Source organism: Musca autumnalis, unplaced genomic scaffold, assembly GCF_047663935.1.
Source record: "Musca autumnalis isolate F117 unplaced genomic scaffold, ASM4766393v1 scaffold_3, whole genome shotgun sequence".
Taxonomy (NCBI): domain Eukaryota; kingdom Metazoa; phylum Arthropoda; class Insecta; order Diptera; family Muscidae; genus Musca; species Musca autumnalis.
Genome location: NW_027411866.1, coordinates 94,710,796 through 94,782,884, shown reverse-complemented (window position 1 = coordinate 94,782,884; position 72,089 = coordinate 94,710,796). Strand labels below are relative to the sequence as shown.

At 35.9% G+C, this 72,089-nt stretch overlaps 5 protein-coding genes across 5 annotated transcripts in view; 1 reads left to right on the top strand and 4 right to left on the bottom strand.

The window, feature by feature from the left end:
* The first annotated feature begins 4,097 nt into the window (after positions 1-4,097).
* Positions 4,098-5,006, top strand: LOC141398262 (antigen 5 like allergen Cul n 1-like). The gene is made up of 3 exons (XM_073975540.1): positions 4,098-4,228; positions 4,292-4,686; positions 4,754-5,006. Exons 1-3 carry the CDS (start codon positions 4,109-4,111, stop codon positions 5,004-5,006), a joined length of 768 nt encoding a protein of 255 aa, XP_073831641.1. The 5' UTR covers positions 4,098-4,108.
* Positions 5,007-28,972: 23,966 nt separating this feature from the next.
* On the bottom strand, positions 28,973-30,074 carry LOC141399733 (venom allergen-1-like). The gene is made up of 3 exons (XM_073978968.1): positions 29,805-30,074; positions 29,348-29,742; positions 28,973-29,278 (listed from the first exon to the last, which is right to left on the bottom strand). Exons 1-3 carry the CDS (start codon positions 29,922-29,924, stop codon positions 29,026-29,028), a joined length of 768 nt encoding a protein of 255 aa, XP_073835069.1. The 5' UTR covers positions 29,925-30,074; the 3' UTR covers positions 28,973-29,025.
* A 7,690-nt stretch (positions 30,075-37,764) lies between these two features.
* Positions 37,765-38,800, bottom strand: LOC141399732 (venom allergen-1-like). The gene is made up of 3 exons (XM_073978967.1): positions 38,610-38,800; positions 38,151-38,545; positions 37,765-38,080 (listed from the first exon to the last, which is right to left on the bottom strand). The coding sequence occupies exons 1-3, from the start codon at positions 38,739-38,741 to the stop codon at positions 37,822-37,824; spliced, it is 786 nt and encodes a 261-aa protein (XP_073835068.1). The 5' UTR covers positions 38,742-38,800; the 3' UTR covers positions 37,765-37,821.
* Positions 38,801-58,018: 19,218 nt separating this feature from the next.
* Positions 58,019-59,008, bottom strand: LOC141399731 (antigen 5 like allergen Cul n 1-like). Its single transcript, XM_073978965.1, has 3 exons — positions 58,814-59,008; positions 58,355-58,749; positions 58,019-58,284 (listed from the first exon to the last, which is right to left on the bottom strand). The coding sequence occupies exons 1-3, from the start codon at positions 58,937-58,939 to the stop codon at positions 58,026-58,028; spliced, it is 780 nt and encodes a 259-aa protein (XP_073835066.1). The 5' UTR covers positions 58,940-59,008; the 3' UTR covers positions 58,019-58,025.
* Positions 59,009-69,227: 10,219 nt separating this feature from the next.
* The window catches only part of LOC141398261 (uncharacterized), an 8,252-nt gene continuing 5,390 nt past the window's right edge, over positions 69,228-72,089 (bottom strand). The window contains exons 4-5 of the mRNA XM_073975539.1: positions 69,699-69,890; positions 69,228-69,653 (exon numbers count right to left, since the gene is read on the bottom strand). Of these exons, the coding sequence (XP_073831640.1) occupies positions 69,228-69,653; positions 69,699-69,890 (618 nt within the window). The remainder of the gene's footprint in view (positions 69,654-69,698; positions 69,891-72,089) is intronic.

The window sequence follows — 72,089 nt, the reverse complement described above, 5'->3', positions numbered from 1 at the left end:
CTCAATGAAATATGGAATGTGTGGTGGAATTTGGTCTAGAAATAAGATTGTCAAATTTTTTCAAAATCGGTTTGGATTTGGATATAGCTCCCATATATATTTTCTCCCGATTTAAGGTATTTGATGCACCAAAGACGCTATGTATGTCTAATTTTGATGGAATTTAGAATGTGTGACGGTGTTTGGTCTAGAAATATATATGCCAAATTATATCGTAATCTGTTCATATTTGGATTTAGCTCCCGTATATGTATATTTTACCTATTCGCAGTGGTGTGGGGTATCATATAGTCTGCCCCGCCCGACTTTGATCCTTTCCTTACTGTTTTTTTTATCCAAAACCCTTTATATATGAAATTTTATGGCGATCGGTTAACGTTAACCCGTGGCACCGTGCGATCTTTGCTTCCATAGTAATTTGCATGAGACCAATGGTGAATTTTCACGAAAATGCTCCAAAGGCCGCATTTATGGTCCAATTGATGAAAAAACTTTACCAGTTCATTGTAAATAAATATTTTTTGAGCCGCCCTAATACACATATTCTATATTTTGACATAGCATCATATAACGCCGATAGTCTATCTGTATTGTGAATACGATAACTCTCGAACGGATCAACCGTTTTGGCCCAAAAATTTCGATCTCGAAAGATTTTGATCAAACTTAGATTATGTTCGAAGATGGGACAATTGGCTCCTAATCACCCCAAATCTTAATAAATTCTACGGTGACTAACTAAATTAACTGGTTGGCACAATAACTACACTGCTAAAAGAAATTTTTAAAACATTTTGCAGTTCTTCTGATGACGAAAATACCATAGTTTTTTTTGGTCACTTCGTTTTTTGATTTTATAACGGTAAATGTATTAAAAACAGATCGGTGTAGATTCACGTTTTCATTTCTCCCCCACAAAGGTTCAAATTTTTTTGCAAAAATTATGCTCACCATAATCCGATTTGTTCCATACTTGCCACATCGTAATATTTCTATCAGACATAAATCAAGTTCGAATATGGACTATATCGCTCCACTACTTCGAGTACCTTCCACACAAAACTTTGGAAAAGTGAAATTTAAGACCTCCTCTCGAACCGTTTTAATTTTTTTTTTTTGCAACAACTTGAATTCTGGGGGCACATCCATACTTCCTGAGAAAACGGCACGAAAGCTATAAAAACCCTACGGGACCATGTGTATTAGCCGATTTGGTCTAAAATTTGGTATTCGTAATATTTTCTCTAAACTTATCTAAGTTCGAAGATGTGTCATATTGATCCACTCCTTCCGGTTTCTGTCCAACAAAAGTTTAAAAATTTTCGCTAAAATTGTGCGCATGATACTTTGCACATCGTAATATTTCTTCGAGACATAGATCAAGTTCGAATATGGACTATATATGTCAACTCCCTCGGGTACCTCCCACACAAAATTTTCGGAAAAGTGCAATTTAAGAGCTGCTCTCGAATCCCCTTGATTTTTGTTTTGTAACAAATTGTATTGGCTGCCCCCATTACGATGGTACAAGTTTTTTACTTCCTGAGAAAATAGCCCGAAAGCTGTAAAAACCCCTATGGCACCATGTGTAGTATTGAATAACTACTTAGTGTCGGTCTTCTGCTTAGGGTACCTTCCAACAAAAATCCTTTAAAAATTTAGAATTTAGTACTTTTCGTATACATAAGTACGAATTTCCAAAACCTCCTGGTATTCAACTGGTATCTTAATATCGAATTTCACGATTTCAACTCTACCCCTTTACACAATAATATTTTGAACCAAATTCTGTGTCATTTAGTACTTTTTCGTACACTTACGGTACACATCCACATCCATACCTCAATCCTACACACCCACAGCGACGATAATACCAAATTTTCGAATTCCACCTCTATTCATATACCAAATTTAGTACCATTTAGTACTAAAGCACGAATTTCAATAATTATCTCAAACCTCCACCCCAACAGCAATCTAAATTCTATATTTTTTTGAGGTGAAAATCGCAATGGTCAAACTTCTTTTAATTTTTTTTTCTCGGATTTTGGTCTTCAGATATCAAACCGATCAAAATTGAAACCAACTACAAAAATGTAACTTAGATGTCAATAAACAACTTTCTAGAGCATTCGAACTCTGTAGAAACTGCTCTTAAAGGTCAAAATAGCAAAACAAATTACACACCAAAAGCGACTATAATACCAAATTTTCGAATCCTACCTATATTCATATACCAAATTTAGTGCATACCATTTAGTACTTTTCGTTCGAAAGTACGAATGTCAATAATTATCTCAACTCTCCACTCCCACAGCAATCGAAATTGTATATTTAAGGATTTTAGCTATGCGTTCACTATTCGTACACTTATAGGTATAGGTGTTCAAATCTCCATCTGTGACCCTCATTCCAAATTTCTGAATTTTAGCACTTCCTGCGTGCATCATACAAAGGGTATTTAGTAAGGTACTAAATTACTTTTCGTACCCTTCTAGTTCGTACCCCTTAGTTCTATATACGAACAACAACCCAAATTTCAACCATCTAACTTTAACCGTTTCGCCTGGGCGATGATCTGTCGGTCACCCACTCACTTATCACTAAGCTCTTTTATTTATTAAGATTTTCATAAAGGTTCCATATATTTCTGCCGCCTGATTTTATAGTTTATGTCCCTATTTTCCAACAGATTTTCTTTAGTGATTCGGTTAGGGGATAGACATCCTTATATCAACACATTTTTGAAATCGATTCAAGTTTTGTTGCGCCCCATGTATTTATATACAGTACAATTAAGATTACTAATTTCTGGGCAAAATTTTGTTGACTTTTTCCTTAATCTCCGAAAATATTAATTGCTTTGTTAATGTCATTCTGATTTTCGATTTTTATAGCAAACTGAGACCACAGTGTATAACAATAGTATAGTAGACCACTAACGAAGACCCTACAGTATTATATATACATAAATTAACTCATATAGAAATTTTTGAATGATTACTGTGTTCATTCAATAACAATAATAAGTCTGTCTGGTTACTTTCCCAGCAAGAATTGTCCAGCAAGAACTTTCTCAGAGAGTAATGGGGTTTTATTCTCTTTTGCTAGAAAATTGTAAAAAGTAAACAGACACCTTCCCAGCAAAAACCAGCAAGCAAATAGCTGACTTGCCAAAACAACAATTTGTCCGCCAATAAAGGAAGCAAACACGTTGTATTTTATTAAGAATAAAAAAGAAAATGAAACAAAAATTTATTTTTCCACTTTACAAATTTGTTCTCCATAAAACAATACAATTAGACTGTTATTTCCACAATAAAATTGTTTTTAATTTTCACAAACATAAATCAACATAAAATTAAAAACAGATGATTGACTGTTTTCAGAAAGAAGAAGAATTGCTAGTACTTGCTAGAGCAAGAATTTGTAAACTCTCAGAGAAAGAACTGCCAAAATGTCTCTCTCGAATCGCTCTCTTTTGCTGGTTTTTTGTGTTAGCAGACGATTTCCAGCAACCAGACAGACCTAATACTGAAACATACCTCATATGTTTAAAAATAACGTCTGCATCACAAGAACGTTGGGCAATCAAGAGTCGAAACAAAAAGGTATGGCAGACACTTATGACAGACTTATTAAATATAAATATGTATTCAAAACTCACAGGCAGTTAACGTAGATAATGAATTCGATAATTTTTCTGAGTGGAATTGTGAGCCTCTATATTTACAAACACTAACAGATGTCTTTTTTATTCCAAAAATATGTTATTTTGTTTTTTTTTTTATTTGAACATAAACTGAGTAAATATTTTGTTACCAAAGAAAATCTGTCCAAAAATATTCCATGATATTTCGTGTTCACTATTTGCCCCAATGACGTATGAAGTAGATTTCCATTTCAATACAAATAAGCAAAGCATATTCAATATGCCTTGCAAAAAATTAAACAAATATTATTTAATGATAGGAACAATAACAAAAGTGGAAACTTTTGCCGATGTAACATAAAGTTAGAATTTCAAATACAACTTTATGATAAGATATAAAGCCCTTTAGTAGAGAGATGTTTCAATCATTAGTCGAAGTCTCATAAGCCTAGAAACATGAATCCAATTAAGTGCCTTGTAATTTTGATCGCCCTTATTGGCCTAACCATTGCTGAGGACTATTGTAGGACAGGTTTATGTTCGTACGGCACACACATTGCCTGTGGCCATAGTGGGGTAAGTTTGTGATAGGATATAATAATGGCGAATCTACTAAATCTCTCCTTTTTCAAAATTTAGCAATTCGACAGTACTTGCCCCAGTAACGCTGCTTTAGCTAATTTTGATCAGTCAATGAAAGATCGCATTGTTGCAGCCTTCAATGAGAAACGTAACTTTGTTGCTGGTGGTGGTGATCCTCAACATTATCCTGCCTGTCGCATGGCAACAATGGAATGGGACGACGAATTGGCCATGTTGGCCGAATTAAATGTTAAACAGTGTCGAATGGAACATGATGCTTGCCATAATACGCAGAATTTCCCGGTATCTGGACAAAATATTGCTTGGATGACATTCCATGGTACAGCCAACATTCAAAGTCTTGTTGACGACTCCATTCAAATGTGGTATGATGAAATTGAGGACAGTAGCATGAAATACATTCGCAGCTATCAACAACATGAACAGAATGCGTAAGTCTTGAAACTGAGTTTTTGAAAGGAAAATATTAATCTCAGTTGTTGTTTTACCTCTTTTTAGCATCATTGGCCATTACACCGCCATGGTTGCTGATCGTAACTATCGCTTGGGTTGTGCTGCTGCTACCTTAACCAAATCTGGTACGGGATATTCAGAATTCTTGTTTGCCTGCAACTTTGCTTTCACCAACGTTTTGAACCAACCAATCTACACAGACTGTGATCGTGCTGCAGTGGATTGTACAACTGGTGTTAATCCTAAATATCCTAATTTGTGTTCGACTTCGGAAAAATATAAGGTGTCATTTTTCTGATTGAATTAAAAAAAAGAATCATAAAAAAAAATTAAATGTTAAACATGTTAAATAAATAGGTTTAATTTTGTTACTCTAAAGCAGTTTTTTACGCATTTGTTTATATATTGCCAACAAATATAGTCCGGTCAAAATAGACATGCGTATAAGGGGGAATTGGCAAAAATTCCCACAAAGCTAAATTTTGGTGGAGAGCTAGGTTTAGCCATTAGAAGCAACGTCCTAAAAGTCCCCATCGATCCCATGTGTGCAAAAAAAATTATTCGGGGTCAAAGGTCATTTTTGGAGGCATTATTCAGTTTTTTAATTTTTCTCAAAAACAGTAAGACCTAGCAAAAGCCGGCTAAAGTAAAAGTTGTAGATTCCATAATTGTCTACAAGAGTGGTCTTTATGGTTCTTAAAAAAGACTTACCATTTTCGAGATATCGCGATCTAAATGTCAAATAAAAAATTAGCCGCGTAAGTACATTATGAGGCGAACCGGTCAGAGTAACGACACTATGTGTTAGATACTTCCGTAAGCTTTCAAACGATATCCACTTTGCAGTAATCGGTTCAGTAGAACCGGGTCTAACCCGGTTTTTAAATTTGGCCTTTCGGGTCGCAACAAACCCTACCTTCGGACAAAACTTGAAAAAATCGAAGAGTTTTCGTTGGGGTCGTTCCCGTTGGGCTTTCGATTATACATGTGGGTTAAATGGGCTATTTTTGCATAAGATGACTCTAACATTGAATAACTCTACTAAACACGCTCCGATTTTTTTTGGATTTTTTTAGAAGATAGCTATAATTTCGCTCTTCAAGAAAATATATATTTTTTGGGGGACATACCCGATTGCTTCGCTTTTTTTAGCCGGTTCGTCAGAATATGTGCATATTTCCCTTATAAGTGCATAAAAATCATGTGTTTTTTAGAACAGCTATATCTCAAGAATGGTTCCTTCTAGGAGTTATAAAGGTCAAACTTGTAGATAATTTTCCTGTCTACAATATGTACCTTAGTCACTTTTTGATTAGATCAACCGTTTTCAAAAAATAAATCCGAAAAACTAAAAAACCCTTAAAATTTGACCTTTGACCCCGAATAATTTTTTTTGCACACATGGGATCGATGGGGACTTTTAGGACGTTGCTTCTAATGGCAAACACTAGCTCTCCACCAAAATTCAGCTCTGTGGGAATTTTTGCTATTTCAATGTCTATTTTGACCGGACTAATACTAGCTTACCGAAAATGCATTCTCTAAAGAGAATAAAGGACTTAACGACCCAGCGTTCACCAGTCTAGGAGGGGGTCACATGGGGATGACTCGAGAGAGAGTAGAAAAATGCAATCGCATATGGTTTTCAAGTGTGATTAAATCCCAAAAATGTCAGATATTATTCTACCTAAATCGCCAAATCAAGTGCCAGAAATCGCCAAACCGATGATTCTTCAGTTTATGTTAAATGTAATACTGCAATATGCTTTTTATACCCTACACCACACAGTTGTAAGGGGTATTATGTCTTTGTGCATTTGTATGTAACATACAAAAGGAAATAGAGGTGGGCGCGTGTCGTGCCGTGAGTAGTGCGTGTTCGTACCTTCTCGAAAAACGCCGTGTTTGTGCGTGTCGTGCCGGAATGCATTTTCGGCCGTGCGTGATCGTGTTTTTTTGTTCGACACGGTTTTGCACGACACGACTAAACACGATCTGCACTATGTGACACGATCGTGCTAAATTTTTGGTCTCCCTTTAGAAGTCGTGCAAGATACCTTACTAAACACGAACATCGAACAAGAAACCGACCAAAATATTCCTAAAATTATTTGCTTCGTTTTTGCAGTCTGGTAATTATTGCCGTTTTGTTATGGAGAGGCCAGAGTATGAGTGAAAAAAGATGATGTTTGTTTGCCATTTGTTTTGTTCATTTGAGAAGCAAATACAAAAACTACTCAGAGGGTTAACGCAATATACTCTCTTTGCAAATCAGATGTTTATCTGACTGTATTATTTGTTATGGATGATGTTATTGAAACACATCCTCTTCCCGAATTGAGAAAACTGATTGACTGCCCAAAAAACGTTGTGAAATATTTTAAACACTCGGAGCTTAACAACAAATTGTCGAAAATGTTAAAACAAGATTTAAGAACACGTTGGAATTCAACATATAAGTTACATCAATAGAGGTTGTTGTGAGTTTTATTTTTATTTGATGATTTATTTAATTTGTAATTTTATTCGACTACAATATTATTAATTATGTTATGCGATCAGCGTTGCTGGCTCTTATGATCTGGACTTGCGACGGCAGAGTGAGTGTTACTTTTTGTTTTGAAAATGTTCTTCCCACCAAACTGCAACATCAGCATTTTCATTGTATTTTACTTCTCGCACCAAACTGCAAGCTCAGCGTGTGGCAATTCAGTTGGTATTTTGTACGTTTGTGTGTTAACTTATATACTTGAGAGCATATTCCAAGTCCAGAGTCAGATTAACAGCCTGTTTCTGTATGTCGAAAGAAGAATGTGTGCGAATGAAACACGCCCAAACTTTAGTTTTCGAAATAATTTTACATTTGCTTTTGCTTCAAAACAAAAAAAAATTGAAAAACACACAAGAGTTTGGACGTGTTTCATTCGCACACATTCTTCTTTCGACATACAGAAACTGGCTGTAAGAGTATTTTGCTACAAAAGCATGAGTTGGATCGTATATCTGACTTAAAGTTTTCATTGCTAGAACTTCTATTGGGTTTTCATAAAATATTCTCGGAAAAGTACCCTACTATGCACATTTTTGCCCTTTGGTCTAAAAAACTTTTGAAAGTCTGCTCAATTGAAAGATTTGAAAGCTAAAACTAAAGACTCATTGCTTAAACGCTTTGTACCAACAATGACACATCTTATAGAGGCGTTTTTATTTCCGCCGTTTAACAGCTCATTTAGACTAGCCATGAATCCTCATCTGGATTTAATAAATCCAGTACAAATCTCGTTGCATTTAGATATACCTTTTCGAGGATTTAAATTTCAATCAGCTGATTTTTGTTCATAATTGTCAGAGTTTTTGGATCAAAATGACAAAAAGACGAACAATTAAAAAATTTGATACAGAAATTGATACATATTGAGAACAATTAGCCAGGAAATTGTTGGCTATACCCGTCAGCTCAGCAACGAGCGAGAGATTTTTTCCACATCTGGAAATGTTCTCAACGAAAGGCGTACTAGCAGGATATAAAAGCCAGCATCTAAAAACATTAGCATTAGCTGTACACTTCTACTGCTACACAATATTCACACACACGGCTAAATAAGCAACCGAACGCATATTTATTTTTGTACATTTTTGCTTATTTCGTTTTTTACGCCTAACCTTTTTTTCGTTAGGCATAATCGACAACCACGCTACATATTTAGCAGTCGGCTGACCATTCGTCGCTGCGAATTAGCCACCGAGGGTGTTTTTAGTGATTAGGGTTGCCAACGCAGTAATAAAAAAGGTGTCATTTAATGTCAAAATGACATATGGTAGAACTTAAAGAATACTAATTACACTGTGACACAAAATGGAACTCAAAGTCTGGGGGGTGGAGTATACTAAGAACCCAAAAGGAAATTTTCGCCATAGGTCAAGTTTCTGAGATATCCCGCGATGAATTTTTTGATTTTTTCCCTATAATACTTGGTAAACTAGCTCCATATCTCTATTTGGCGTTGTTGTAGCTTCATTTTGAGGTGACATGTCTTCAGTCAAATCGATTGGCGAATCTTTTTGTAGAACATTTCATTCTTCTAACTCAATGCCTTTCATGTCCTTTTCGTCCTTTATTTCTTGAACCGTAGTGAAAGTACCACAAGATGAGATTTTTCAGCATCCAAATATTCTACAAAAATGTTGATCAGAAGATTCTAGCTACGGTTCTCTTTGACAGCTAATCGATTCTGTCACATTTTCATTGTCCTTTTTGACATTTAATCGGTTTTGGTTCAGAAATAAACTATGTTTTGTTTTTCTGTATATTCGGCATTGGTTATTTATTGGTATGTAGACATAACAATTGGTTATTGCTTATGTAGACATCTGGGGTGCTTCTGAAATATTTACCACAAATAGCTCTTGTAATGATGAACACGTTAATAAAAAATTTTCGTGGAGGATAGATCCGTTTATCTCACTTTTTAAACCGGATATTCCGACATTAAAACCGATTTTTTAACCGGTTTTAAGTAACCGATTAAACTTATATGTATACCATTAAAAAACTTATATAGTTGTCAATCAAATTAAATTAATTCGTTTCTGAAAACTTTGTTAGTTGCAATTCTAGAACAAAAAAACCGATTTCTTAAACCGTTTTTAAGGAAAAATATCAAAACGCGAAAATATGGAGATCAATGGCTGGGGGGGGGGGGAACAATTCTTTTTGGCGATGAAAGTCGATGAAGATAATAATACGAACGCGGAAGGACAGTTACGCCGTAGGTCAAACTTCTGAGTTATGGCGCGATCAAATTTCGCTTGTTTTTTGTCATGTAAGTATGTATAGTTTGTCAAGAAAGAATTCATTTCGCCATAACTCAGAAGTTTGACCTACGGCGTAACTGTCCTTCCGCGTTCGTATTATTATCTTCATCGACTTTCATCGCCAAAAAGAATTGTTCCCCCCCCCCCCCCAGCCATTGATCTCCATATTTTCGCGTTTTGATATTTTTCCTTAAAAACGGTTTAAGAAATCGGTTTTTTTGTTCTAGAATTGCAACTAACAAAGTTTTCAGAAACGAATTAATTTAATTTGATTGACAACTATATAAGTTTTTTAATGGTATACATATAAGTTTAATCGGTTACTTAAAACCGGTTAAAAAATCGGTTTTAATGTCGGAATATCCGGTTTAAAAAGTGAGATAAACGGATCTATCCTCCACGAAAATTTTTTATTAACGTGTTCATCATTACAAGAGCTATTTGTGGTAAATATTTCAGAAGCACCCCAGATGTCTACATAAGCAATAACCAATTGTTATGTCTACATACCAATAAATAACCAATGCCGAATATACAGAAAAACAAAACATAGTTTATTTCTGAACCAAAACCGATTAAATGTCAAAAAGGACAATGAAAATGTGACAGAATCGATTAGCTGTCAAAGAGAACCGTAGCTAAAATCTTCTGATCAACATTTTTGTAGAATATTTGGATGCCGAAAAATCTCATCTTGTGGTACTTTCACTACGGTTCAAGAAATAAAGGACGAAAAGGACATGAAAGGCATTGAGTTAGAAGAATGAAATGTTCTACAAAAAGATTCGCCAATCGATTTGACTGAAGACATGTCACCTCAAAATGAAGCTACAACAACGCCAAATAGAGATATGGAGCTAGTTTACCAAGTATTATAGGAAAAAAATCAAAACATTCATCGCGGGATATCTCAGAAACTTGACCTATGGCGAAAATTTCCTTTTGGGTTCTTAGTATACTCATCAAGTGCTTTCATATTCAAAAGAAATTTTCCACCCCCCAAAAATGCTGCTGCACAGTGTTATTATTGTTTAAAAATAAAAAAAATATATTTTGAACGTTTTCACCAAAAATTTACATGTCCATTGAACGAAAAAGTGGAATTAATTATATCGTGATTTTTAATGCATTACACTGGTAACCCTGATCTCAAAAACAATTGTTGGCTGAAAACATGGCTAAGCCGTTGAAACCTTGTTGCTCATTCTCTTTTCTGATATGCGTTTGATCATGTGTGCTGCAAAATATGAGTATGCGTGTTCGATGCTTTTTATTCTAGCAACAATATCAAATAGCATCAGCATCGCTAGCAATATTTTTGTGAAATTTGCTGCTACATGTTGCCGTTGTTCATTGTTGCTAAACATATTTCGAAGAAATTTTAGCAGGCAAAGCTGCAAATATTCGGTGCTTTTGCTAATATGGCGTTAGCATTTTAAACCCTGCGTACTAGACTTTTGAGTTCTAACTTGGACAAAACAATGGTTTTTAAATAAGAATAGAAAAAATAGAAGTACATATGAATATTTTTTAAAAACAAATGTACACCTATATCGATTTCTCCTTTTTATACGCTACACCACCTTGTGGTAAGGGGTATTATGTCTTTGTGCATTAGTTTGTAACATGCAAAAGGAAACGAGATAGACCCATAGTTCCTTTTAGGGATATACATAGAATCACTTTCTGAGTCGATTTACGCATGTCCGTCTGTCTGTCCATGTATTTTTGTAAACAAAGTACAGGTCGCATTTATTGTCCGATTCGCATGAAAATTGGGGAAGATGGTTTTTTGGAAAAAGGACGAACGCTATTTATTTTGGTAAAAATCGGTTCAGATTTGGATCTTCGCCCAATTTAAGGCACTTGGTGCAAGAAAAACGCTATATATGTCCGATTTCAATGAAATTTGGAATGTGCGACGGAATTTAGTCTAGAAATAAGTGTGCCAAATTATATAGAAATCAGTTCAGATTTGGATATAGACCCCATATATATATTCGCCCGGTTTAAGTCATTTGATTTGGATTTAGCTCCCATACATATTTTACATATTCACAGTGGTGTAGGGCATTATATAGTCGGCCCCGCCCGACTTTGATCCTTTCCTTACTGGTTTTGTAATTTCGTGCGTGAGTGTGCGTGTTCGTGCCTTCTCGAAAAACGCCGTGTTTGTGCGTGAATGTGCATAAAAATTTTGGTCCGTGTTCGTGCATGTTCGTGCCTAATTTTTTAAGCACGCGCCTATCTCTAAGAGGAAACGAAATAGACCCACAGTTCCTTTTGGGGATATACATATAATCACTTTCTGAGTCGATTTATGCGTGTCCGTCCGTCTGTCCATGTATTTTTGTTCGCAACATACAGGTCGCATTTTTTGTCCGATTCAGCTGAAAATTGGGGACTACAACTTTTTTAGCCATAGGAAGAACGCTATTGCTTTTGGTGAAAATCGGTTCAGATTTGGATATAGCTCCCATATATATGTTCGCCCGATTTCACGTATTTGCTGCACCAAACATGCTATATAAGTCCGATTTTGATGAAATTTGGAATGTGTGACTGAATTCAGTCTAGAAATAAGTGTGCCAAATTATATCGAAATCGGTTCCGGTTTGGATATAGCTCCCATATATATTTTCGGCCGATTTCACGTATTTTCTGTACCAAACACGCTATATATTTCCGATTTCGATGAAATTTGGAATGTGTGACCGAATTCAGTCTAGAAATAAATGTGTTAAATTATATAGAAATCGGTTCAGATTTGGATATAGCTCCCATATATATTTTCGGCCGATTTCACGTATTTTCTGTACCAAACACGCTATATATTTCCGATTTCGATGAAATTTGGAATGTGTGACTGAATTCAGTCTAGAAATAAATGTGCCAAATTATATCAAAATCGGTTAAGATCTGGATATAGCTCCGGTTTATATTTTACATATTCACAGTGGTGTAGGGTATCATATAGTCGGCCCCGCCCGACTTTGATCCTTTCCTTACTGGTTTATGTTATTTTTTCCCTTTGTAATGCAATGAAAAAAATAATTTGCGATCCTATATAGTATATCACAGTGAAATGTCCGTCCGTCTCTGGTAATCACTTTTACATCCAGAAATATTGAGATAGGACACTAAAAGTTTGCACAGATACACCTTTTGTTTGCAGACAGGTCCAGTTCGAAGATGGGCTATATCGGCCTACGTTTTGGATCGGATCAGTACCGCCCGATTTCGGGTATTTTGAAGCTTTCGCTACATATTCTGACAGAATAAGCTAGTGGTCAAGAAACGACTCCATCAAAAATTGTGGACATGGGTGGCCCACGTTCTGGAAAAGCCCCCATATAACGGAAGGCACGATTCAACGTGGGTCGATGTAGCCCACATTCAAAATGGACAAAATCGCCAACTATTCTAAAAAAATCGCCATGTCGACAAGTCAAAAATAAAGTCGCCTAACTCATTGAAAATTCGCCACGTTTGGCGAGAAATCGCCATATCTGACAGCCCTGTTAAATCCAACTCGAAGTCGAGCAGATTCTACTCTTGCCGAGTAATCCTTTAGTTTTTGTCATACCGTTGTTTAATTTGTAAGTGTGGGTATTTTCTTAATCCACAGCTGCAAACGAAACAAAATTAAGTAAGAACGGCGCTAAGTTCAGCCAGACTGAACTTGTTATAACCTCCACCACGAGTTGTATTGAAGTAAAATGGAACAATTAGTTTCCTTTCGTTTATGAAGAAGACAAAATAACAAATTTCAGAAAGTCCGGTAAAACAATGTGGCTAACCTTCAAAATACCGAAATTAGGGAAGTACCGTTCCAATAGCAAATAGCAAATTTCAGTCTTTCGTTGGGATATTGACGTCACAACCTTCAGAATTACGAAAATCGGGAGATACCGTTCTATGAGGTCTCTATCGAAAAGTGGACCTATACCGACGAATTTCAGTCACAAATGTTTTTACATCCAACAAAGACTAAATATCAAATTTGAAGCCATTTTGGTGGGTTGCTGTGGCCTCAACCTTTAAAATACCGAAAATAGGGAGATATCGTTCAATGGGGGCTATACTAAGGTGTGGACCTGTACCGACAAGTTTCTGGGGGAAAGTTTTATACCCACAACGAAGACTAAATACCAAATTTCAGCCATATTGAGGCCACAACCTTCTAAATACCGAACATCGGGAGGTACCGTTCTGTGGGGGCTATATGAAGACCAAACACCAAATTTCAGCCATTGCGGTGCATTATTGTGGCTATAACCTTCAAAGTATCGAAAATCGGGAGGGAAAGTTTTATACCCCCAACAAAGGATATGGGTGAAGCCTTCAAAGTACCGAAAATCGGGTGGTACCGTTCTATGGGGGCTATATCAAAACGTCGACCGATATAGCCCATTTGCAATACCAAACATCTTAGAAGTAATATAAACATCTACACCAAGCACGAAGCTCTATCTTAAAAATTTGCGAGCTGTGTCTTGATTTCAACAGACGTCTGACCGACATCATTATATCGACTTAGAATTTGACCCTGATCAAGAATATATCCAGCAAAATTTGAGGGAAGGGGTTCCATGCGATGACGTGATTTCATGGCATCTTTTGCATTGGTTCAAACGAAGTTGTGAAAGATCTGATCTTTTCATTAGCATTTGAACAAATGCAAGGAAGTCGTGAAAGATCCGATCTTTTCATCAGCATTTGAACCCATGCAAAGGAAGTCGTGAAAGATCCGACCTTTTCATCAGCATTTGAACCCATTCCATCGATCCAATAGAGATGAATTTTTTGTTTTTATTTATACACATTTTTCTAAATATATAAGATTAATTATTTACAATAGGATTGATGTTGCCGGAGACTGGAAATCACAACCAACGTTGTTAAAACTCTCGTCGTAATGATAATGTCATTGCAAAGAGTTGTTGAAAATGACATTCCAAAGCATTGGTGGAAATGACATGCCAAAGCATTGGTGAAAATGACATGCTTTGGATCCAAAAATGAATAGCATCTTTTAGGATCCACACTCACATAAAATTCATCGATGAAGATGCTAAAAAGATGACATGCCAGATCACTTTCACCCATGATTGAATGACATCTTTGGCATCGAACATTTTGCTCCATATTATGTTGCTGGAAATAACAAATACCCGAATAATCACTGTACCCAATCTGTACCAACGAAAACACAAATCTTCAAAAAGATAAAAAAAATAAAAAAAATAAATTACTTACCACTCGATTTCACTCTTAGATTAAACTCTTTCTCTATTCGAACATTTTGAATCCCACTGTTATTTTGCAACAAGGAGTATTCACGTGAAACTTATTGTAAAACTCGAACTCTTCGAGTACTTCGACTCGCGAGTAAAATCGAGCAAATCTGAGCCCTGCATGGGACTGAAACTAGAATTAACGAGATCCAAGCAGACGTCCCTTTTCTGATACCGCAGTTGTCTAGGGAAGTGATCAATCATTACATATCTTTATGATCTTTTCGGTTGCACTATTAAACATAAATAAGTTCCCGTCCGCAAGCTACAGAGCGAAAGAATTTAATATTCCTCACCTACATCAGTGAGAAAGCTACTTCCACGTAAATGTGGTGTTATACCGCTCCATTACTGTACCCTATTCACTGATCGTGCGTGGAGTGTGGAATTAAAACTGGTGTAGAGTAGTGTCACGAAGTCTGACCGGAGACTTTTTTCTGGTGAAGGATAGATTCAAACTCCCTTACCAAGAGGGAAGTAAAGCCCATACAGTGGATCATCAAATTGGTGTTTGAAGGATAGAATTGTATAGGGCAAACACTCTGTAGGAGCTCTCTAAGTAATCCCAGAATGGCGGCAGTCGATGCATAGTACTTGTATTTCCGTGCAATAGTGCCGTCAAGGCGAGAATCACGTAAAACTTCTTGACGTCACGTCGTGTCTGATTTTTCAAATACCCATGGTATGCACACCCGAGTCTTTATTGACGAACGAAAGGGAGTCTTTATAGGCGAACGAAAGGGAGTCTTTATACACGAGCTGAAGGCAGACTTATTGACGAAGGCTTATCGTCTATAAAGACTCCCATTCGCTCATCTATAAAGACTCCATATCGCTCTTCTATAAAGACTACCTTTCGGTCGTCTATAAAGACTCCCTTTCGCTCGTCCATAAATACTCCCTTCAGCTCGTCTATAAATACTCCCTTAGCTCGTCTATAAAGACTCCCTTCAGCTCGTCTATGAAGACTCCCTCAGCTCGTCTATAAAGACTACCTTCAACTCGTCTATAAAAACTCCCTTTCGTTCGTTTAAAAGACTCCCTTTCGTTCGTCTATAAAGACTTCCTTTCGCTCGTCTATAAAGACTTCCTTTCGTTCGTCTATAAATACTCTCTTTCGTTCGTCTATAAATACTCTCTTTCGTTCGTCTATAAAGACTCCCTTTCGCTCGTCTATAAAGACTCTCTTTTGCTCGTCTATAAAGACTCTCTTTCGCTCGTCTATAAAGACTCCCTTCAGCTCGTCTATAAGACTCCCGTCAGCTCGTCTGTAAAGACTCCCTTCAGCTCGTCTATAAAGACTCTCTTTCATTCGCCTATAAAGACTCTCTTTCATTCGCCTATAAAGACTCTCTTTCATTCGTCTATAAAGACTCTCTTTCATTCGTCTATAAAGACTCCCTTCAGCTCGTCTATAAAGACTGCCTTCAGCTCGTCTATAAAGACTGCCTTCAGCTCGTCTATAAAGACTGCCTTCAGCTCGTCTATAAAGACTCCCTTCAGCTCGTCTATAAAGACTCCCTTCAGCTCGTCTATAAAGACTCCCTTCAGCTCGTCTATAAAGACTCCCTCCAGCTCATCTTTAAAGACTTCCTTTCGTTCGTCTATAAAGATTTCCTTTCGTTCGCCTATAAAGACTTCCTTTCGTTCGTCTATAAAGACTCCCTTTCGTTCGTCCATAAAAACTCCATTTCGTTCGTCTATAAAGACTCCCTTACGATCGTCTATAAAGACTCCCTTACGATCGTCTATAAAGACTCCTTTCAGCTCGTCTATAAAGACTCCCTTTCGTTCGTCTATAAAAACTCCCTTACGATCGTCTATAAAGACTACCTTTCGTTCGTCTATAAAGACTCCCTTACGATCGTCTATAAAGACTCCCATCAACTCATCTATAAAGACTTCCTTTTGTTCGTCTATAAAGATTCCTTTCAGCGCATCTATAAAGACTCCCTTTCGTTCGTCTATAAAGACTCCCTTCACCTCATCTCAAAAGACTAATTTCCGTTCGCCTATAAACACTCTATTCAGCTCGTGTATAAAGAAGCCTTTTGTTAGTCTATAAAGACTCCCTTTCATTTATCTATAAAGACTCTCTTCAGCTCATCCCCAAAGACTAATTTTCGTTCGTCTGTAAACATTCCCTTCAGTTCGTGTATAAAAATTCCCTTTTGTTCGTCTACAAAGATCCCCTTTTGTTCGTCTATAAGAGTCCCTTTCGTTCGTCTATAAAGACTCCCTTTCGTTCGCCTGTAAAGACTCACTTTCGCTCGTTTATAAAGACTCCCTTTTATTCGTCTAAAATAAATATATTCTCTGGTCTATAAAGACTAGTCTGTTAAGATTCACTTTCGCTCGTCTATAAAGACTTACTTTTTGGTCGTCTATAAAGATTTCCTTTTTTATTTTTGCCTTATTAAGGCGAAGGCCATTTATAGTGATATTTAATTAATTCTCTTTCGAGTTGAGCTGTTAGGCCTTTAGAGATACATTGAAAAATTAGGAGTCTACCGAAGTCCCACGCATCCAACCATTACACTACGTTTCACGGGTGGTAAATCCGATCTTCAGGTGTATTAGGATGTTGTTTTTGTGGCAGACGAAGGCAAAGCTTGGTAACTGGTATATATATCGAACTTCATTAGATAAATGTATATGCGAAATTATGTCAGTTAATTGAAACTCCAAACTTTTCCTATAGTCCTGCTTTGGTAATCCCATTTTTCAATGTTCACAAATACTATGGTAAGTTTTATTCCTACATCATTAGTAATTGCTCTTCTATATCAGAAGATTTTATTTTTTGATCATCAATTATTGTCTACTAAAGTTTTGACAAGTTGATGGTGGCTTAGAACGCTAAGACGCCGGCAACCTTGACACTCAGTTGTCGGAGACCCAGGTTCGAATCCCAGCCTGGCTCATGCTGAAATTATTTTTTATTTTTGCCTTATTAAGGCGAAGGCCATTTATAGTGATATTTAATTAATTCTCTTTCGAGTTGAGCTGTTAGGCCTTTAGAGATACATTGAAAAATTAGGAGTCTACCGAAGTCCCACGCATCCAACCATTACACTACGTTTCACGGGTGGTAAATCCGATCTTCAGGTGTATTAGGATGTTGTTTTTGTGGCAGACGAAGGCAAAGCTTGGTAACTGGTATATATATCGAACTTCATTAGATAAATGTATATGCGAAATTATGTCAGTTAATTGAAACTCCAAACTTTTCCTATAGTCCTGCTTTGGTAATCCCATTTTTCAATGTTCACAAATACTATGGTAAGTTTTATTCCTACATCATTAGTAATTGCTCTTCTATATCAGAAGATTTTATTTTTTGATCATCAATTATTGTCTACTAAAGTTTTGACAAGTTGATGGTGGCTTAGAACGCTAAGACGCCGGCAACCTTGACACTCAGTTGTCGGAGACCCAGGTTCGAATCCCAGCCTGGCTCAGATTTCCTTCCGCTTGTCTATAAAGACTCCCTTTTTCTCGCCTAAAAAAGACTAAAGTTCGCTCGTTTATAAAGTCTCACTTTCGATCGACTATAAAGACTCACTTTCGCCCTTTCCCTCGCCTAAAATAATACTGTTACGGAATTCGACACAACTTAATTCCAGGGAAGACGTTGTTGTATTCCTCAGTACGATTTTAAGACGTGGTCTGAATTACAATTATTAACACAACCACCACTCTCCCGTATTTATACTCGCCCTCTGATGTGCAGACTGTTCTTAACGTAGAATCCTCCACAATGATCGGACATACAAGCAGACGGATGTAAACAACCAATGGGTCAGAAGTAGTAAAGAAGGGAGAGCAGAAGGGGTTATACTGGATGAAGTCACAATGCAAAAACATAACTTAACAAGTAAAAAAGTATCAGTCGGCTTTGCCGACATAGATATACCCTCTGCCCATGTAAATTTAGACGTTCATCTACGGAAAAATAGAATGTACTTAGGATCTTTTCAGAACTTTGTGGCCTTTTTGGACATTTGAGCTTGCCGACAAAAATGTTGATTAGGACTAAAGTTCAAAATTGTTGCGGTGTAGGTACGTAAAGAAATGGACCGACTTGGTCCATTATAGCAGTGGATCTTATTTTGGGAGTCATATCTTTTCGATAGATATCGCGCCCACTAGTCATTTCAGTGGGTCATCGCATACATTTGGATCATGGACTTGTCCACGGAAAATATCGCTGTAAACATGACCACAACGAACAGCATCGGTATACATTTCCAAAGATCTTCGAACATGCCCTAAACATTACTTGAACAAAAATGTTGAACTTTTTGGGGAAAGTATCGGAAGTTGTGGAGCAACTAAGTTTGGACAAAATATGACGAAGGCCAAATTTTTGAACAAATCCGTTTATCTGTTCGAGAATTATTACGAAGACCAAATTTTGGACCAAATCAGTTCATCCATTCGAGAGTTATCGTGCGCACCAGCCAGACAGACGGACGGACTGAAACGGATTTCGTCCAAACATTCTTGGAGTCTAAAACACTGTAGGGTAGAAATGCTCGGCCTCATACACAAAAGTGTGAAAACTACATGAGTCTCTCGCAATTTGCCCTCCATTGGTCTAAAACCATTATTTCAGCATAAATGCTGAGGGTGTAATAATCCAAATGAGAGAAAGAGTACAACAAACAGTTGCTATGTAAATAGTGTAAATTAAGACTAAGCGATAATTTCATGATTGCAGAAAACTTCATACAGCAGTTGTTGTTGCAAAACTGATACACACTGTTAAACTAAGTGCTTAATAAATATTTGCGTTACACTTCAAACCCTTAACTTCTTAACAGGTTCAACTACACGGCCTACAGTGCCTGGCATAATTATTTTGACAAGTTCGAAAAAATGATTTGATTGGATTTTTACCGGATTAGTTTTCTACAAAAATATGAGAAAATATTCTGGATAATCCTTTACCACCGTAATCCACCCGTAATCCACTGCCACCGTGGTGCAATGGTATGCACACCCGCCTTGCACACATAAGGTCGTGGGATCGATTCCCCGGCCAGGCAACATCAAAACACTTTTCAACGGTGGGAAAATACCCCTCAGTAATGTGGGCGACATTTCCTGAGAATTTCAACCATGTAAAACTTCTATACAAAAGTGGTGTCTTGGCCACGCCGCACAGAGGACGAAATCATTGATCTAGCGGCGCGAAAGTAAAAAAATCAAAGTATAAAATTGCGAAATGTTTTCCATTATATCGATTACAGACACTCTGCTGACAAAGATTTTGTTTTTACTTTTTTGTTGTTGTAAATATTCACTCAGTTATTCAGTGTCAAGTGCAAGAAATTTTGACGGATCAGATTTTAATAAACTTGTTGCTAAAAACCTGATCTCATATTTGTTTAATTGTTAAATAAATTCGTAATAAAACTAAACAAAGTTTATTTTTTATTGATAGGGGAGGGTTTAAATTAAATTAAAATAAAATGTTTGGGGCCTTATAAAGCAATAAATTTTCAAAAATTATTATTTTTTGTATGTTTTTAGTGCAATATAATTTTGTTGGATGGAGCGTAACTACAAAGGTCCACCTAGGTTCGGTCCAGCTATTTTTTTAATAATTAAATTGGACTCCTAAGATTCCGAATAACCAAAATTTAGCTGCAAATAGCTGCAAATCTTGCTGATAAATGGTCTTGAAAAATAGCTTAAATCCTCAAAATACCCAAAATCTGTCGGTACGGTTATATTGGGGGTATATCAAAATGTAGACCTATGTTCGCAATTTTTGGTGGAGAATTTTTGTGTCCACTGGGAACCCCAAATACCAAATTACACCTAATTTGGTCGGAAATGTAGCTTTAAATCCCCAAACTACTGAAAGTCGGGAGGTACCTTAAAAGGGGCCTATACCCAAACGTGGACCTATGTCCACAATTTTTGGTGGAAAGGTTTAGTGATCACTAGGAACCCTAAGTACCAAATTACAACCAATTTGGAAGGAAAAGGTGGCTTAAATCCTTAAAATATCGAATATCAGGAGGTACCGTTATATGGGGGCTATACCAAAATATTTGCATATGTTGTTCATATTTAGTCCATAATTACCCACAGACACAGATTGAGTTTGTGCAAAATTTCAGAAAGATATCTTCATTCTTTTCCAAGTTATTAATTTCGCGCCGCTAGATCAGTGGTTTCGACCACTGTGCGCCGTTCGGACTCGGCGATAAACTGTAGGTCCCATATCATTGAGATAATATGAATCGGGGTGCACTCATTGATATGAGAGAAGTCTCCCTTGTCCCTTATGGGATGTTTGTGGAACAATTATAATCCTTTACTAGATTACTTAAAATTAGTAATACAATTTATCAATTCAAATATACGCTTGCACTTTTGTAATGGAAATAAAATTTCACTGCGTGGCATAAGTATTTTGAGAAAATTGTTCTATTGGTCTATAGACCTCAACTATTAAAAATGTCCATTCTATATTTTTCATTATTATTAGTTGATGTAAAAATTGCTGTAAAATGGACTCATTTACGGATCGATATTTCAAGGACATAATGACATTCAAGAGATTTCTCATTAAACACAATTTTCTATAGTTTTTTCCATTATCTCGGAATATTTTGCGGATCTCGATTTTTTATGGGAGTAAGAACATTTTTTCTCTTACAAATGTGATATTTGAAGGAAATAATTTTAAGTTGGAACATGAAATACGCTCCAAACGTGCTCCACAAAATTCAGCTTTACTATAGTAGCAGTGTTCTGCAAATGAATACATAACACTTCGATCAGTTTACTACCATGTTGTAATGAAATATCGTTCAAAGTGCCAACATATTCATTATAGTCAAAAATAAAAACTAAATATCGCAGTATTTAAAATTGTGGATCAGACTATTCTGATGCCCGGGAGCATTTGGACATGGAAATAGCATCAGAAGGACATTTTTTTTCACAAAGATACCCAACTTTTTGGCGATTTTTTTTTTGACTCAAGCTTACTGAAAAATGTATTTCAAGATGAATTATGTTTATATATATTTTGATCAGTCCACAGTAAATGATTTTTATTGAAAATCTAATTGACAATTTTTGTAGCTATGCCTCATAAACCGAGTGGAATAGCAAAATATGACTTCAAATAATTTTTTTTCTAATGTTTAGAGGTTCTATTCTTCATAGAGAACTTGTTTTGACATCGAAATTAATCAAAAGATGAGGATTTGTATGCATAAGTAAGATTAGATTTGTATTTCTGTTCTATTTACCCGAAAGCAACTTCTGTAATTTCATATTTTCTGCCCACCAAAAATAACATAACTGACGTGCCAAAATACTTATGCTATTTGGCTTTGCATCCCTTTTTAAACATACGCTTAACTTATCACAAATTAAGCTGGTATTTCTTTGATCCATTAATTTTTATTTAGCTGAGATGTCAAAGAAAACCCCTAAGCTGTTAATATCCCGTTTAATGAATGCTGACAATTATTATATGCCTTTTAAGACAAACGTAGGTTTTGTCAAAATAATTGAGAGTACAAAAACCCTAATAGGGTTTGGTTCTGTCAGATCCAGTTCTGATGTTATGGCCTCACCCAAACCGGGCTAAAAGTGCAGTTTTTTGCATTTACCGGGCCTTTATCTCATAAACGAATAGTAATTTAGTCTTGCTGTCTTTGGCAATATTGTAGCCCTAAACAAGTAGAACATTTCCTTTGAACAGACCACAAAAGAAAAACTCGATCTAGGGTATCAAAATCGATAAAATATAGAACACTAGCTAAACTCGGTGCGCTTCGCTACCCCGACTAAGATAAAATATAGTGGAATGCTATTATTATATTAACTTTTTAATATTTTAACGTATAAATATAGGAGACTGTCATGGAGCTACTATGGTAGTTTTGTATGTTTCAGTGGGTAACACTCCTCCTAAAACCTTATAATCTTACACTATTAATTTCTCTTTATTTTTTTCAGATTGGATTTAGATCTACCTGACTGAATTAGTTTAAGAATAGAACCAGATTTGAAAACCTTAAGTTTGAGTATAGTTTTAATTTCTTTTATTTGTAGGATAACTCCCACTTTTATGTATAATAGCTGAACCCGTTGCGCTTTGCTACCCCGACTAAAATAAAATATAATGGAATGATATAATTATATTAACTTTTTAATATTTTAACGTATAAATATAGACTATATGAAGGCGGTCTCTACCCATTCAGGGCTATTATGAAACTACTATGGTATTTTTGTATGTTTCAGGACCATAAGTATCCCTACGTAGGATAAATACTCTTACACTATTAATTTTTCTTTAATTCGACAGATTGGATTTAGATCTACCAAATTGAATAAAAGTAAGAATAGAACCAGTTTTTAGAACCTTAAAGTTGAGGATAGTTGTAATTTATTTTATACATTGGACTTATTTTTTCCAATTCATATACATATTAACCTATTGTGATACCTTAAATTACACTTGTATTTAAAATTTTTAATCCAATAATGCTTTAGATATATCATAATAAAATATCTCTCATAAAAAATCTCTCAAAGATTTGATATTTCATAGCTGTAGCCCTGGTCAATTCCTTCCCAGATATATGTACTTGTGTATATAATGATGACTTCTACTGACTACTTCAAAATTTCATTGAAATTGGACATACGTAACAAAACCATGAAATCGACCGAAAATATATATGGGAGCTATATTCCGATATGAACCGATCTCAATATAATTTGGCACAATAATTTGTAGACCAAATTCCGTTATACATATCAGATTTCATAGAAATTGGACATACATGCAGTGTTTGGTGCATAAAATACAGGAAATCAGTCGAAAATATATATGAAGAAAAGACAAAATTTTTTAGTTTTCCATAAAAAAAAAAATTAAAAAATTTTTTTTAAGCTACATGAATGATTTTTGGTACATACATTGGGAAAAAAATCCCATTCTTAAATCTGTTCGAGATACTAATTTTGGTTGTTGCGCGCAAAAGTTATGGCGGTTTCAATTCTGATAAAAAGAAAAAAATCTTTAAAAGACTCTAATCATTATGTTGAGAAACTCTCTTAATTAGGGGCTCCCTACATACTATATGGTTACTGAGGTCCCATAACTTTAGTGAAAAAGTTGTAAATATTCGCGGAAATTAGGAAAGCATTCAAAACAATTGGTAGTTTACAACTTGTTCTAATAAAATTCAAGCTGTTTATGCATCTGAAAAATATATAAAAAATATGTACGTAATCTAAACATCGCGAAGATTCAAATGAAACCAAAACTATACAAATCCGTTTAGCGGTTTGCATATTATAGCAAAAAACAAAAAATATATTAAGGAAATTTATAAAATTTTTGTAAGAGAAAATATTTATTAAAATTTATTTTGTGAGTTAGTTGAACAAAATTTCAGAAAAATAGGTCGGAGTTTTTCTTCTATTTTAGTTAAATTCCACGCAATAAATCACATTTTTTATTCTAATCACTTCTCGAAAACACGCTAACATCTAGCAGAAGATATGGATATCTTTCAAATACATGTTGGGTTCCTTTAAATGGGGTATAATCTTGAAATAAAATTGTATCGGGTAATGTTCATTTTGAAATGCGTGTAAATCGCGAAATCCTCAAAATCACTTGATGCGCATGCGGTTTACCAATACAGCGAATTCTTCTCTTTTAATTTGTACACATTTGCCAGGATTTACTTTGGCCGCTAAGATGTAGCATCGTCTGCAGTTTAGTGTGCAAAAAACTGTATAATGCTTATAATTTGCACAAAGTGCATACACTTTTTATGCGCATCCGATTTCACTGTCAACCGTGAAAAAATACATCGATCTAAACATATTTCAATAAAATCCATCAAGAACCGTGGATGTAGCATCACACAGTATTTTTTGGATAAATCGGATACAGCTCCCATGCCACTAAATTTTTCAAACCGCTGTTTTCGCACAAACGCGAGTGATGATTCACTTTCTTCATTGAAATGGAAACGATCCACATAAAACGCGAATTAGTCAGCGATATTTTGAAAAACATTTTTTGCAAATTTTTCAATTTTTGCAGTAGCCATTTCCGCAGTTCTAGTAGATGGATTTTTACGATCGGTGATTTATATGATCCGGATCGTCGAAAAACTAAAATATCGCGGGGTACCAGCACACTCAAAACGATATTGTAAATACTGTACCCAAAAAATAGGTTTTTTAGAAAACATATCGCACTAAATTTTGGCCTTTGGCAGTAGATTACTCTGCTGCTGTGTGGACTACATACTTAATATACATATCAGATTATGCGAAATCGCGAGTTCTTTAGTCCTATAATTGGTTTTTCGAAATATCCGAATGCGCGTCCCAGTTACATAAAAAATACAAAAAACACCTGAAATCTGGCTTCAAAATGTCAGCATCCATAAAAGGTGGATGCAGTGGAAATTTTGGAAAGTGATACATTAGAAGTGTAATCTCCATTTTGTATTCTCCAACTTTTACTTTGGACAGATGTCCGTCATTTGAATGGTTTAATCAGAAATCGAATAGCAATGTAAAAAACCTGTTTAGATTCAACGTGTTTTTACCTATGGTTTTTTCTTTACGCGGTCGTAACTACCACGTAAATTAAATTTTTTTGCTAAATTTTTGAGCTTTGTACAAAAACATCTAAATTAATCCAGCAATAGTCATAGTTACTGGCAAACTACAATAGTTCGCGTATTATAATAGTGCAAACCTTGGCTTCATGGAAACTAAAAAATTTTGACTTTTCCTCATATGGGAGCTATATTCAAATCTGAACCGATTTCGATATAATATGTCCCATTTATTTCTAGAACAAATTCCGTCACGCATTCCAAATTTAAGCGAAATTGGACATATATAGAGTGTGTGATGCATCAAATACAGAAAATCGGCCGAAAATATATATAGGAGCAATATCCAAATCTGAACCGGTTTCGATATAATTTGGCACATTTATGTCTAGGCCAAATTTCGTAACACATTCCAAATTTCAGAGAAATTGGACATATATAGCGTGTTTGGTGCATAAAATATAGGAAATCGGCCGAAAATATATATGGAAGCTATATCAAAATCTGAAGCGATTTCGATATAATTTGGCACATTTATTTCTAGATCAAGTTCTGTAACACATTCCAAATTTCAGCGAAATTGGACCTATATAGCGTGCTTGGTGCATAAAATACAGGAAATCGGCCGAAAATATATATGGGAGCTATATTCAAATCTGAACCGATCTCTATATAATTTCGCACATTTATTTCTAGAACAAATTTCGTCAGACCCTCCAAATTTCAGCGAAATTGAACAAATATAGCGTGTTTGGTGCATAAAATGTGGAAAATCGGCCGAATATATATATTGGAGCTATAACCAAATCTGAACCGTTTTCGATATAATTCGGCACATTTATGCCTAGACCAAATTCCGTTACACATTCCAAATTTCAGCGAAATTGGACGTATATAGCCTGTTTGGTGCATCAAATGCGGAAAATCGGCCGAAAATATATATTGGAGCTATATCCAAATCTGAACCGTTTTCGATATAATTCGGCACATTTATGTCTAGACCAAATTCCGTTACACATTCCAAATTTCATCGTAATTGGACTTATATAGCGTGTTTGGTGCATCAAATGCGGAAAATCGGCTGAAAAAATATATGGGAGCTATATCAAAATCTGAACCGATTTCGATAAAATTCGGTACATTTATTTCTAGATCAAGTTCTGAAACACATTCCAAATTTCAGCGAAATTGGACCTATATAGCGTGCTTGGTGCATAAAACACAGGAAATCGGCCGAAAATATATATGGGAGCTATATTCAAATCTGAACCGATCTCTATATAATTTAGCACGTTTATTTCTAGAACAAATTCCGTGAGAAATTCAAAATTTCAGCGTAATTGGACATATATAGCGTGTTTGGTGCATAAAATAAGGAAGTCGGCCGAAAATATATGTGTATGGGAGCTATATCCAAATCTGAACCAATCTCGATATAATTTGGCACATTTATTTCTAGAACAAATTCCGTGAGAAATTCAAAATTTCAGCGAAATTGGACCTATATAGCGTGCTTGGTGCATAAAATACAGGAAATCGGCCGAAAATATATATGGGAGCTATATTCAAATCATTTATTTCTGGAACAAATTTCGTCAGACCCTCCAAATTTCAGCGAAATTGAACAAATATAGCGTGTTTGGTGCATCAAGTGTTGAAAATCGTCCGAAAATAGTATATATTGGAGCTATATCCAAATCTGAACCGTTTTCGATATAATTCGGCACATTTATGCCTAGACCAAATTCCGTTACACGTCCCAAATTTCATCGTAATTGGACTTATATAGCGTGTTTGGTGCATCAAATGCAGAAAATCGGCCGAAAAAATATATGGGAGCTATATCCAAATCTGAACCGATTTCGATAAAATTCGGTACATTTATTTCTAGATCAAGTTCTGTAACACATTCCAAATTTCAGCGAAATTGGACTTATATAGCGTGCTTGGTGCATAAAATACAGGAAATCGGCCGAAAATATATATGGGAGCTATATTCAAATCTGAACCGATCTCTATATAATTTAGCACGTTTATTTCTAGAACAAATTCCGTGAGAAATTCAAAATTTCAGCGTAATTGGACATATATAGCGTGTTTGGTGCATAAAATAAGGAAGTCGGCCGAAAATATATGTGTATGGGAGCTATATCCAAATCTGAACCAATCTCGATATAATTTGGCACATTTATTTCTAGAACAAATTCCGTGAGAAATTCAAAATTTCAGCGAAATTGGACATATATAGCGCCTTTGGTACATAAAATAAGGAAATCGGCCGAAAATATATGTATGTGGGAGCTATATCCAAATCTGTACCGATTTGAATATAGTTTGGTAAATTTATTTCTACATTAAATTCCGTCACACATACAAAATTTGGAGATTGTATCTGTAATAGTTCTAAAGATATTTGCATACAAAATCTAAATTTTTGGAGGTACCTCCGGTTTTGATGCTATATCTCCAGATCAAAGCGAAATTACAAAAAATTATATAGCCTATTTTCATTCCAGGCCATGTAGCAATGTACCCTAACCATTTCAGTAAAATCTGTTCAGCGGTTTTCGAGTCTATAAGGCACAAACAAACAAACAGACAGACAAACAAATTTCAATTTTATATATATAGATTTTACATAATAATTGTTCCACAAACATCCAATAAGGGACAAGGGAGAAAATTTTACATAATTGCTGAAATTCTGGTCAGTGTCAGCTGAACTATTGGGAGTTAAATCAAGTAACCCTTTGTAAAGATCTTACAAATAAAGCTTTCTGCAATTCTTCTGAACATTCTGAAACTCTAAAATGCTTACTTCATGTTGTTTCAGCGGTATTTTGCATCCAATCTTTTACAACACGTATTTCGAACACAGTTCACAGAAACAGTTTATTCTTGCATTTCGGATTTCAGCACATTGTTGACATATTTATTAAATCGTCGTTGAAAAATATACTCAAACCAACGTGATAGAGGAATTTTACAACAATGGCATGTTCTGAAGGGTTGTGTGTTATATATATACATATATATTAATACATTTTCTAAAAGAAAACATTAAGAAAAAATTAACGGTTTTAGAGATATGGTGCCAAATGTATTCAAATTATGGCATTTTTAGATATATTATATAATTTGAGGCAGTAAATGTAGTTTTTTTAAGTTCATTACTTCTACAAATAATTTATTCTTGCCCTTATCTACAAATTTGCTTCAGAGGTGAAATGAAGATTCGCATAGGTTTCAGAGATATAACCCAGAATTGCACTAAAAAGTCAATATTTAACCATGTTTAGATGGGGCCATAAAATGCAAACTGGATCTGACACAACCAAACCCAACTGGGGATTTTGTCCTTTAGGTCAGTACTTTCAAAAAAATCCTCAGCTCAAATTGTTTGCACAAGATTACCTTAAAAATGTTGCACAGTATTATATAGAGTGTCAATATCAATGTCAGACAATTTTGCACCTATCGAACTAATAGTTCCCACAATGAGATATATGGACATTCTTAATATATTTCGTTTCAGAAATTTATTTTCTTACTTATAAGCTTCCAATGCAGTAACTATTTAAAAGAACGAAACTTTATATTCTTCCAGAGGTGAACACAAATTTGGATACATAGGATTACTGCCAGTTGTACAGTTCACAGCAGCCCTATGACAGTCTGTGTATATGGGTTGTTCCACAACATTGGTAAATGCAAAGTTGCAAACAAATAGAAACTCTGAATATTTGTTACCCGGTTTGGTATAGATAGCAGCAGAACAACCCAAACGATAGTTCCGATCAGCCACCATGGCGGTATAATGACCAATGACGCTACAATAAAGGTAAAACAACAACTACTATAATTTATTTTCATTTAAAATCCGCACCTTTAAGACTTACGCATTGTGTACATGTTGTTCATAACTGCGAATGTATTTCATGTTGCTGTCCCTAATTTCATTATACCACATTTGAATGGCACCGTCAACAAGACTTTGGATGGTGGGTTTATCAAAGAATGGTATCCTAGCAAGATTTTGTCCAGATATCGGGAAACGCTTGGTATTACGGCAAGAATCATGTTTCATTTGACATTGTTTAACATTTAATTCGGCCAACATGGCCAATTCGTCGTCCCATTCCATTGTGGCCATGCGACAGGCAGGATAATGTTGAGTATCACCGCCACCAGCAATAAAGTTACGCTTCTCATTGAAGGTCGCCACAATGTGATCTCTCAGGCTTTGATTAATATAAACTAAAGCTGCGTTACGAGGGCAGGTACTGTCGAATTTCTGTATTTTAAAAAAGTGTTTAGGGTTAGGATATTTTTTCTATAACTTATTACAAAACTTACCCCACTGTGACCACAGGCAATATGTGTGCCGTACCGACATAAATCTGCTTTACAATAGTCCTCAGCTGCGTTTAAGCTAATAAAGGCGAGAAAAAGCGCAACTGTTTGCACTCGATTCATGTTTTTTAGCTTGTTAATGCTCCACTGATGATAAAACGCCAGCTTAAGTGCATTTATATCCACCCACTTTATGTTAAATTTGCAAATGTTGGATTTTTTCTAATATTCTTCGAATTATTACATTAGTATTTGTTTGTTTTTATAATCTCCGATTGGGTTAGTAGCTGTGATGATTGTCATATTCATCACGAATATAATAGCCTAACGAATTTATGAATATTTTATGACAAATTTTCATTTAGATCAAAATATTTATTCACTCTTCTTTTTGGAACACTTATTCGTTACACAGTTTGTTTTTAGCATTAGAAACGATGTGAAAAAATATCTTTTTTCACTATTAGCTAGATTCCAGTTTACACAACCACCCATACCATATCAACAAAAAAGTTTAGTACATACTAGGAACAAATGATGGATTTTTGCTTGAATCATATCATGCGAAATTTATTTATTCCCACATACATTTCGTGCATGACATTAAATGGAAACACCCCTCAAAACATTTATCATGTTCGCACTATTTACGGAAAATCCCTTTTGCATTTTAATGATGGAACAAAAATTTTACTGACTACAATTTTGCATTTATTTACAATCCAATTTAATTTCATAGTTTGTTGATCTTTTTAATTAATTATTTGTTATCTATTCATTCAATTATTGTTAACAATAAGAAAAGCAATTGTGGAAGATTTGTTTAAACACAATCATGTTAATAAAAACAACAAATATAAATACACATATTTCAAGCTACTGAATGTAGGCAACTACAATAGAAAGATATTTATATTTTTATCAGCCCAAGTCATTTTCCATTTACTAAGATCTAGCGTTTCGCTAGACTAATGTATTTTTTTATAAAAAGGAAACAAGTAAAAAAGTGTCAGTCGGCTTTGCCGACAGAGGTATACCCTCAGGCAACGTGAATTGAAACTTTCATCTACGGGCAGATGGAATGTATTTAGCGGCTCTTCAGCATTTTGTGGCCCTTTTTCAATATTTGAACTTGCCGACAAAAATGCGGATTCGGAATTAACACAAATTTTGAACTTTTGTGGGGGAGGTACCCTTAGGGAGGACCGATATGGGCCATTTTAGAAGTTAAACTAAATTTTGACAAAATATTAGGAGATCCAAAGTTTGGACCAAATTGTTTGCCCCATTCAAGTGATATCGACCTAGCATTTTACTGACATTTTTAAAATATTGGGGAGAAGTTACGGAAGTTGGGGACCGGTATTGCCCCATGAAGCTAAGTTTGGATAAAATATGACGAAGACCAAATGTTGCACCAAATCGGTAGAACAGTTCGAGAGCCACATATGGTAACATAGGGCTTTTTACACCTTTCGGGATGTTTTCCCAAGAAATATGGACCTGCTCCTGAAAAAACTTTTATCGTCGTAATGGAGGTAGCGAATGCAAATCCCTTCAACAAAAATCAAAGTGATTCGAGAGTATGTCTTAAAGCGAACTTATCCGAAATTTTGTGTGGGAGGTACCAGAAGGAGTAGACAAATATAGTCCATATTTGAACCTGATCTATGTCTGGTAGATATAATAGGATGTGCAGAGTATGGATTACATCGGTCACTCCCTTCAAGAGTTATCGTGCGCACAATTTTTCCGAACATTTTTGAACTTTTGTGAGGGAGGTACCTGAAGCAGGGGACCGATATGGTTTATTTTCGAACTCAAACTATGTTTGGACAGAGTATTACGAAGCCCAAATGTTGGACCGAATTGGCAGATCCGTACTAGAGTTATCTTGCGCTTCAACCACCTCACGCAGTGTCATAGGGGTTTTTTTGCATCTTTCAGGCTATTTTCTCAGGAAGTATGGACTTGCCCTTTATGAAACTTGTACCGCCGTATGGGGGACAGCGAATACAAGTTGCTACAACAAAAATCAAAGCGATTCGAGAGCAGGTCCTAAACTGAACTTTTTCGAAATTTTGTGTGGAAGGTACCCGAAGGAGTGGACCGATTGAGTCCATATTTAAACTTAATCTAAGTCTGGTAGAACTTTACATCGTGAAAGTTCTACCAAAGTGTGGGCCAAATCGGTTACTCCCTTCAAGAGTTATCGTGCGCACCAATTTTCCGAACATTTTCGAACGTTTGTGGAGGAGGTACCGGAAGGAGTGGACCGATATAACCCATCTTCGAACTTAAACTAAGTTTGGGCAAAATATTACAAAAACCAAATTTTGAGTCGGTTGCTCCGTTCGAGAGTTATCGCACGCACCAGCCAGACAGACGGACAGACAGACGGACGGACATGGCTAAATCCACTCCAAATTGTCTGAAACACATTTCGTCCAAACATACCATTATTTCGATGAGGCACATTTTGCCGTATGAAAGTGTATATACCCTCGTTAGCATAAATGCTGAGGGTATAAACAGAAGTCTTCAGATGCCAGCCCCAATAATAGGATAAGGACTTTGATACCAGACATTTTTACAGATTTCTCTAATTTTCCCTGAGCAGATTTCTGCAACATTTCTTTTAAGAATTTCCTGGACATTTTTAACGAAAAACAAGTAAGAACGGCCTTAAGTTCGACCGGGCCGAACTTGTTATACCCTCCACCATGAGTTGTATTGAAGTAAACTGAAGCAATTAGTTTCCTTTTGTTTATGAAGAAAAAATTAATACAAAATTTCACAAATCTCGAAAAGACAATGTGGCTTACCTTCAAAATAAAAAGAAAAAAATTCGGGCGATACCAAAACTTCGATCTATACCGACAAATTTCATACGGAAAGTTGCATACGCCAAATGAAGACCAAATAACAAATTTCAGCCATTTTGGTGGAATATTGATTCCACAACCTTAAAAATACCGGAAATAGGTAGCTACCGTTCCATTGAGGATATACTAAGGCTTGGGCCTGTAGCTACAAGTTTCTGGGGGAAAGTTTTATATCCCCAACGAAGACTAAATACCAAATTTCAGCCATTTCGGTGTGTTATGGTGGCCACAACCTTCAAAATACCGAAAATCGGTGGTACCGTTCTATGGGGGCTATAGCAAAACGTGGGCCGATATAACCCATTTGCAATACCGAACATCCTAGGAGTAATAGAAACTTATTTACCAAATTACAAAGCTCTATCGTACAAATTGCGAGCTGTATCTTATTTCAACAGACTGACGGACAGACGGACATGGTTATATCGACATAGAATTTTACCCTGATCACAAAAAATATATACTTTATAGGGTCTCCGGCCAATTTTTTATGTTACAAACGGAGTGATATGTTTAATTATACCCTCCATATTATGGTCGAGGGTATAAAAAATAGGGAATAGGTTCAGTGCTTTTTGTAGGAAAGATTAAAATTGAAAAAAGTGGGCCTGGTCAAATTTTCTTTGCATAAAAACCTAAGTTGGGTAATGACGAACATTAAAAAATATCCAGATCGGTCCAGCCGTTCTCAACTGAGGCAATTACCAACGAATGACATTTGATTTTTATTTACAAAGATTAATCTTTTGCAATACTAAAGAAAAATAATAGTTTTCTGACGTTAAATATTAAATTTTGTTTACATTTAACTGTTGGACCATATTGACCTAAAGAGTCCTAAGAAGGGCACAGATCCAAGAGTTAAATTGGTTCTCTTGCATGAGTTCGAATGAAGTGATGAAAGATGCGATCTTTTTCATCGAATTATAATGAGTTCAAATTGAATCGTGAAAAAATCCGACCTTTGTCGTATCCGTACAATAAATAATAAACTGCTCATTTACCCTGTCGAGGTTCGGAGTCAATCTAACATAACACTGTGCAACAAAATACAATTTTTTTCAAAATGATGGGAAAAACTTAGTAGATAATAAAAGTACAGCTAAAAATATAAGACACGTGTTTTTAAAGTTTACATCGGAAAGTAACCAAAGTAGGCGGGGCAAGTACGCCCAATTATAGTTTTTTCTTGATTCCTTGCATTTTAGGTACATAGTGTCTTTGGCAGCTTTACAGAAGAGGAATATTCTTGTTAAAAATTTTAATCCTCATGCGGTTCATCAAAGGGGTATTTTTGGTCCTTTTTTCGAAAATCTTTTACAAACTCCTTTAAAATGTGATCATATCAAATCCAAATGTTCTACAAAATTGTTCGCCATAAAATTTTACTATAGGTCTCAGAATACATTAAATCTGTAAATCTTATCTAATCGCCAGGAATCTCTAAAAATGAAAAACACGTTTTAGGGTTAAAGTCGGACTTCATCTGAGCTTATTCAAAATTGTCCCACAAGATATAATTTTAGAGAGATGACGTCAAAGACAAAAATATTCTTGGTCAAATTTCACTATGGGTCACTAAAGAAATAAAATGTCTATTTACATTATACAGTCTGTCGCAAAAATTAGTATACACCGTTGAAACCAAAATTTATTAGGGATAAATATCACTATAACTTATTGAGAACAACAAACAATTAGTTTTATTTGATAGACAAGAAGGTTGTCTTCCGTAATAACAATTAAAAATGCGCAATATTTGCATACATTAGCAAATGCATTAACTGAAAAGGAAAGTCCTTATGTGTAAGGATTAAGGACTATTACATGTTTCAAATGGACAACGGCCTCAAAAGTATGCGTTTCCTTCAAGAAATTCCCGTTTCTTCAAAAAGGACAAGTCGTAACTCGATCAAGATCACTCCATATTGAAACTTTAGAGCTTTTCTGAGAATTTCATAGCTTTAGAATTCATAAACAGGACATAACACTCGGAATTTTGTCGCTACAGTTGTTGCATTTGTAGATGACCAATTTTTGTGGATTTTACGATCCAGTGTACGTTGGACTTGTCACTATAAGTACTATAACTGCCATTAAAACCAATTAATATACTCTTTGTGATCTTAAGTACAGATTTAGTTTCATTTAGTTCAAAAATATCAAGAATTTTTTACACAGTTCCACTAGGATTTTCCGTTGTATACTAACTTTTGCGACATAAATGTTGGTCCTTTTGGGATTCGAACCGTACATTTGCTAATGTATGCAAATATTGCGAATTTTTAATTGTTATTACGAAAGACAACCTTCTTGTCTATCAAATAAAACTAATTGTTTGTTGTTCTCAATAAGTTATAGTGATATTTATCCCAAATACATTTTGGTTTCAACGGTGTATACTAATTTTTGCAGCAAACAAGAAAAAATCGCTGTAGGGATTTTTAAATAAACCGCGGTCAAAATTCGCATTTTTATGTGTTTTTTAGGGTTTCGCGATTTTGCTTGAATACGGTAAGTCTTATCGATATGGGACCTGAGAAAATCTTAAAGCAGTGAAAATTCTCTACAAGACTGACTTAAGTAACTTATCCTAAGTTGTAACATTTTTTAGATATATAAGTTTAAGTTGGGAATTTGCAGTCATGACATTGTTTTATAAGGGGCGATACAGAATTGAATTGAATTTGCATTGTCCCAATTTGAACTTCTATATCTCAAAAACGGTAAAGCCGACGAGAGTACCATAAAGGTCAATCTTGTAGAGAATTTTCATAGCTACAACATTTATTCAGTCTCATTCTGATAGAACTTGCGGTTTCTAAGCAAAATCGAGAAAACCTAAACAACCCCTAAAAATGTCAACTTAAATCGCGATTTATTTAAAACAGCGCTCCGGCGATTTTTTTTTGTTTTCTGATTTTTCTCATCTATAAAGATTGTAGTTTCAGAATCCGCAAAAACTTCCGAGGTGTAAGCACCTTCCATTTAAAATTGTTTCAAGAGCACCGTGGGTACCGCCCAATTTGAGGTATTTTGATGTTTTTAGCCACATTTTCAGACTGAATTAGCTATACTTTGGTATTTTTCAAATTTCAAATGGAAAATTTTATTTTACAAAATTTTATTTTACAATTTGGAAATAAAACAAGTAAGAACGGCGATAAGTTCGGCCGGGCCGAACTTGTTATAACCTCCACCATGAATTGTATTGAAGTAGAATAGAACAACTAGTTTCCTTTCGTTCATGAAAAAGACTAAATACCAAATTTCCGCAATTTCAAATTCGATCTATTCCCAACGTTTTTAGACTCAAAACCTTCAAAATACCGAAAATCAAGAGGTACGCTTCTATGGGAGATATAGAGAGACGTGGACCTGTACTGATAATTCTTCGGGAAGAATATTGGCTATACTAAGGCGTGGACAAATTTCTTATGGAATGTTTTATACACCCAACGAAAACTAAATACCAAATTTTAGCCATTTCGGTGCATTATTCTGGCCACAATCTTCAAAATACCGAAAATCGGGAGGTATTTTTCTGTGGGCGGCTATAAGAAGGCGTGGACCTATACCGACAAAATTCTGGGGAAACGTTTTATACCCCCACCGAAGACTAAATACCCAGCCACTTCGGTGTGATATTGAAAATCGGGTGGTACCGTTCTATTGGGACTATATCAAAACGTGGATATAGCCCATTTGCAGTACCAAACATCCTGGGAGTAATAGAAATTTCTATACCAAATTACAATGCTCTATCTTAAAAAAATGCGAGCTGAATCCCGATTTCAACAGACGGACGGACAGATGGACGGTTATATAGATTTTTACCCTGATCAAGAATATACATACTTTATAGGGTTTCCGATGAATATTTCGATGTGTTACAAACGAAATGACAAATAAGTGCTCTGTTCCTGAACCTACAAGAAGCTACTATTTTTTACTACGATAACATTTTTTCCTTTATATTATCGATAAAAATTAGTAGATTCTTGCAGTTCTGGAACAAACCATTAATTATACCCTTCATAGGGAGGGTATAAGTAAAATAATTCGAATTTCAACTGGAATGTAAGGAATTAAAGTGGAATTCTCGAATTATAATGGAAATGTTTCGAATTACAAATGGAAGTCTCGATTTACAATAAATTAAATTATTTATTATTATTTATTATTATTTATTATATTTATTATTTTATTTTTATTATTTATTATTTATTTATTATTTATTATTTATTTATTATTTATTTATTATTTATTTATTTATTATTTAAAAGCCACTGTGTGGTTACTGCCTAAAATCAAGATGAGATGACTGTGGTTAAGTAGACTCTGTTAGAATGTAAAAGAGACAGATGCGGTCGAGAAATAGCGGATATAACCTTAGCCGATAGCCCTAGATGCTAGTGCTATTTTTTAAATAATTATATTATAATTTTTTACTATACTAAAAATTTCAAATAAATAACCTGATATCAGACATATCGCTCATTTACTCAAAGAACGGCATAACTCAAAAAACCTTTTTCTGAGTTAGCGATTTCAATTTTTTTCTACGACTTCTAATTTATCTTGTGTCAAATTTTTCTGAGTTAGCGATTTCAATTTTTTCTACGACTTCTACTTTATCTTGTGTCAAATTTTCATGCATATATCTCTTAAACTCAACGAGTTATGGCTCATTTACTGCGGGTTTTGGCATAATTCAACAAAAAACTTTTTGAGTTTATGAAACACTAAAACACTTCAAATCATGCATGATGTCGCACAGAAATTTAGCACTGATATCTGGCTAGCTGTTTGCAAAATAGGGTGGCTGTAGTAATTTTATTTTTTGAGTAATATCCTTTTTAAGTTGGGAAGTCTCGAAACTGGATTTTTTGAGATGTGTCACTCTTTGAGTAAATAAGCGATATGTACATAAATCTTACAACTCTCTACACTTTTTTTATCATTCCGGCACTTCTTTTACTATGCCATCTCTTATTTCTGCGTACTATCCAGGATGAACACTATGGATCAAAGGTCTCCGAGTGGAGCAGCTGCTATTACAATAGGATATTTGAATATTTAATTTTCAGAAATATTTATTGGAAAGGCAATTCGTCACATTCTAATCAAAACATTCAATGCTTAAATTCATTGACAGCATATTCCTCAGATGTTGAGCACAAATTTGGATACGATGGATTGGTGCCAGTGGCGCAAGATTCAGCTGGTTTATCGCAACGATTATAAATGGGGAAATCAATCATATTGGTGGTGGCGTAGTTACAGGTTACCAAATAGGCTTTGTATGCTTCATCGGGAACGGAATAAGTGGCAGCGGCACAACCAACACGAACATTGCGATCAGCAACCATAACAGTGAAATGACCAATGACACTAAAATACAATGAAATATATAAGAATGTATGTAATTCTCGCAGCTACTTTTTATATTTCATATACTCACGGTCCAGTATAGTTCTTGGGATATTTATTAATATATTCCATTTTACTATCCTTCACCTCACTATACCAGTAATCTACAGCTTTTTGCAAAAGGGCTTCATCGTTGGAGGCACCATGATAACCCAACCAGGCTATATTTTGACCGGAATATTTGAAAGCATCAGTATTGCGACATCTATCATGTTTAATATCACATTGCAGAACATTGAGGGCAGCAAGGAGGGCCAATTCATCATCCCATTGAATTGTAGCCATGCGACAAGCAGGATCATGTTCTTCCTGATCACCACCAGCAATTAGATTACGTTTGGCATTGTGGGCATTGACCAAGACCTCTTGCAATTTATCATCGATTTCAATTAATTTGGCATCGGAAGGACAGGCATCAGACAATTCCTTAAGTAAGTTAAAGAGGGGATTTATGTACATGTGTCTGCTTTCTAAATGACTTTAAACTTACCCCATCATGACCACAGGCAATGTGGTTAACACCTTCCTTACACAAGGAAGGAGAACAGTAATCCGTAGCGTTAGTCAAAGCCAAAGTAGCCACCAAGACCCCAAAGAACAAAGTGAATGATAGCTGTGCCATTTTTTTAAATATCCAAGTTTAGTTCTATAACTGAAGCGTAGACTGAACAACTGATGGCTATCTTAGAATCGGTTGACATCTTTATACAGAAATTGTGTAAACATAAAAATAATTACACAATTTACCAACAGGCATCCATATGATATCGCTCGAACAGCTTATGAATATCAAATGCGGTTTTCACTTTTTATTTATTTTGTTATTCTGAACAATATTACAAATAAATTCATCGTTACCAGACACCGTTGTTTCCAGACAAAAGTATTGACATTCAATATCAATTGTAAAAATGTAATTCGAACAAAATAATGAGTGTAGTTATTAGAAGATGACATACACAAATATATACGTGTGACATATTTGCAATTAGTTAAATTATATCTTATATTTTTCAGTAATATAAAAATATCCTCAGGTATTTGGATGATTTTGCTTGAAGTATTTGAAACTTCATCAAAACTCCTGTGAATGTTATAAGGATGTTTGTGAATCAAAGAACTTGGTGTGGGGAGGTAAATAATTTAAAATCAAGCAGCAAACATTATAAAATCATCCTTAAAAAGTAAAAAAGCGATGATTGTTGAGAACAATTTTGGGTAGAGAACTGGATGATCTCGAAAACACCGAAAATACTGTCGAAGAAAAATGGCTTTATAGACATTTATACGTTTTGTAACGTGACAGTTTTATTCATCAATCCCCACTTAACACCGATCAGTCGACATAGTGAACAAATTCAAATTCAATGCAGTTAATAACAATCCCATTTCACAATAATTCTCATTCACATCGTGCAGAATATGTCGAACACAAACCGACGAAGTAGGAGTAGGCGTTAGGATCATCCACATTCAGTTAGCCACGATTCGACCATGCGCTAAGCACGCTCCAAGCTCTTAGCAAGCTCCCTGGGTTTAGCAGGTTCCATGCTTACAGCTAACTCAACGCTCATAGCCAGCTCAATGTCCTTATCCAGCTTCCACCCAGCAAAAAGTCTGATCCGTTAGTCATTATGTAACCCATTACAAAGTAGTGTAAACAAACATGAGTAGAGTTAAGTGTTCAACGCTCACCGTCGAAATTTTGTTAACAATACAAAAAACAGATGGTGGTGTACATGTAAGCGTTTAAACAACCCTTAATGTTCGTACGCGTGGCAAAGTAGTAGTGTGTTCGGCTACAAATCAGAAGTTCGAGAAGAAGAGAGCGAAATAAAATAAATTAAACAAGTAAGAACGGCGTTAAGTTCGACCAGGCCGAACTCGTTATACCCTCCACCACGAGTTGGATTGAAGTAAAGTGGAACAATTAGTTTCCTTTCGTTTATGAAGAAGACTAAATACCAAATTTCAGCTATAACAAACGTCGATCTATACCTACAAATTTCTGACGGAAACTTTTTAGACTCAAAGAAGATTAAATACCAAATTTCCGATATTTCGGTAAAACCTTCAAAATACCGAAAATTAAGAGGTATGCGGACAAATACTGGTAATTTTTCTGGAATATTTTATAACCCCATTTAAGATTTAATAACAAATTTCGGTCTTTCTGTGGGATATGTACGTCACAACCTTTAGAATTACGAAAATCGGGAGGTACCGTTCTATTGGGCGATTTCGAAACGTGGAACAATACCGACCGATTTCAGTCAGAAAGGCTTTTACTTCCAAAAAAGACTAAATACCAAATTTCGGTGGGTTGCTGTGGCCACAACCTTTGAAATACTAAAAAGCGGGAGTAACCGTTCTATGGGGTCTATATGAAGGCGTATACCTATATCGACAAATTTCTGGGAGAAAGTTTTATACCCCCAACGAAGTCTTAGTGCCAAATTTCAGCCATTTCTGTGTGATAATCAGACTAAAACCTTCAAAATACCGAAAATGGGGTGGTACCGTTCCATGGGGGCTATAAGAAATCGTGGACCTATACCGACAAATTTCATATGGAACGTTTAGTAGCCCAAATGAAGACCAAACACCAAATTTCAGCCATTTCGGTGGAATATTGAGGCCACAATCTTTAAAGTACCGGTAATAGGGAGTTACCGTTCTATTGCGACTATACTAAGGCGTGGACCTGTACCGATATATTTCATATGAAACTGTTAATACCCCCAATGATGTCCCCAGATACCAAATTGCAGTCATTTCTGAGGAATATTGAGGCCACAATCTTCAAAACACCGAAAATCGGGAGGTACGTTTTATGGGGGCTTTGTGAAAGCGTGGACATATAGCAACTAATTTCATATGGAAAGTTTAATACCCCAAAAGAAGACCAAATACCAAATTTCAGCCATTTCGGTAAATTATTGTGGCCACAACCTTCAAAATACCGAAAATCGGAAGGTAGCGTTCTATGGGGGCTTCAACCGACAAATTCCATATGGACGTTTAATACCCCAAATGAAAATGTTTTTGAAGTGACCAAAAGAAACCAAAGGTAGTTTCGTCTTCCATGGACTCCCACAAAACCGAATTTATGCATCAGAACCCCTGCAAATTTTTCGTGTAGCACAGTGTTATATTCATATTCCATCCACATTCTATATAAAAAAACATTGTTCCACAACATCCCATACGGGATAAGGGAGACTTCTCTCATATCAATGAGTGCACCCCGATTCATATTTAGCTTAATGATATGGGACCTACTGTTTATCGCCGAGTCCGAACGGCGTGTCCTAAGACACCACTTGTAGAGAAGTTTTTCAAGGCTGAAATACTCAGGAAATGTCACCAACATTACTGAGGGGTATTTTGCCACCGTTGAAAAATGTTTGGTGTTGCCTGGCCGGGGAATCGAACCACCGACCTTCTGCGTGCAAGGCGGGCGTGCATACCATTGCACCACGGTGGCACTCATCCACATTCTATATAAATACTGTAATTGTAAGCACTCGTGTTCACTTAAGGTTTGTTGGTCCCTAGGTCGACCTTGGTAGCAACTGAGATTACCTCGTAATAGTCTCTCTTCATGTTTATCTTGAAACACTATAGCAAACTTTTTTCTTAAGTTAGGTTAGGTTGAAAAAAATGGGCGAGTAATCGCCCGTTGGTCTTTCTGTAGTATTTTAATATTACACTTTTTATCCATAGCTGTCCAACAGACTACTGTATAGCCAGTATATAGACCCCACTTGGAGCGTATAGCCCTTCTACAGGTTGAGCAACATCTATAAGCTTTGTTAGCTCTATCTTGAATAGGGTCTTTCCATTTAAGTTTACTATCCAGGATTACTCCCAGATATTTAACTTTATTGAAAATACTGATTGTCTTGTTTAGGAAAACTGGTTCTTCAATGTGTTCCCGTTTTGTTTTCCTAGTGAAAAGACATATTTCCGTTTTTTCCGGGTTTACGTTAAGACCTTTTGGTCTATCCCAGTTGTACGCTAGCTTTAGGGCTGATTCTTCTGCATAGAAAGTTTGGATTCTTACCCTTCAGAGATATTATAACGTCGTCTGCATAGCAGACTGGGTCAAATCCCTCATCGGTTAAAGTCCTTAATAGGCTATTTATGGTAGTGACCCATAGGAGTGGTGATAAAATCCCCCCTGTGGCGTATTAGCATGTGGCTTATACAGTCGTTAAGGGCTGGATATATAACGGAACAGCCCAGACTGAATTAGCTATAATTTATTTTTTAAGGTTCCTAGTGGCCAAAAAAGCATATCTACCAACAATTGTGAACATAGGTCCGCGTTTTGGAGTAGATCCCATATAACGCTATCATCCGACTTGGATATTTTGACGATTGTAAATACCTTTTCAGACCGAATTAGCTATAATTTAGCATTTAGGGTTCCTAGTTGTCAAAAAAAACTTAACTACCCAAAAAATTGGAGCATAGCTCTAGATCTTGCCATAACCCCCATATAAAGGTACCGCCCAATGTCAGGTAAATGTTTCGTTTTTTGCTACATTTTCAGACAGATTTAGTTGTAATTTTTCACTTGGGGTTCCTGGTGGCCAAAGAATTTATCTACTGACCAAGTTCAATGTCCTGCTATTTCACATCACTCTTTAATTTTTGGTGCCATCAATATAAACATCAATCTCACAGAGCGCTTGGTAGAATATCGCGATTACAATAACATTGATTGGCAAAGCCTGCATAATTATTTAGTGGATACTGACTTCAGCATTATCTATGAAACTACTAATGTCAATGAGTTGCTTTTATTCTTCGACACTCTTATTGCCAATCTTTTTTGTTTCGTTCCCATTATAACCAAACGTGTATCTTCTAGTTTAGAGCCGTGGTTAAAAAGTAGAGCAATAATATTTTCCAAGTCTCTTCGTGATACGGCGTACAAACATTATATGCGTTACCCCACCCAAGTGAATTGGTCAACATATTGCGGTCTTAGAAACAGAGCTAAATCTGTTATGAGAAGTGAGCGTAGTAAATACTACAAAACATTTTTTGGTAGACTTGGCCCGACACAGGTGTGGAGGCATCTCCGGAATAATGGTATCATTGGTAACGATGATAGTCATTGTGATAATATTGATGCTAATGCATTGAATGATTTTTTTATAGAGGGTAATGCGGTTTGTAATAATGGATCTTCAGACTTTCACGACGTCGAAGGTAATAACTTTTCATTTAGCTGTGTTTTTGAGATGGACGTTTTCGAGGCTTTGCGGCGTATTAAATCGCAAGCTATGGGCGTAGATGGTATACCCGTCAAGTTTTTAAAACTCATCTTTCCCTATATCTCAAGGTATTTGACTTATTTTTTCAATGTTATTTTCACCACTTCAGTCTTTCCACAAGCGTGGAAAGTAGCTAGGGTCGTTCCCATTCCCAAGGTAAAAGAAGTTCATACAATCGATAACATGAGACCAATAAGCATTTTGCCAGCGCTCTCAAAAGTTGCTGAGCACCTTATTTTGAATCAAATTCAAGCATTTGTTGATGACAGAAAATGTATCCACAACTATCAATATGGCTTCAGACGTGGACTTAGCACTACTTCACTTTTAGTAGATCTTACCGACTCGATAAGGGAGACGGTTGATAGAGGTGACAGTGGTGTCTTAATTGCCCTAGATCTATCTAAAGCTTTTGAGCGAGTAGATTACACAATACTACTTGATAAACTCAAATCTAGGTTTTTGTTTGATTCGACATCGTGTAAGTTAATCAACTCATTCTTGTCAGGGCGTTCCCAGTATGTTACATACAATGGAAGTATTTCCAACAGGCGTAATATTTACAGTGGTGTGCCCCAAGGGTCCATTTTGGGACCCCTTCTTTTTATTTTATATATTAATGACATTGGTAGTTGTGTTCTGGGCAATGCCTGTCGTCCTTTTTTGTATGCAGATGACATACATTTATTTTTTAATGGGAAATCTGTTGCTCAATTGGAAGATAACGTCAATATTAACTTATGCGCCATTTCAAATTGGCTGCGAAACAACAAATTGATTGTAAATGCTTCTAAGACTAAAGCCATGCTATTCGGTCCAATATGGCGTATGGATGGTAGTATGAATATACAGATTGATGGCTCAACGATTGGTTTTGTTGACAGATTAAAATGTTTAGGAGTTGTTATAGACTCAAAGCTGGATTTTTCTGCCCATATTGATGGCTTATACCCTAGGGTAATAAGTATACTTCGAAGGTTGTATTCTACCGAACTGTTTTTGCCATTTAGTATTAAGAGAAACTTAGCTTATTCCATGTTAATGACTATTATATCTTATGGCATAGAAGTCATTTCTGGTACAACGGAGGAGAATATTGATAAACTAGAAAGACTTATCAATATGATAATTAGATTTGTCTACAATTTGCGTAGATCTCAACATGTTTCTGCTCATGCCTGTAACTTTCTTGGAGTTCCCTTTAAAATATATGTTAAAGAACGTGTTATATCATTTCTTTACAAATCTGTGCTTTTGGACCTACCTGGTGTTCTACGAGAAAGACTGTGTTTTTTCAGATCTACTAGGAATACACAATTACGTTATCCACGATTTTATTCATCCGTTTACGAACGATCATTTATTGTTCGCTCTGCGCATTTGTGGAACGGACTTCCCAATGAGCTACGTCAATTTTCTTTTTCCCGAAGAGTATTTCGTAAAAAGTTTGAAAGCTTTGCTCTCAGACCAGCTGAACCATAGTAGGATCGACATGACACATATATGTATGTTAATGATTTTTTATAGCAGCGTCGGCTGATGTTGCTGAGTAGATTCTGCTTGCTCTGGCATTGATTTGATTTTGAACCATCAGCAATAGATGTAATCTTTATACGTATTTATTTATTTATGGCTGGGGAGCCTATACTATATTTTGTTTTTGCTTAAAAATTGTTAATAACTTAATTTTTTAATTACTTAATAATAGTTTTAAGATTTTTTGTTATGCAGAATATGATTTTGTAGTAGTTTTGCGCATTGCGATGTTTATTGGCTTAAAAGCTTTAATCGCAATAAATGAATAAATAAATAAATAAATAAAATTATGAGCATTGGTACATTAGTAACAAAAAGAAAACTAATTTTTTCTTGTACGTTCAGAATATTTCAAAGTAGAGGGTATAAAGAGTTTAACTCGGCATAACTTGAGGCTTTATCATCATCATGACATGCAAAGTGAGCAAACAACAGAACTGAAACAATAATTTTTCTAAAAAATGTGGCTTATTTTTTTTGTTACCTACTGTATCTACTTATTTGTGGGACACGTGTCTCACATATTGCTCGTTAAAATTTACAATATTGTACAAAAAGTGTCACTTTGTAATAAAATCATACTTTCATGTTTGATCAATTGGTTTGTCTAGACATTTACAAATGTTATTGTTAAACAATAATAGTAATCGATTATGATTTGAAACAATGGAGCATCTTCAATAATAGAACGATCAAATATTGAAATAAAACAAATGATTATGTTTCTGCAATAATTTACTATTTATGAAATTATTTGTAAAGTATTTTAGGTTAACTTAAGACTTCGGTATATAAAAAGCATCACATTCTTGGTTAAGTCATTTCTGATCAAGGTTTCGGAATCGGAGTCTACGAGTCGGAGTCGAGCAGTTTTGCTGGAGTCGGGGTCTGAGTCGAAAAAAATAACTCGACTTCGACTCCGTGCAATTTTTTCTACATTATAAAAATATAACATTACATTCGGGACACCAAAATTTTTTCAAAAATCATTGTTTATTTTAAAAGAAAAATATAAGAACACAATTAAGCATACCGTTTTGCTTAATTATACTAACATAAAGAGCTATTCACAGGATGGTATCTAACGTCTTCTGCACAAGTTCTACAAGACTTCTGTCAGAAGACCTACTGGTCTTCTCACAAAGGTCTATTGTGAAGAGCTTTTTCATAAAATTAGATAAAATCTTAATTATTAAATGATTCTCTAAAAATCTAGAAAGGACATCAGAATCTAGAATTTCATCGATCGATTTTATGTGTCATAGTTTGTTAGCGCGTTTTATGACAAAAACGTCAGTTTTTTTAGCCAAACATTAATATTTTTTCTATCCACAATTTCCGTAAAATCTAATATATTTTACAAAATCGATCGATGAAGGACTAGATTTAAATGTTCTTGATAAGCCCACAGAAGTATATGGCAATCGGTTTAGTTTTCGAGTTGGCACCGCAAAACGCTTTTATACAAAGAGGGTTTTCGTATACGGTCATTTGCCACAAAACTTCGTGGTATTTTTCAAATTAAAATTCAGAAAGCAGATTTTGTTTTGTTCTTTCAGCTGAAGAAAGCCGAAAAAAAGTTTCGCAGTTTTCTTGGATAAAATTCATGAAAAATGGCTTTTTAAGGCTTCTAAAATGTTGGCTTACATCCATATTAACATTTGTGCAAATTTTATTAATTTTAGTGGTATGGGAATTTAATCTCGGAGTCCACTCGGACCCGGGGTCGTGAAAAAACCGGTCTGGAGTCGGAGTCGAGCCAAAAATACCCTTTTATACCCTACGCATTTATACACTTTCATTCTGACAAAATGTCTTAATCGAAATAATGATTATAGACCCCAAGTATGTTTGGACGAAATCCGTTTTAGACAATTTGGAGTTGATTTAGCCATGTCCGTCCGTCTACTTGTTTGACTGGCTGGCTGGAGCGCACGATAACTCTTGAACGGATCAACAGATTCAGTCCAAAATTCGGCTTTCGTAATATTTCGTCCAAACTTCGAAGATGGGTTATTCTTTCTAATACCTCCCCCACAAAAGTTCGAAAATGTTCGGACGATATCCACGATTGTGCGCACGATACCTCTTGAAGGGAGTAACCGATTTGGTCCATACGTTGTACATTGTGAAATTTCTATCAGAAGTAGATGAGGCTCCAATATGGACTCAATCGGTCCACTTCTACGGGTACCACCCACACAACATTTCGGAAAAGTTCAGTGTAGGACCTACTCTCGAATCGCTTTGATTTTTGTTGTAGTAACTTGTATGCGCCGCCTCCCATACGTCGGCACGAGTTTCATCTGGGGCAAGTCCATACTTCTTGAGAAAAAATCCCCATGAAACCGTGTGTAGTGATTGGAGTGCAAGAAAACTCTCGAAAGGATTTGCCGATTCGGTCCAAAATTTGGTCTTCGTAATATTTTGTTCGAACTTAATTTAGGTTCGATGATAAGCCACATCGGTCCACTCTTTCAGATACCTCCCCCACAAAAGTTGAAAAATGTTCGGAAATATTGTGCGCACTATAACTCTTGAATTGAGTGACCGAATTGGTCCATACTTTACACATCCTAATATGTCTACCAGATATAGATTAGATCGGAATATGGACTATATTTGTCCACTTCTTCGGGTATCTCCCACACAAAATTTCGGATAAAGTGAATTTTAACAGCATCTTTCGGATCGTATTGGTCTTTCAGTAGGTTGTCCTTGCGGCTCTCTTTACGACGGTACAATTTTTTTCTTGCGAAAGTTCATACTTCTTGAAATATTAGACTAAAAGATCCATGAAACACTGACGGGACCAACCAAAATGGCAAATCTGCAAGACAATTCTCGAAGGGAGTTTTTGATTGGTACAGACTTTGCACATCGTATTATTTCATCCAGTCATGTATCAGGCAGGGACGTACGCAGGATTTGATTTCGGGGGGCACCATGACCAAAAAAAAAATGAAAGTTAAAAATGTTGTGTAGCGTTACATAAAGTTAAAGGTTTTTTAGTTGATTTTATATGAAATCCTGACACAAAGTATTTCAATAAAAAAAGTTCACAATATTTTACGTATAAGTTTGAAATTTAGAACGGAGTTAATATATTAGTCCTTGGATTAGGATTGAAAATAAAGCATATCACGTATAGTGGCACTACATTGCCACTATACGCATAATCATGAAACAAGTAAATGAAATGCAAGACTCCCTCCACCTTACATTCATTGACTTCCAAAAAACATTCGACCTAATTAAGCACCAAAGTATATGGGAAGCTATGACCAGGAAAGGTGACCCCGACAAGATTTGCAACTTAATAAAAGCACAATACCACCGTTTTGAATGCAGAGTAAGACATGGCAATAAACTCTCCTCCGTTATATCCGTTAAATCCGGGGTGAGACAAGGATGTGTGTTGTCACCGCTGCTATTTCTTATTGTTATAGTCTTCTCCCGACAATGGACAACAATCCGCGTCGAGAAATAATGTGGCACCAATTAAAGATGGAAGACCTGAACGACTTAGTATACGCTGATGACATAGTTTTAATATCCAAACGTTAGAGTTGTTCCAAAGGACTTATTTGGAACTATAAAGTTCACTTCGCAGTTCCAATGGCCCACATTTTTTCTTTGAACAAACTGCGTATACTTAATATCACACGTTATATTTCATGATGTTACTCATATGTTTTGGAAAGTGTACAAGGAACTAGGAACTAGATTACCCAACTGTACCAATCGTTTATTAGATGTACAGAGCAAACTAACCGACATAGCTTCAACTTCGAGTACTTATGGCTTAAAGATTAACGTGGATAAGACCAAATCACTCCATTTAAACACATCTCAAAGACAACGTCTCACTCTGTATGAACAAACTATCGACCAGGTGGCGAACTTTACGTACATAGGCAGCCAAATAACACACAAGATGGAGGTACGCGTGATGATATATCAACCCGCATCCGAAAGGCTAAAGTGGCTTTTGCGGGTTTGTACAAAATCTGGAGGTTCAATCAAAGAAACGCATATTTATAAGCAATGTTCTATCAGTTCTGCTATATGGACGAGAAACTTGGCTTGTGTCTAACAAGCTCACGAATAAGCTGTAATCTTTCGTAAATAGATCCCTAAGCTTTATTCTCCACATATGGTGGCCAAATAACTGGATATCAAACTTGGACCTTTATCAGAGATGTGAAAGGAAATGGAGGTGGATAGGGCACGTTCTTGGTAAACCAGCGGATGATATATGTCGAGAAGCTTTTGATTGGAATCCCCAAGGAACGCGAAGAAGAGGCAGACCGAGGGGTAGCTGGAGAAAAATCATTGAAGAAGAAGTTAGCTTACATACAGGAAATCAATCATGAAATACTATTAAAATTTTAAGTTCAAATAGAAACAATTGGAATAATTTTGTATTGGCACTATGCTCTGCCGACAGAGATATACCCTCAGCCTGTGCAAATTGAAACACTTTTTTTCACAAAAAACTTATGTATTTAGGGGGTTTCAAAATGTTGGTCGCATGAACCGACAAAAATGTTGATTAGGATTAAAGTTCAAAAATTTTGCGGAAAAGGTACTTAAAGGAATGGACCGACGTAGACCATGGGGGTGCCATACGGGGTTTTTCCACCCTTCGGGCTGTTTTCTCAAACTGTATGGACTTGCCCCTGAAACAACTTTTACCATCGTAATTGAGGCAGTGAATGTAAGTTGCTTCAACAAAAATCAAAGTGATTCAATAGCAGGTCTTAAAGTGAACTTATCCAAAATTTTGTGTGGGAGGTACAAATATAGTCCATATTCGAACCTGATCTATATCTGGTATATATTATGAGAATGTGTAAAGTATGGACCAAATCGGTCACTCCTACAAGAGTTATCGTGAGCACAATTTTTCCGAATATTTTTGAACTTTTGTGGGGTAGGTACCTGAAGGAGTGGACCGATATGGCATATCTACGAACTCAAACTAAGTTTGGAAACAATATTACGAAGGCCAAATTTTGGCCGGAATCGGCATTTCCGTTCGAGAATTATCTTGCGCTTCCACCCATAAGCATGGTGTCATAGGGTTTGTTTTTCAACTTACAGGCTATTTTTTCAGGAAGTATGGACTTGCCCCTGAGGAAACTTGTACCCTCGTATAGTGGACAGTGAATACAAGATTTTACAACAAAAACCAAGGCGATTCGAAAGCAGGTCCTAAACTGAACTTTTCCGAAATTTTGTGTGGGACGTATTCGAAAGAGTTTACCGATTGAGTCCATATTGGAACCTCATCTAGGTCTGGTAGAAATTTCATAATGTGCAAAGTATGGACCAAATCGGTTACTCCCTTCAACAGTTATCGTACGCACAAATTTTCCGAACATTTTCGAACTTTTGTGGGGGAGGTACCGGAAGGAGTGGACCGATATAATCCATCTTCGAACTTGAACTAAGTTTGGACAAAATATTACGAAAGCCAAAGTTTGGACCGAATCGGCAGATCCGATCGAGAGTTATCTTGCGCTCAAACCACTACACACGGTGTCATAGGGTTTTTTGTAACTTTCAGGCTATTTCTCAGGAAGTATGGACTTGCCCCTAATGAAACTTACAGCGTCGTATAGAGGACAGCGAATACAACTTGCGTAAACAAAAATCAAAGTGATTCGAGACCAGGTCCTAAACTGAACTTTTCCGAAATTTTGTGTTGAAGCTACCCGAAGGACTGGACCGATTGAGTCCATATTGGAACCTCATCAAAGTTTGGTAGAAATGTCACGATGTGCAAAGTATGGACCAAATCGGTTATTCCCTACAAGAGTTATCGTGCGCACAAGTTTTGCGACAATTTTTGAACATTTCTGGGGGAGGTACCTGAAGGAGTGGACCTATATGGCCCATCTTCGAACTTAAATCGAATCTGGACAAAATATTTCGATACCCAAAATTTGAACTGAATCGATTGATCCGTTCAAGAGTTATCGTGCGCACCAGCCAGCCAGACAGACAGACAGACAGACGGACGGACATTGCTAGATCTACTCAAAATTGTCTGAAACGGATATCGTACAAACATACTTGGGGTCTAAAACCATTATTTTGATGAGGCACATTTTTGGTCGTATCAAAGTGTAAATACCCTCTTTAGCCTAAAGGCTGAGGGTATAAAAATGGGTAAAAATGTGTTGAAGTTTACAAGTTTTTTTGTGTTCTTTCTTGATTTCTGGTCAAACCACGGAAAATTCAGACCTGAGCCCAAAGAAAGAATTGAAGAATACCCCTTGGGCAACATGGTTCTAATGTATGTCGATATATGCACTGCATCCTCCTAAAATCGATGCTGACATTTTGAAGTTTTGAAATCTGGGTTTTTTGAATTTTTCTATAATTGGAGGGCGCAACCAGATAATTTCCCTAACTATTTATTGGATTGTAGAACTCGTGATTCCACGTCGTTTGATGTATGCATTTTCCTTGAAGAAGTTTCAGCGAAGTCCGTCAGTTCTTGCATCGAAATTTAGCGAAATAGTAGAATAACTCCCAAAAATGTGTTTTCTATTTTTCGTATTAAACAAAAAAATATATTTTTGAAATAATATTCCAACAATAAGTTTTCGTCTTTTGTTGTTGCTGTAATATGGCAGTTATAAATCCTATCGTTAAAATTTTGGTCTCATATTTTTCTACGCGTTGTCTAGAATCTGTACGTATTTTTAATTTATTTTTTCGAGTTTTATTTGGACTTTAAATTAGAATAAATTAAATTTACTAAATTTTTTCAGTATTTCTTGATTTTCCGCGAAAATAGAAATACATTTAGTAAATATTTAGGCATCTACGGATAGATATTAAATGCTGTTAACGCTTTATATATACATTTTCTTATTACAGCAAAAATGGAATTATTAAATATTTGTTCTTTATAAGGGAACAGAACCCCCCATAACCTTGGAGCGCAGCATCCAATTTTGTGAACGCGAACAGATTTGAAACCACGACTTTTTTCTTAATCTATGTTCCAATTGCGGATGTGCTCGCAAAAAATTTTTTAACATTTCTTCCAATGGAATTGCAAAAGAAATTTGAAATTTACCATATGTATATCCATACAAGAGTTCCGCCCGGTATTTTTAAGTTTCTCCAACAAAATTCACGCAATAACTAAAAATCTTTTAAATGAATATTACCCATGAAGGTTTACGTTTTGGTGTATCCTAGAATTTTTAATATAACTTCACGTTTTCTCCATCGGAAGATTTTCAGTATTTCGAAGCTCTTTAATTTCGTTTACGGTTGTTTTCAGCTACAACTTTGTTGATGATAGGAAAAAATTCAGGTGGGTATGCTACTTATAGCAGGTATTGCACTTTATGACGCACAATAATAAATTAAATAGGAATATGAAAATTTTATAATTAGTTTTCGAAATATACTCCACGGAAAACCCTTGATATATCGTAGACATGTAATTTAACGCACTTCTAATCCGCGCAATACTGAAATCGTAACTTTTAGAATACAGAATGAGTTTAAAGCCTCAAGACCTTTATATTCATTACAGAATTCCGCGACCCTTTTTATCCCCTCAGCCTATAGGCTAGAAAGGGTCTACACACTTTGATACGACCAAAAATGTGGCTCATCGAAATAACGGTTTTAGACTCCAAGTACGTTTGGACGAAATTCGTTTCAAACAATTTGGAGTCGATTTAGCAATGTCCGTCCGTCTGTCTTTCTGGCTGGTGCGCACGATAACTCTCGAACGGATCAACTGATTCGAACCAAAATTTTGGTATCGTAATATTTTGTCCAAACATAGTTTAAGTTCGCAGATGGGCCATATCGGTTCACTCGTTCGTGTACATTCCCTTACAAAATTCAAAATTTGTCTGTAAAATGGTGTGAACGATAACTCTCGAAGGGAGCAATCGATTTGGTCCAAACTTTGCACATCGTATTATTCTTTCTAGATATAGATCGGGTTCGAATATGGAGTATATTGGTCCACTTCTTCGGGTACCTCCCACACAAATTTCGGATAAAGTGAAGTTTAGCAGCACCTCTCGGATCGTTTTGAAATTTATTTCAGTAGGTTGTCCTTGCGGCTCCCTTTACCACGGTACAATTTTTTTCTTGCGAAAGTCATACTTCCGGAGATATTGGCTTAAAAGTTCCAAGAAACCCTGACGGCACCAACCAAAATGGCAAATCCGCAAGTAATTCTCGCAGGGAGTTTCTGATTGGTGCATGCTTTGCACATCATATTATTTCATCCAGTCATGTATCAGGTTGCAATATGGACTATAACGGTCCACTTCTTCGTGTACCTCCCACACAAAATTCGGATAAAGTGAAGTTTAAGAGCTTCTCTCGGTATAGCCCCAAATTACGGTACATACAGACTTTAAAGAAAACTCGTAATAAAAATCAATATATTTTATATACGGCAGCGGGTATATCTCCATCAGCACAGCTGACTGATACTTTCTTACTTGTTATTTGGTATTGAAAAGACGTGGCATAAAGAAGTCATTCGGATTTTACTGGAAGTTTCTTTCAAAAAGAGTATTCAAACCCATGGTAGAACAAAGAAGGTAGAGTACATACTACAACAAATACAACTAAACAACAACCACATACGAATTTGTTTTTGTTTGTAATGTTAGTGTCACCGGCAAATGTAAACAAAACAAGGAAATGCCTATAAATTATTGGAATATAAAACATATGTTTTTTCACATTTGATTGAATATTTTGAAAAACAAGAACGAAAAATAAAAAAAAACCTTTCACCTACAATCGCAGATATAGTTTTAGACCACCTACTTGACGAAACCATAGCCGAGGTACAACATAATGACATAAGTATCAAATACATAGCCAAATATGTAGATGATATCTTAGCAATTATTAATAAAGACGATGCGGTGGAAATCTTATATACTTTAAACAAATACCACAACAAATTACAGTTCACTATAGAATTAGAAAAGGAGAAAGAAATACCATACCTTGATGTTAAATTAAAAAGATGTGATGAAAAAATAACCTTTGACTGGTACACCAAAGATACCTCATCGGGCAGAATAATAAACTACAATGCAACACAACCAAAATCACAGACCCTCAATACAGCGAAAACTTTAATCTATAGAATACTCAATATCAGCGACACACAATTTCATAATAAAAACACCAAAATAATAACAGATATTCTAAAAACCCACAGTTTTCCCTTCAAGATAATACACTCACTAATAGAAGACATAAAATACAAAATAAAGAAAGAAAATATAATAAAATCTAAGAACACATCTAACAGTATTGCCAATACTATATCCAATACTACTTCCAATACTACATCTAATACTACGTCTAATACATCTGACAATACAGATAATGAAGAAGTGAAACATTTTTACGGTATACGTTACAAACCCGGCTTATTTGACAACAAGCAGCTTCGACAAATAATTAACAACAACAACATAAACTTTGCATACAAACCCAATGTAACCTTGAACACACTATTTACGAACACCAAAACACCAATCGACAAACAACAAAACAACGTCGTCTACCAAATTCAGTGCAAAGGAGATATCAAGGAAAAATGTAACAAAATATACATTGGGACAACGAAGAGAGCATTAAGTATCAGAATGGGGGAGCACAAAATGGACATAGGAAAACAAAAAGCAACAACAGAATTAGCACAGCACGCACTGAACACCGGCCACTCACCTGACTTTGACAATGTCAAAATATTAGACAAAGAAACAAAGGAGAAAAAGAGAATACTAATTGAAAGCTTAAGGATACAACAAAACATTGACAGAACCATGAACCTAAAAGAAGATACGGACAACATAAGCGCGAGTTATAGAATTGTATTAATGTAATCGAGCTGTAATAATAGTTTTAAGTCGTGTTAATTGTCTTATATGTTTATTCAATATAAAATTAATGTAACGCGTCTAGTAAATTATAATTGTAAGTACAACTCTTTACAATTTCTTGGTGTTTTTGTAATATAATGTAATTTGTAATTTTATTATTTTGAATAGACGAATTCCCTTGAAAAAGTCGCCAAATAAGCGACGAAACGTCGGGATGAAAAAGCAATACATTTTTGTTTTATTTGCTCTGAAATATCAAAGGCCTAATAGCTAAAAATATCAACAAATAGAAAAATCGTTACATTTTCAATTTGAAAGTATCCATATCATTCCACTAAATGGATAATTTTACGCAGAAAGGAGAATTCTTGCAAAAATGTTTGGGGTCGCTAAAAATTCATTGAAAAAGTAGAAGCTGTTTCAAACTTTTGTTTTTGAAACCAAAGAAGCACATGTTTATTAGGGCTCTATTCTTTTCAAATTTAACAAAATACCACACATATTAACAAATATTGTACTGCTTCTATAAGCGGTGTTATAGTGTGCGGCACGTTGTTCGGACTTGGAAGAGGTTACATATCATTGATATGAAGAAGTCTTTACGGGAAATTGTTTTTTTTTTCAGAATGATATGTTTTTTCCTCAAAAAATATATATCCCTAATATACATTGAAAATGAAATTACATTAAAATTAACTTTATAGCCCAGTTCAGTCAGCTGGGTATTGCTGTTACCTTATATTGCTCTACCATAATTCAACCAAAAAATGTTTAATATTTCTTAGACAACCTGCGTACGTCGCTGGTATCAGGTTAGAATATGGACTATATCGGTCCTCTCCTTCGGGTACATCCAATACACAATTCGGAAAAAGTGAAGTTTAAGTGCTCCTCTCATATCGTTTTGATACGAGATAATGGCCCAAAAGCTCCAAAACTCTGCCTGCACATACTAAAATGGGTACTGTGTAAGATAACTCTTAAACTTTTTCAAAAATTTCTCCCAAACGTAGTTTAAAGTAATTTAATGTTTCGAGTTCTTTATGCAGAAGTTTGGTTACTAAAAATGTTTGGTATATGTCAATGATTTGGTATAGCCCCACATTTCGATACCTACGGATTTTAAAGCAAACTCATGATACAAAATCAATATATTTTATATACAGTATTTATGTCAAATACTCGTACTTATTTGCATCACGGTAAACTATTATGAACCTCAACTACAGAAGTCACTGTAATGTAAAATAACATTAGTATAAGATACTTGAATTAATAAATTCGACAGCAAAACGAATTCATAGTCGTTCGTTCTATTGTTGCTGCATCATCAGAACAATAAAGTTTAATTCCTCTATCCAATTACAACAACAAATATATCAACGTTTTATTTGAGGAAACAATAAATCAAAGGTAAGAATTAGAACATTCCGAAAGACAACAAGTAAGAACGGCGTTAAGTTCGGCCGGGCCGAACTTGTTATACCCTCCACCACAAGTTGTATTGAAGTAAAATGGAATAATTAGTTTCCTTTCGTGTATGAAGAAGACTTAATACTAAATTTCAGCAATTTCGGTAAAACAATGTGAGGCACCATTCTATGGGGGCTATTTCAAAATGTCGATCTATACCGACAAATTTCTGACTGAAAGTTTTTAGGCTCAAAGAAGACTAAATACCAAATTTCCTATATTTCGGCAAGAGAATGTGGCTAAAACTAAAAAAATACCGAAAATCAAGAAGTAAGTTTCTATAGGAAAATAGGAAGACGTGGACCTATACTGATAATACTCTTCTGTAATATTTTATAACTCTTGGAAGACGAAATAACGAATTTCAGCCATTTCGGTTGGATATTGAAGTCACAATCTTCAGTATTATGAAAATCCGGAGGTACCGTTCTATGGGGGCTATATCGAAACGTGGACCTATACCGACGAATTTTAGTCAGAAATGGGGCAATATGAAAGCGTGGGCCTGTACAGACATATTTCTGGCGAACAGTTTTATATCACATTGAAGACTAAATACCAAATTTCAGCCATTTTGGTGGAATATTGAAGACACAACCTTCAAAATACGAAAAATCGGGAGGTACTTTTTCATGGGGGCTATATGAAGGCGTGGACCTATACCGACAAATTTAAAGGGGAAGTTTGATTACCCCCAACGAAGTCTAAATACCAAATTTCAGCCATTTCGGTGGAATATTGAGGCCACAACGTTCAAAATACCGAAAATCGGGAGGTACAGTTCTATGGGGGCTATATGAAGGCATGGACCGATACCGAAAAAGTTCTGGGGGAAAGTTTTATACCACCAACGTAGACTAAGTACCAAATTTCAGCCATTTCGATGTGATAATGAAGCAAAAACCTCCAAAATACCGAAAATCGGGAGGTACCGTTCTATGGGTGCTATATGAAGGTGTGGACCGATACCGACAAAATTCTGAGGGAAAGTTTTATACCCCTAAAGAAGACTACGTACCAAATTTCAGCCATGTTGGTTGGATAATGAATAATATATATACTTTATAGGGTCTCCGACGAATATTTCGATGTGTTACAAACGGAATGACAAATTTAATTGTGCATTCCAAGTTCGGCAACATTATTATTGTATTTCATTGAAGTTGTCGTTTTCCTTAATTGTGTTTGGAGTTTGACGTTTCTTTATAGGAGATCAAACCCACCCAACATCCGAAACAACTAGTTTTATATTTCTACACTGGTTTCCTATTTTATATCTACACACGGTTTGGTTATGTTTTTTTTGGTCAGTGGCTGAGTGTATATCTGCACAGCAGACTGATACTTTCTTACTTTTTTTTTTGAAATTCGAACTAAAGGTGTACGAACAGTACTTAAATTGAATATCCTTTAAAATATGTATTAGCACAACGTTTCCATATTAAATATTGTTTAAATATTACGAAGTAGTTGTTCCATATTTAAATGAAATAAAAGTTCATTCATCGCTGCTTTACGGATTTTTTTAAGAAAAGTGTCGAAAAGTCGCCTCCATAATATAAATTGGATATCATTATCAATTGCAAGTTAAAATACATAGTTTATTTTTATATTTTTCAAAATCAAAATAGAAATGTAAATCTAAAAAGGTCTTCAACATCATATATGTATGTATGTGTAGATTTTGGAATGTGTTCGCTTTACAAACTATGCCGACCAATTGTTTACATTGTAAACTTCTTTGACCGCGCACAAGTTGGGATATTTGCTATTTTTACCAACTTTGCATTTGGCAGCAGGTTTAGTACAGCCATTATAAATGGGATTATTAACCATATTTGTGGTCGCATAATTGCAGGCAATTAAAAATGTTTTATAAGAAACCCCTGCTGTAGAATATGTGGCGGCAGCACAACCAACAGCAATGTTACGTTCACCCATTAGGGCTGTGAAATGGCCAATTGCCCTAAGGAATGATTACAACAAAACAATTTACTAACCATTTGTTGAAAAGAAAAACAATTGCCAATACTTACGGTCCATTGTAGTTCGAGGGATAAGACTTAATGTGTTCCCATTTGGTGTCTTTAACTTCAGAATACCAGGCATTAATGGATGCTTTAATTAACTCCTGTTTATTTGGTGTTCCATTAAATGATCTCCATGCTAAATTTTGTCCCGAATATTTATATTTTGCTGTATTGCGACATTTGTCATGATTCATTTTACATTGGCGAACGTTGTACGAAGCTATTTTAGCCAATTCGGCATCCCACTTCATTGTGGCCATACGACAAGCTGGCTTAAATTTCTTAACTTTTCCACCGGCAACATAATTCCGTTTATTATTATGAACATTAAGAATGACTTGTCTCAATGTGGCATTCATTTCCACCATGGCTGCATCTTTGGAACAGGTCGAATCAAATTTCTGTATTTGACATAAAATTCGGTTTATTTTTCTATTTTTTACCATAGTATTTTAGCTATCATACCCCAGTGTGGTTACAGGCAACATGCTGAACTCCTGCAGAACATAAAGTTGAAGCACAATAGTTCGCCGACACCAACAGTAACCATTCGGCCGTAGCAAATGTTATTATGAGAAAATATAATTTCATTTTTTCAGGACTTGTGTACTAAGCTTTAGCCAAGTTTAAACTGAACTTAAGTATTGTTTTGTCCAACGTTTTGTATTCACTTATATTTTTTAAAGGAAATTAATTTCGTTTACATTTAAATCACATATAATGGAATAAATATTTATTCGTAAATATTATTCCAAATTGTGCCGGATACTAATGAACTTAAAATCTGTTTTAAGAACAGTCTACGGTTTAATACCGTTGTATATTATATTTGTTTCATATGCTTATGTTTGTGTCGGACCGAACACTTGAATAAACAACAATAAATAACAACATCTAAAAATATAACTATTTGGGAATTCTTTTTTCTATTATTTGACAAATGTATGTATGTGCCATAGGGCTATAGTATTTTGCAAACTTTGCATACATACAGCTAAACTAAATAATACTAATGTCTGTATATTGATAATTATGTTTCATATCAGGGTGCCACCGTGGTGCAATGGTACGCACGCCCGCCTTGCACGCAGAAGGTCGTGGGTTCGATTCCTCGACCAGGCAACATCAACATTTTCAACGGTGGCAAAATACCCCTCAGTAATGTTGGCGACATTTCCTGAGTATTTCAGCCATCTAAAACTTCTCTATAAAGTGGTGTCATAAGACACGCCGTTCGGACTCGGCGATAAATAGTAGGATCCATATCATTGAGCTAATATGAATCGGGGTGCACTCATTGATATGAGAGAAGTCTCCCCTGTCCCGTCTGGGATATTTGTGGAACAATTATTATTATTATTATCAGTTTCAGACAATTTTTAGCCATGTCATTCCGTCTGTCTATCTGACTGGCTGACTGGGACGGACTATAACTCTCAAACGGAACAACCAATATGGGAGAAATTTTGGCCCTTGCAATTTTTTTCGAATATGGGCCATATCGGTCCACTCTTTCCGATAACTCCCCTACAACAGTTGAACATGCTTTGCTATAATAATGCGCACTGTAAATTTGTTTACCTTAATATTTCTTCCAGACAAAGATCTGGTTCGAATATAGACTATCTCGTTCCACGCATTTGGTTCCTCCCACACAAAATTTCAACATTTTTCGCAAATGTACAGTTTAAGGAAATGTCTCTGATACTCGTCACTCCTTTTTACAGCGGTAACATTGTTGCAGTATGAAGTCCATACTTCCAGAAATAATGGTCCAAAAGCTTCAACTGAAATGACTGGTGAGCACTACACCTTTTTTTACATGTAATTTGAAACATTCCAGTTGTAATTCGTAACATTTTATTTGTAATTCGATTACTCTATTTGTAATACGTAACATTTTATTTGGTAATTCGAGAATTCCACTGTAATTGGAATGTTTCATTTGTAATTCGAATTGTTCCATTTGTTATGCGAATTATTCCATTTGTAATTCGAATTATTCAATTTGAAAATCGAATTATTCCATTTGAAATTCGAATTATTTTTTCAATTTTTTTTTTTATGTGTTTGTGTCTTTTTTACCATGGGAGCGCCAATATTTTCCGGAATGTCTGCTTCGAGCTTTCTGGTCCGTGCCGGGCTAAAGAAGAACACCGGTCAACTTCGGTGAGAGTAATGTATGCAGGAAGATGTAATGTATGCAGGGAAAGGATGAACTTCAAAGGCTGTTCAGGTCTTTGTCGCCTCCAGGACTATAACGATAGGAGTTATGTCGACGTCCACAACAAAGTCAGCGAAATCGTAGACTTTATGAATCGGAAAATCATCATGGTCGCTGCGATCCAGGAAACTAAGCTTACTGTTACCTGTAAATTGTAACGTTGTGATGGTTGCACCAACAAACGGAGGGATCGCACAAGAAGCGGAAGATGAGGACTTACCTTTCTAATACACTAGTCTCTCTAGTACAGACCTTTCTCGCTTGAGCTTGACTCTAGTGGCCCATACATGGAATGTATGGGGGTAGCAGTAAAGTGTGGTACAGCCGATGTAGAGCTGTTTAATGTGTTCATACCGCCCAGTAATAGTTGTGCCTTGTGTTATATGCCCGACACTAGTTCGCTATTGGAGGGCAATAACCGTATAGTGCTAGGGGACTTCAATGCTCATCATGAGCTTTGGCATTACGTCCTAGCAATGTCCAGAGAGGTACAGCGCTGGTCGAGCAAATTGACAGCTCCACAAGGCACGGTGAATGAAGACGCTCCTACGAGGATAAGTGGAGACTGACACAGCTCGCCATGCATCAATATTGTGGCACCAGGTCTGAGAATGACCTATCATTGCAACCCGTCATTTCCCTTGGCTCAGACGAGCTTCCGATCGTCGTCTTCGTAAAAAGGCCACATCTAAATCTCTGACCGCTGTACTTTTCTGAACTATGGGAAAGATGATTGATAAGGGTTAAGAGAATTTACCAATTACCGCTTCAGAGAGCTGTCCGTTGCCTCAGATCCTCGGGTAGCCAAGAAATTTTTCCTGGGCATCATCATTGCTGCAGCCGATAGCTACATACGTGCTGGTAAAATACCAAAGATTTCCCAGCAGAGGCGACGGGGTTGGCAAATGAGCGTTATGAGCTTTATCGTACGAACCCTGAAAAACCATGAATTAGACTCTTACTCTTGAAGTCAATAGGCGTTGGCGAACATGAGCGGAAAAAGTTGCTAGAGCACCTGAAACAACGCAACGTTGGTACAGGATTAAGTAAATTGCGATCAACGGTTAAATCACTCTCGAATCCGGGAAAGAATGACGAGAGAACGGATGTTACCTTCAATGACGTGACAGTAACTGACACGAAGAGGTGGCGTGTTATTTTAACCGGCTGTTTATAGAGCTGCCCGAGAACGATAGGGCGAAGAGGTGTGTGCTACGCCGTGTAAGAAGAGCTCTCCCAGTTGGTGTTATTCTTGTAATTGAAAACACACAAACGGATTTATGAAGAAAATATTTTTTTAAGCAAAGGAAAAATTGGTTTTATTCGAAGTATGGTTTTTTTCAGAATGACATGTTTTTCAAATACTAAATTACATATACATATCTAATGGCTTGCTTCGATGTGCATATGCTTAGTTCGATTATGTACACATCGTTGTTGATTGTAACTTGTATTACAACACCCCCTCTCAATCAATCAATCCTAAATTCTTGCGTATCTTGATGAAGTGGGTTGCATCACTTGATTTTGTAAAAATGTCCGCAAGTTGTGAATCTGTTTTAATTGATTCGACTTTTATAACTCCTTTCATGACATTATCTCTAACGAAGTGGTGTTTAATGTCAATGTGCTTCACGCGTTTGCTTTCTAAGTTATTAGCTATTCCTATGCATCCTCTGTTATCTTCAAAAATTGTAACCCCATATGAATCATCTACTTCATGTAAGTCTTGCATGATTCCTCTAATCCAGATTGCTTCCGTAGTAGCTAAACTTAGTGCAACGTACTCCGCTTCGGAAGAAGATGTTACCACGGTTTGCTGCTTTTTGCTGCACCAAGAGATTGTGCTTCCATAAACTTTAAAGATATATCCACTAACTGACTTCCTATCAGACAAATCGGAGGCCCAGTCAGCATCCGCATACCCAACTATAGGTTCAGAGTCTTCTTTCTTGAATTGTAATTTCATTGGCATTGTTCCTTTGAGATATCTTGCAATTCTCTTCAAGTGCTGCCAATGATTTTCTGATGGATTTTGTTGGAATCTGCCAAGATAGCCAACTTGATAGCAGATGTCAGGCCTTGTACATAACATTATGTACATCAGACTACCCAACAGCTCACGATCGGGGTGCACTCATTGATATGAGAGAAGTCTCCCCTGTCCCGTCTGGGATGTTTGTGGAACAATTATTATTATTATTATCAGTTTCAGACAATTTTTAGCCATGTCATTCCGTCTGTCTATCTGACTGGCTGACTGGGACGGACTATAACTCTCAAACGGAACAACCAATATGGGAGAAATTTTGGCCCTTGCAATTTTTTTCGAATATGGGCCATATCGGTCCACTCTTTCCGATAACTCCCCTACAACAGTTGAACATGCTTTGCTATAATAATGCGCACTGTAAATTTGTTTACCTTAATATTTCTTCCAGACAAAGATCTGGTTCGAATATAGACTATCTCGTTCCACGCATTTGGTTCCTCCCACACAAAATTTCAACATTTTTCGCAAATGTACAGTTTAAGGAAATGTCTCTGATACTCGTCACTCCTTTTTACAGCGGTAACATTGTTGCAGTATGAAGTCCATACTTCCAGAAATAATGGTCCAAAAGCTTCAACTGAAATGACTGGTGAGCACTACACCTTGTTTTACATGTAATTTGAAACATTCCAGTTGTAATTCGTAACATTTTATTTGTAATTCGATTACTCTATTTGTAATACGTAACATTTTATTTGGTAATTCGAGAATTCCACTGTAATTGGAATGTTTCATTTGTAATTCGAATTGTTCCATTTGTTATGCGAATTATTCCATTTGTAATTCGAATTATTCAATTTGAAAATCGAATTATTCCATTTGAAATTCGAATTATTCTATTTGTAATTCGTATTATTCTATTAGTGATTCGAATTATTCTATTTGTAATTAGAATTATTCTTTTGGTAATTCGAATTATTCTATTTGTAATTAGAATTATTCTTTTTGTAATTCGAATTGTTTTATTTGTAATTCGAATTATTTCATTTGGTTTTCGAAATACCAATAAAATGTTTCGAATTACAAATGGAATAATTCGAATTACAAATGGAATTATTGATGCAATTTCAGATATAATTCGAAACATGTTAGTTGTAATTCGTAACATTTAATTTGTAATTCGAGAATTTCAATGGAATAATTCAAATTTCAAATGGAATAATTCGAATTACAAATTGAATTCTCGAAGTACAAATGAAATATTACGAATTATAAGTAGAATTCTCGAATTACAAGTAAAATAATTCGAATTATATCTGAAAAAGGTGTAGACCGGAACCGGATTGACCCGGAGTAATCTTTGACCAGGGGCCGTCACCACAACAATTATGTGTTTGTGTCTTTTTTACCATGGGAGCGGCAATATTTTCCGGAATGTCTGCTTCGAGCTTTCTGGTCCGTGCCGGGCTAAAGAAGAACACCGGTCAACTTCGGTGAGAGTAATGTATGCAGGAAGATGTAATGTATGCAGGGAAAGGATGAACTTCAAAGGCTGTTCAGGTCTTTGTCGCCTCCAGGACTATAGCGATAGGAGTTATGTCGACGTCCACAACAAAGTCAGCGAAATCGTAGACTTTATGAATCGGAAAATCATCATGGTCGCTGCGATCCAGGAAACTAAGCTTACTGTTACCTGTAAATTGTAACGTTGTGATGGTTGCACCAACAAACGGAGGGATCGCACAAGAAGCGGAAGATGAGGACTTACCTTTCTAATACACTAGTCTCTCTAGTACAGACCTTTCTCGCTTGAGCTTGACTCTAGTGGCCCATACATGGAATGTATGGGGGTAGCAGTAAAGTGTGGTACAGCCGATGTAGAGCTGTTTAATGTGTTCATACCGCCCAGTAATAGTTGTGCCTTGCGTTATATGCCCGACACTAGTTCGCTATTGGAGGGCAATAACCGTATAGTGCTAGGGGACTTCAATGCTCATCATGAGCTTTGGCATTACGTCCTAGGCAATGTCCAGAGAGGTACAGCGCTGGTCGAGCAAATTGACAGCTCCACAAGGCACGGTCAATATTGTGGCACCAGGTCTGAGAATGACCTATCATTGCAACCCGTCATTTCCCTTGGCTCAGACGAGCTTCCGATCGTCGTCTTCGTAAAAAGGCCACATCTAAATCTCTGACCGCTGTACTTTTCTGAACTATGGGAAAGATGATTGATAAGGGTTAAGAGAATTTACCAATTACCGCTTCAGAGAGCTGTCCGTTGCCTCAGATCCTCGGGTAGCCAAGAAATTTTTCCTGGGCATCATCATTGCTGCAGCCGATAGCTACATACGTGCTGGTAAAATACCAAAGATTTCCCAGCAGAGGCGACGGGGTTGGCAAATGAGCGTTATGAGCTTTATCGTACGAACCCTGAAAAACCATGAATTAGACTCTTACTCTTGAAGTCAATAGGCGTTGGCGAACATGAGCGGAAAAAGTTGCTAGAGCACCTGAAACAACGCAACGTTGGTACAGGATTAAGTAAATTGCGATCAACGGTTAAATCACTCTCGAATCCGGGAAAGAATGACGAGAGAACGGATGTTACCTTCAATGACGTGACAGTAACTGACACGAAGAGGTGGCGTGTTATTTTAACCGGCTGTTTATAGAGCTGCCCGAGAACGATAGGGCGAAGAGGTGTGTGCTACGCCGTGTAAGAAGAGCTCTCCCAGTTGGTGTTATTCTTGTAATTGAAAACACACAAACGGATTTATGAAGAAAATATTTTTTTAAGCAAAGGAAAAATTGGTTTTATTCGAAGTATGGTTTTTTTCAGAATGACATGTTTTTCAAATACTAAATTACATATACATATCTAATGGCTTGCTTCGATGTGCATATGCTTAGTTCGATTATGTACACATCGTTGTTGATTGTAACTTGTATTACAACACCCCCTCTCAATCAATCAATCCTAAATTCTTGCGTATCTTGATGAAGTGGGTTGCATCACTTGATTTTGTAAAAATGTCCGCAAGTTGTGAATCTGTTTTAATTGATTCGACTTTTATAACTCCTTTCATGACATTATCTCTAACGAAGTGGTGTTTAATGTCAATGTGCTTCACGCGTTTGCTTTCTAAGTTATTAGCTATTCCTATGCATCCTCTGTTATCTTCAAAAATTGTAACCCCATATGAATCATCTACTTCATGTAAGTCTTGCATGATTCCTCTAATCCAGATTGCTTCCGTAGTAGCTAAACTTAGTGCAACGTACTCCGCTTCGGAAGAAGATGTTGCCACGGTTTGCTGCTTTTTGCTGCACCAAGAGATTGTGCTTCCATAAACTTTAAAGATATATCCACTAACTGACTTCCTATCAGACAAATCGGAGGCCAAGTCAGCATCCGCATACCCAACTATAGGTTCAGAGTCTTCTTTCTTGAATTGTAATTTCATTGGCATTGTTCCTTTGAGATATCTTGCAATTCTTTTCAAGTGCTGCCAATGATTTTCTGATGGATTTTGTTGGAATCTGCCAAGATAGCCAACTTGATAGCAGATGTCAGGCCTTGTACATAACATTATGTACATCAGACTACCCAACAGCTCACGATATGGCAGATTTAGTTTTAGATTTTCTTCACACACTTGAAGTTGCAAACCTTTCTCCATGGGCGTTTTGAGTGGTTTGCATTCACCTAACCCAAACTTCTCAAGTAATTTCTTAATGCTACTCTCCTGAGACAGTATTAGGTTTTGGTTTTCAAGAACTAGCTTCATTCCCAGAAAGTATTTCAGTGGACCACAATCGGACATCTCAAAGTTCTTTGCAAGACTTAATTTTAAGTCATTAATGCTATCCAAATTGTTCCCAACAACAAGTAAGTCATCTACGTATAAGACTAGGTATATCACATGGTTTAATAAGAAAGGTTAGCCAAAGCTTTATGCCAATTTAAATTTTTTCATTCGAGTATGCCTAAAACTTCAAAACAATATAAACAAACTGTGTATGTGTGTGTGGTGTTTGAATAATATGCCAAACAATATTAAAAACAATCGAATTCAATGATTTTTAAAATAGTTTTTAGACCATTTGTATGGAAGAAATTGGTGAGATTTGCATTGAAACAATCAGTTGATCATATTCACAACTCGATTATGTGGAGATAACTTAACTTTTCATTCATTTTTCGCATTTTTTATAAAATGCTCAAAAAATGCATTTTAAACAAACCGACTTGTTGCTTTTATTTTGAAGTTTTAGGAATTCAAGAAAAACTAGGGTTCTATAAATTTTTTTAATTTAAATCTACCTCTTTACTTATACCATGGTATATCACAATATCAGCAGTTTTGTCTACTTTGACGTAAAGACAATAATCGTGTTTTGATCGTATGAACCCAAGCGAAATTATGAACTGATTAAACTTATCGTTCCAACATTTTGGTGCTTGCTTAAGGCCGTATAAAGATTTTGATAATTTGCAACACATACCATCATTCTTTTTACGCCTTCAGGAAGTTCCATAAAAATATCTTCGTTCAAATCACAGAAAAGCCGTCTTCACATCCATTTGATAAAACAAGTACCCATGATGTACACCTACCGCCAAAACCATTCGTAAGGTTGACAACTTGGCTACTGGCGCATAAGTATCCAAGTAATCGACACCATACTCTTGAAGGTATCCCTTTACTACGAGCCTGGCTTTGAACTTACTTAAATTCCCATTTTCGTCTTCTTTCAAGCGAAATACCCATTTCGACTTCAACAGTTTTGTATTCGGTGAAATCTTGACTACTTTCCAAACATGATTTTTCTTCATTGACAGCAATTCATCATCTACAGCCTTTTGCCATTTCTCACCGTCATCTCTATTATATATATCTCCAAATTCGGAAGGAACATTGTTACGGACAGTTTCAGCATTAAAACCAGTAAAATAATCTAAAAGCTTGTAAGGCATTTTAGCGACTCTGTTACTTCTTCGTAACTCGCTTTGTTGTGTCACTTCAGCCTCATCATCATCGCTAGTTAATATATTTTCATCTTGCAAATCTTGTTCAATATTATCACCACCACGGATTCTACTGCTTTCATGTTGAGAATCAATGCGTTCAATTTGAGAATCACTGCTTTCAGTTTGAGAACCACAGCCTTCAGTTTGAGAACAACTATTCTGATTTTCGTTCAAATTAGACACAGCATTACTATCTTCTTCCCCCTCTTGGTGGTGGCTGGTTGATATTACTACTGTAGTTGTTTCTTGATTAGCGCATTGTACCTCAAAAGGGTAGGAAGATTCATCAAACTGTATATCGCGAGCCAACACAATTTTCTTCGTTTCTAAATCCCACAAACGATAACCATTAGGGGCGTATCCTACCATGGCCATTTTCTTTCCTTTGGGGTCAAGCTTCTGTCTTTTCGCTTTTGGTACCCGCGCAAAAGCTTTGCATCCAAAAATGCGTACTTTCTGAAGATCCTGTTGTTTACCGAACCATAAATCAGCAGGTGTTGAACCACTTTCAATTGCTTTTGTTGGACATCGATTTATTATATACACTGCAGATAAAGCTGCTTCGTTCCATAGGGTTTTCGGTGCACTTGATTCAATTAACATTGATCGCACTTTGTCAGCAACAGTTCTATTAAATCGTTCAGAAACCCCGTTTTGTTGAGGTGTATAAGCGACGGTTGTCTCCACTTGTATTCCTTTCTCCTTGTACCATTGTTTTTGATTATTTGACAGATATTCCCTGCCCTGATCAATAGTTAAACTGGATATCTTTGACCCAGGAAACATTGCAGTCACCATTGCTTCATATTCCTTAAATTTGTTAAAGACCTGAGATTTCGTCTTAATACAGTATATAACTGCAAAATGGGTATAATCATCAATAAATGTTACAAAGTACTTGCATCCATCCCACGAACCAGGGGATATTGGTCCACACACATCTGAATGTATCCTTTCAAGGATTCTTGTTGCTCGTGGTCTAGTGCCAATAAAAGGATCCCTTGATTGCTTCGCTTCCGCACAGACATCACAGAAACTTTGTTTTTCGGGCCGTATGTTGTCTCTTATCTTACCCAATCGTTTCAGAGTTTCAAGTCGCGAATTACCAATGTGCCCTAGCCGTTTGTGCCACAATTCAGTTTCATTTTTATTAGCTGACAAAGCCGAAAGATTCTTTTTCCTTAATTTTAGTTCATACAAATTGCCATGAAGGAAGGCAGTAGCAATTCGTTGAGTACCCTTTACAATCGATGCAACATTTCCGTCAAATTTCACAGCCAATCCTGATTCCGCGAGTTTACGCACTGACATCAAATTGTCTCTAATTTCTGGAGTATATAAAACATCTTTGATATAAACATCAACTCCTTTGTTTGTAGTTGCATTTATATATCCAATTTGATTTGTAAGTATTGATTCGTTATCTTTGGCAACATTGATTTCTACGCTGTTCGGCAATAACTTCATCGAAGTGAAATACGATTTATCCTTAACCATGTGGTCACTTGCTCCAGAATCTAATTTAAAAACAATTTCACCAGAATTTCTGGCACTTTCGACATGTTTTGTTTTTACCATGAATGATACAGCTTTTGTTTTTGCAGAGCAAGCTTCAGAACTGCGACAATCTTTAGCCAGATGACCACTTTCCCTTGAACTTCTTCTTTTTAACAAATTTCCTAGTTGAAAAAGCCGTCTTATCGTCCACAACTCCATCGCTCCGATCCATTAATTTGATCTCTTCTGCTATTAGACGTTCTTTGACCAAATTCATATCCAGTTTCCCGCCTTCCATATTTTGCAATGCCGTTACAAGCGGATCGTATTTCTCTGGAAGTGTTAGAAACAGTTGGGCCAAAACATCGGAGTCTTCCATTGTAGCCCCAGCCAGTTTTAATTGCCTTACCAAATTCTCAAATGTTAGAACATGAGCCACAATGCTGTCACTATCATTCATTCGCAGCTTGGCTAATTTTTTCCTCAAGAGCAACTGATTCACAACCGATTTCTTGGCAAATGTATTCTGTAAACTGCTCCACATATCCTTTGCGGTTTCCTTTTCTCGAATATAATTTAAGCAGTCAGAATGTACAAAACTTACAATCCTTTCCTTAGCTCTCTTATCCTTTTTCATAAATTCCGCTCTGGCAGACGCTTCAGATGGTGGATCGCCGGTTAGAACGTCCATTAAATTCAACGAGTCCAGATGTATTTTCACCCGGAACTGCCAGTCGTCAAAACCCTCTCCTTTAAATTGAGGAGTTCCATGTGTTTCCTTTGTATCGCCCATAACCTCTTGTAATTGAAAACACACACACGGATTTATGAAGAAAATATTTTTTTTAAGCAAAGGAAAAATTGGTTTTATTCGAAGTATGGTTTTTTTCAGAATGACATGTTTTTCAAATACTAAGTTATATATACATATCTAATGGCTTGCTTCGATGTGCATATGCTTAGTTCGATTATGTACACATCGTTGTTGACTGTAACTTGTATTACAACAGTTATCTCCCATCACTATTTACGATGGGCGATGTTGCAGACGTCGAAATCTTCCAAACCGATTGGGCTCGCACGGAATCTCAATGGTAATGCTTAAACTACTGGATGAACCCGGAGTTTAGTATTTAAGCTATCGTTAGCCACCCATATTATACCAGAAGCCTGGAAAGTTAGCAGGGTGGTCTCTCTACTGACGACCGCCAAGGATGCCAGCAAAAGTGAATCCTGTCTCCAGGAGATTCTAGAGGCACAGCTCCATAGTAGTACAACAGCGATCTTGATAGGTTAATTATCTACGTAGTTGACCTAGTTAGAATTGTACAATCTAGTTCATTTGAAAGATCTAGTTCAATAGTTCAGCTCTTTTAACTAACCTAGTTTAATAATCTAGTTAATAGTTCACTATCCAGTTCAATCATTCGTATCAGAATCGTTCACCGGCTCTTAATCGTTCGCTTGATGAATGAAAAGGCATAAATACACCAAATAGAAATAAACAATATAATAAAATAATTTAAAATATTTAGATATTTTTATTCCATACATGAAGGGAGATTAAATTGATATTAATTGAAGACAAATATCCTTCATTTAGTTGATTGGCAAAAAATCGCATGTTTTGTGTGTGTAAAAATTGTCATTGCGAAAAAAGCTTTGTGTGTGTGTTTCTTGTAATTTTTTTAATTTTTTTCCATCCAAGACAAGGCACATTGAATATGTAATGGATTCGACATATTGGAATATGTTGTCCTTATGTTCTTGTAGAAATATTCCATGTACCTTGATTCAAAACATACACAAACACGTCACATTACGAAGGCATCTCATAACTCAGACGACGGCGCACTATGTCGCGAGTTCATATTAACTGTGACCAAAAATAGAAGGAGTTGTTGTAGGTGCATTAATTTTGGTACACGTACCTATTATTGACTTACAATCTCCAGGACAAACACTGGGATGTTCGGTCCACGTTTTGATATAGCCGCCATAGAACCGTACCTCCCTATTTTCAGTATTTTGAAAGTTTTAGTCACAATAACCAACCGAAATAACTGAAATTTGGTGGTTAGTCTTTACTAGAGGTATGAAACAATCCAACTGAGAATTTTGGGTGTAGGTCCACGTTTTGGTATAGCTCTCATAGAATTGTACCTCCCGATTATCGGTATTTTGAAGATTTTAGCCTCATTATTACACCGAAATGGCTGAATATTAGGGATATAACTTTTTGCACTTTTTTGAAGATATCGAAAATACCACCACATAGCCGTGTAGAGCATGAAAAACTATTATGAAATAAGGTGAAATTTTTTCTCTATCGCGAAATAAGGTGAAATTTTTTCTCTATCGCGAAAAAAGTTTCCGCACCAAATGTTCAGTAATGGATTTTTTTAATTTTATCTGTTATAACAACATGTTTGCTTTTCAGTAAAAATTTTATTTTTTTGTAATTTAATTTATAATCGTTATCAAAGCGTTCTGGACCAATTTGTTCTCAAATCGCGCCATTTCGGAGCATATTAGGAACTTTTGACACTATTGCAATATTTGGTTTTTCTTTATAAACTCGTGAATTTTATGTTTATATTTTTTGTACCTATCGGACAAGAGAATATTGTGTCATTTGCAACAAATTCGCGAAAGTTACAGGCTGTTTTTGTTGACATTGCCTGTGAGAAATGTATTTTTGTCTATAAATATTTTTTCAAACAAAATTTAAAATTATAAGTAGAAAAAATACCAAAAGGGTTTTAGTAATTGCGGTCGGTGCTGAAACTCTTTTCATCGAATCGATCTTAGAAACGCGTTTTCATTATTAGGAAAAAATTCCCCACATGGTACTGGTGTAGTATTTTTGTAGAAAACAAATACAATTCTCGCAGGCAAGGTCAACAAAAACAGCCTGTAACTTTCGCGAATTCGTTGAAAATGATCCCAAATTCTCTTGTCCGATAGGTACAAAAAATATAAACATAAAATTCAC

Bases quoted from the DNA above. Each gene is read 5' to 3' on its own strand.
- LOC141398262 (XM_073975540.1), top strand. From the start codon at position 4,109: ATGAATCCAATTAAGTGCCTTGTAATTTTGATCGCCCTTATTGGCCTA. The intron at 4,229-4,291 runs GTAAGTTTGTGA...TTCAAAATTTAG, and splicing joins TTGCCTGTGGCCATAGTGGG to CAATTCGACAGTACTTGCCC. The intron at 4,687-4,753 runs GTAAGTCTTGAA...ACCTCTTTTTAG, and splicing joins CAACAACATGAACAGAATGC to CATCATTGGCCATTACACCG.
- LOC141399733 (XM_073978968.1), bottom strand. From the start codon at position 29,924: ATGAATCGAGTGCAAACAGTTGCGCTTTTTCTCGCCTTTATTAGCTTA. The intron at 29,743-29,804 runs GTAAGTTTTGTA...TTTAAAATACAG, and splicing joins TTGCCTGTGGTCACAGTGGG to AAATTCGACAGTACCTGCCC. The intron at 29,279-29,347 runs GTAAGTCTTAAA...CCTTTATTGTAG, and splicing joins GAACAACATGTACACAATGC to CGTCATTGGTCATTATACCG.
- LOC141399732 (XM_073978967.1), bottom strand. From the start codon at position 38,741: ATGGCACAGCTATCATTCACTTTGTTCTTTGGGGTCTTGGTGGCTACT. The intron at 38,546-38,609 runs GTAAGTTTAAAG...AACTTACTTAAG, and splicing joins TTGCCTGTGGTCATGATGGG to GAATTGTCTGATGCCTGTCC. The intron at 38,081-38,150 runs GTGAGTATATGA...ATTGTATTTTAG, and splicing joins CCCAAGAACTATACTGGACC to TGTCATTGGTCATTTCACTG.
- LOC141399731 (XM_073978965.1), bottom strand. From the start codon at position 58,939: ATGAAATTATATTTTCTCATAATAACATTTGCTACGGCCGAATGGTTA. The intron at 58,750-58,813 runs GTATGATAGCTA...TGTCAAATACAG, and splicing joins TTGCCTGTAACCACACTGGG to AAATTTGATTCGACCTGTTC. The intron at 58,285-58,354 runs GTAAGTATTGGC...ATCATTCCTTAG, and splicing joins CCCTCGAACTACAATGGACC to GGCAATTGGCCATTTCACAG.